General features: G+C 46.5%; 6 protein-coding genes across 6 annotated transcripts in view; 5 read left to right on the forward strand and 1 right to left on the reverse strand.

The window, feature by feature from the left end:
* The first annotated feature begins 812 nt into the window (after positions 1-812).
* LOC135814623 (small ribosomal subunit protein uS13) lies at positions 813-5,039 on the forward strand. The gene is made up of 6 exons (XM_065327775.1): positions 813-917; positions 1,003-1,101; positions 1,176-1,262; positions 1,433-1,534; positions 3,231-3,322; positions 4,931-5,039. The coding sequence occupies exons 1-6, from the start codon at positions 861-863 to the stop codon at positions 5,004-5,006; spliced, it is 513 nt and encodes a 170-aa protein (XP_065183847.1). The 5' UTR covers positions 813-860; the 3' UTR covers positions 5,007-5,039.
* Positions 5,040-17,630: 12,591 nt separating this feature from the next.
* Positions 17,631-29,566, forward strand: LOC135814625 (ribokinase-like). Its single transcript, XM_065327777.1, has 8 exons — positions 17,631-17,928; positions 21,075-21,207; positions 21,496-21,559; positions 23,866-23,928; positions 25,172-25,336; positions 25,748-25,839; positions 27,445-27,636; positions 29,304-29,566. Exons 1-8 carry the CDS (start codon positions 17,876-17,878, stop codon positions 29,484-29,486), a joined length of 945 nt encoding a protein of 314 aa, XP_065183849.1. The 5' UTR covers positions 17,631-17,875; the 3' UTR covers positions 29,487-29,566.
* A 92-nt stretch (positions 29,567-29,658) lies between these two features.
* Positions 29,659-37,203, reverse strand: LOC135814624 (protein Dok-7-like). Its single transcript, XM_065327776.1, has 6 exons — positions 36,955-37,203; positions 36,831-36,870; positions 35,474-35,707; positions 34,982-35,179; positions 32,392-32,810; positions 29,659-30,007 (listed from the first exon to the last, which is right to left on the reverse strand). The coding sequence occupies exons 1-6, from the start codon at positions 37,033-37,035 to the stop codon at positions 29,822-29,824; spliced, it is 1,158 nt and encodes a 385-aa protein (XP_065183848.1). The 5' UTR covers positions 37,036-37,203; the 3' UTR covers positions 29,659-29,821.
* A 1,057-nt stretch (positions 37,204-38,260) lies between these two features.
* LOC135814626 (U6 snRNA-associated Sm-like protein LSm7) lies at positions 38,261-52,505 on the forward strand. Its single transcript, XM_065327778.1, has 4 exons — positions 38,261-38,446; positions 43,470-43,560; positions 46,183-46,254; positions 51,749-52,505. The coding sequence occupies exons 1-4, from the start codon at positions 38,444-38,446 to the stop codon at positions 51,886-51,888; spliced, it is 306 nt and encodes a 101-aa protein (XP_065183850.1). The 5' UTR covers positions 38,261-38,443; the 3' UTR covers positions 51,889-52,505.
* A 1,305-nt stretch (positions 52,506-53,810) lies between these two features.
* LOC135814627 (heterogeneous nuclear ribonucleoprotein U-like protein 1) lies at positions 53,811-57,770 on the forward strand. The gene has a single exon (XM_065327779.1). The coding sequence runs from the start codon at positions 54,385-54,387 to the stop codon at positions 57,019-57,021; it is 2,637 nt and encodes an 878-aa protein (XP_065183851.1). The 5' UTR covers positions 53,811-54,384; the 3' UTR covers positions 57,022-57,770.
* A 4,965-nt stretch (positions 57,771-62,735) lies between these two features.
* LOC135814628 (usherin-like) overlaps positions 62,736-70,768 on the forward strand; it is a 32,567-nt gene continuing 24,534 nt past the window's right edge. The window contains exons 1-6 of the mRNA XM_065327780.1: positions 62,736-63,866; positions 65,374-65,696; positions 66,533-66,590; positions 67,034-67,301; positions 67,860-68,044; positions 68,226-68,429. Of these exons, the coding sequence (XP_065183852.1) occupies positions 63,364-63,866; positions 65,374-65,696; positions 66,533-66,590; positions 67,034-67,301; positions 67,860-68,044; positions 68,226-68,429 (1,541 nt within the window). The 5' untranslated portion in view covers positions 62,736-63,363. The remainder of the gene's footprint in view (positions 63,867-65,373; positions 65,697-66,532; positions 66,591-67,033; positions 67,302-67,859; positions 68,045-68,225; positions 68,430-70,768) is intronic.

Genomic DNA, 70,768 nt, shown 5'->3' on the forward strand with positions numbered 1-70,768 from the left:
TAGCACGTTCTTAGAAACAGTGCATACTTGATCATATGTATCCCACAAGCTGCCAGAAAACCAACACCGCCGTTTTGTTTATGGGCGGTGGCGTTCTTAGAATTTCAGGCTGGACGTTCTTGGGCTCCACGTTCTTCAGCGCGGAACTCTACTGTATAAGTAAACTACATTGTATACTAGTCACACAATATACATGTGCACAATTGTAGTATAGAACACCGGTGCCAAGTGCACAATAAAATTTAATGATTTGCTGCACCTCGGAACGTTCGCATACGGGCAACAACGGCTTCACATGGCTTCACGGTTTCATACGACTGTACTCGTACCGTCTGTATGAGAAAAGCAAATGCCGTGGCTGGCTAAAGCCCCGGCACATGCTGGTGTAAAAGTCATTGTATTGCACATGATCATAATGAACGATGAAGAGATTAAAAATGTCTTGTGAAAATCAGTAAAAATACTAAACATGTACTAGTAGTACGTACACCAGACCAAACGTGTATCCGGGACGTCCCGTTGTTCTCAGCTACTCGAAGGAGTATTTAGCTCCGGCCAAAGTCCGAAGAAAGTACATGTACACACAAACTACTGGTTGCGTTGCTGGCATAACAAACGGCAACAAAATAATTGTGCAAATAGCTTCAACCACCTGATCACCTAGTACCTATCTGTGAAGTGTGATTGCTTGGACAAAACTTCGGCCCCGTTATGTATTGTTGAGTTTTGTAGCGAAAACAGTCGCTGCGTGGGCATAACCATAACAACAGGAGGAGAAACGTTGTAAAATATCAACTTTACCTCTTGTTTTCGAAAAATTGTGATGTGACTCATCGTGAGATGAAAAGAAACCACTGCGCATGCGCTCGTTCTCTTTCTTTGCCTTCTTGCTTTGTGCAGGATCTTCTGCAATCATGGTAAATTCTTTTATTGAATATCGCCCGAAAGAGGGTTCTAGCAGAGGACTGATGGCGATTATCTTGTATTTGGACGTGTTAATAGGCACTCCTCCTACCCGAGAAGTTTCAGTACGTGTTGCGTGTGTTGAACACCAACATCGATGGACGTCAAAAAGTGATGTTCGCACTCACATCCATCAAGGTTTGTCCCTTCACTCTCAATGAAAGCTTTAGAGTCCAGTGGAGGAGTTATGAATGACTCTGTTATGTGTGCAGGGTGTGGGTAGACGTTACAGCAACATCGTGTTGAAGAAGGCAGACATCGACCTGAACAAGCGTGCTGGTGAATTGTCCGAGGATGAGGTAAATTGTGAAATGACAATTTTTTTACTCAGATAATTATTGTCGAATTACATGTAGATATCGAAGGAAATTGATGGCTCGTAGTACTAGTATGAACTCCTTGAGCTAGAAAGACTTCAGCAGCAAATTCAGTGAATTGTCTTTTGAATTATTCCCAATAAATTGCCCAGGTCGAGAGAATTGTTGCAATTCTCCAAAACCCCCGTCAATACAAGATCCCTGATTGGTTCCTCAACAGACAGAAGGACATCAAGGACGGAAAGTTCTCCCAGGTTAGTGATGTACAAGCTGTTTATTTTCTTTCACTGTGCATCATGATTTATGCCTTTTGTGTTCGAATTTTTTATGCATGAACTGAGCAGTTATAAACAATCAGGGAATTGAAATCAATTATTTTCATGTAAGTTTTATTTACAAAAGATGTTGCGATATCGGCGGTGATTAGTGAAGAAAGTGGCTGCTTGGAACGTGCTTCCTGCCAACTGACTTGACTGGCTCACTTATTTGAGGGGAAATCGACTGTCACCACCAGAAGTCAACCAGGGACCCTCACGTAGAGCCTGCGATTCTCTACCACAAAGCTATGGTGTAGTCGTCATCCAAGCAGCGACCGTTCTACAATTTCTTCGAGCTTCGAAACTCACGCATCCTGTGAATCCACCCAGGCCAGTGGGACGCAGCCTGCCCTGTAACCCACACACATCATGTACGAACTAGCATGCGGGGAGCCCCGATACATAAATTGGGGTTAGGCTGCCGCCGCACTAGGTAAAATATATACGCATGTACGATAATGGGGCCTTAGTTGTAAACGGGACAAGTCTGAAGGAAATATTGTGTGTTATAGTGTTAAGGTGGCTGGGTCGGTACAACTTTTTAGGGGTCATTTTGACTGCCTTTTTGAGTTTATCGGCAAGGTGGAGATGAAATTTGAAAATGTTTTCTGGTGAATCTCTGAAGAAGAGCCTTCTCTACCTTCCTATAGTTTTATTTTTACTTTTGGACAAAATTTGAAAACGTTTTATGAAATGTCCGTGAAAATGCAGTCAAAAATTTCCCAAAAAGTAGGAGTCAGTTGTCCATATTATTATTTGCCTCTCCATGTTTGCCTCTCCACGTTTGCATCGGGGTGTGGTACTACAAGAATCAACAAATCGACAAAATACACATCCACACCTGGCATTCGCTCAGGCCGCCCAACGAGCCAGAAGAGAGTAAATACAAGAGAGAGCTAGAGAAGAGGCACAAACCAGCGGGGTCGATAGAAAAAAGGAGGCAAAGGACATGGAAGAAAGATATCAGATTGTCCATTCCGCTTACTTCATACATCATGTCATGTTCCACTTGGGCAGATTCGGGCATTCCTCTGTAAGATCCGGTGCGGAATAGCTGCCGTCACACTACTCTGTCCAGTGCCAGGTCCCTGTTACGTAATATATCTTCATCCGTCTGCCGCTTCATTCCCTTTGCTAGGTCCGTGTTTAGTGTTGTTGGTCTAGTGGAAGGCAGTCGACCACTTTGTTTTTCTCGCCCTTTGTTTGTTGGAAGTGAGATGTTATGGCCATTCATGCTGGGGACTCCTTGTCCAGTCGGCAGATATGACCGAGTAGTCGTATCGAGCGTCTCTTACTAGGATGGTCGGTGGTTGCGTCGCAGTTTTGCGGTTGAGATCGTTGCTGATTATTTGTGTGTAGCGGATACCCACAGCGTTTCTCAGGTGCCTCCGATAGGTCGAGTCCATATTTCTATCAATTTACTCCTAGTCCCGTGCGGTTTTACTAACATACACCTTCTTTATACACAGCAACAGGAGACCCCTACACTAGTCTACAGACATCAGTTGCATGCCTGAACAGTGTTAAATTTGTTTCTATTTAGCTGCTTGTTAACAAAAAAGATTAAATTTTGATTACGTGCATGTGTGAATAGTATAAACATCGTGTTTCATTTCCCCCATTGCGTGTGTAGATCATTTCCAACCAGCTTGAGCACAAGCTTCGTGAGGATTTGGAGCGCTTGAAGAAGATCAGAGCTCACCGTGGTCTCCGTCACTACTGGGGGTGAGTTTTCTACAAAGTACCAGCACTTGTACATTCAAACCTGATCGCCCACGTTTGTTTTTTATAGGTCTAGTATATAACCCTCCCCCCAGAGTGTGTAACTCTGCATATGGGGTCTCCGACATCACGTGTCTCAGGCTTGTTCGTACATACGAAGGATAGCCTGCGCGCAATCCGAATATCTGCCATGATTGTGTATACCTGCAGTGAGTTTCTGTCAGAGAGCGCTTTTTTATTACTCCGCTGCTCACTAAAACGGGCTGGAAACGTACAACTGCGACACTACACCGCGTGATATAACTTTTTGCCGTCGGCGTACCCCATAGAAAGGGTATTAGGAGTTATACTCTTGGTTCTAGGTATAAACTGAACCCTACTGAAGTGCTTGCTATACATTTGCTGCACCTGATTGTATTGTCACACTTGGAAACTGCTTTTGTGAACGCTGGCGTTGAGGTTTTTAGTAGGGATGAAGGCGTTTTATATAACGGAGTATATCAATTATTCTGTGCAAAGAGTCTTACAGAGTTTGGCTATTTCCCGCTGTTGTAGGCCAGGTAGGCAGTAGAGTCTAATTCTGTGTTGTTCAGTACTCTTGCAAGCAAAAAAACACCCCCCCCCCCCCCCCCCCCCCCGTATGCTGCAGCATGCAATGCTGCCCGCACAGTTTCAAGTTGACATCATGTTAGTTTGTACAGGATTAAATGGGGGTTTATCCAGCACACGTTCAGGATACGTGTACAGTGCTTGCATCATATACATTATGTCAACTAAAATTCTATCAGAACAGCACCCATAGTGGAGTCAATCTCTCTAGCCCCCTTTCCGAACAAACCAACCACCGCACTGTACTTTACAGTCCATTCAGAAAAAGATGGACTTCTAGCTTATGGCCATAAATTGGTCAAATGTGGAGTTTTTAGAATTTTTTTCTGCAATCCCCTATGCAATCCTCTATTTGTCCAAAAAGCAAGCCATAGCAAGAATAGGATTTCGGCCAGGTTTTGCACCAAGAGCACTGAATTGGGAAAATCCATCGAAATCCAGGCCGTTTGACCCTGCGTGCAACAGTGCATTGTACGGTTCGAACCCCAGTTCAGGTACCCTTTTTTAACCCTTTTCAAATTTCGCAGCACTGCACCGTGTACGATTAAATCTTGAAAATACGGGAGCTTGCCAGGGCCCATCTTTTTGTGAATGGACTGTAGTCAACTTGACTATGGGGTGCTGGTTTATGCTAGTGTTGCATACTTTCACCTGCACACAGACCTGGTCCTTGTCTGCATTAGTACTTGGCACTACTTGCACATTCGAAAATGTCTCAACCGAAATATTCCTTCTCCAAAAAAAATACATGTACTTCCAATTCTCCAACTTTAATGATTGTTACTTTATACACAATCATTAGAGTTGTGTGTATACGGCGAACAAACAGCCCCTTCCCCGTTAATTAAATGTGCGCATCCTGATCAGTTTCCGTGTCGAGATTCATTGGATCATGGTGTACAGACAATAACTCCATTAGAAGTAACGAGTGTAAAATGTTCACAATCTGAGGCATGCTTATTACCAATCCTAACTCTCATTTATGTTTTGTTTTGTTTTCAGTGTCCGTGTGCGTGGTCAACACACCAAGACTACTGGCCGCAAGGGTCGCACTGTTGGTGTGGCCAAGAAGAAGTAGATGTTTTGAAGATACGAGCAACATTAATACAAACCTGTGCTGATTGTTCCAATGCGTACGTGGTGTGTGTTGTCTGGGGTAATCCTTGTGCATGGCCTTTGGCTGTGGATCAACTGCCCACTGATTGAGAACCCTCCCTGTTCTCTACAGTCATGTTTTTTTTATTTCCGGGAACTGGAATTCTGTGACCAGAATTCACATCGCTCCTTTGGAGGTGCCCATACCGCCGTCTCTTCAAGAGCACCCACCCCTCCTCGTACAAATCTTGCACTCTTGCCTGCCGTTTGGCTTTAGATGCTCGAAGATCTTAAAAAGTAGTACAGTACTTCCCCGCATGTGCAGGCACAGTCCATTTCAAACTATAGACACACACACTTTGTGCATAAATTTTTCCAAATTGGGCGCCTGTTATCCAATCATTTAGATACTATTATGAGAGTAATTGTGGAGCGGACCTGAGCAATATTCTGAAGACTATTCTCAAAAAGCTCCAGCCAAATTTAAATATTTCAAAAACCCTACACGTCTATATAGCTTTGCAATGGACTGTACATGTGCCCTAAAATCCTGCCAGAGTACCCCTACCTCCGCAACCAAGAGTCCATAAACAAAGAGTATGCAACTGTGATCTCTTTTCTATGGGCCTGATGCGCGGCGCGCTGCCTTCATTACATCATTCAGCTGCAGTCCGCGGCCGCGCACTGCGGAAAATCAAACACCGCACTTTTCCTCTGGTTTGAAATGGACTAGAGTACGGAACTGGATTTCATGCGCCAAAATTTAGAGATTGGGTAGGTACTGGATCGAATCTAGCAAAACGGACGGGCTCGTACGAGAAATTGTGAGTTTGAATGCATGCTTTCAGAGCGTGATGAAGGCAAGTTACGTACAGTAGAGTCGCGCGCTGAAGAACGCGGAGCCCAAGAACGTCCAGCCTGAAATTCTAAGAACACCACAGCCTAAAGCTAAGAACGGCGGTGTTGGTTTTCTGGCAGCTTGTGGAATACATATGATCCAGTACGGATTGTTTCTAAGAACGTGCTATAAGAACGCAGCCAGATTGCAGAAAAAATAAGAACGTCCCAGGCTAACCCCTTGGAAACAACGTTCTTGGGCGCGCGACTCTACTGTAATGAAGGACGCGCACTGACCCATAACCACAGTTGCATACTCTTTTTTATGCACTCTTGCCGCAGCCATTGGAGTAGATCCGTTTTGCTACAAAAAAACATTTTTGCTCTGTGAACATGTTCGGGTAGAAGCCCAACCGCTTATATGTGCAGTAAAGGTTTGCCTTAAAACTAGTGGTGAAACGAATGTCAAAACCTACTAGTCGAATATTCTTCAGCTTAACGAACGAATGAACGAATATTCTTTTGGTAACACAGATTACATCACATGCCCTCCTCTCAGTCATTTGATGGATATTGTCAATACTAATATATTATTAGGTATGACAAACGGTAGTGCCACGTAAAATATACTGCCACATAAGGCTACTTCGAAGTTCATAAATGTTATGTGCAACATTGGCAGTCCAGTATGGACATACATGTGCATGCATGCAGTACAAAGTCACAGGCAGGCTGTACGCACTGCACTGTACCATGTTCGGCGTCCATGTATGTGCATGCACTGCATTCGAAGTGACGTAACGAATACTCGAATGTGACTTAACGAATATTCGAATGTGACAAACCGAACGAATGTTCAAATATTCGAATATTCGTTTCACCACTACTTAAAACAGCAGTGTTTAATATCACAATGCTCAGCAGTATATCTAATCCAGCTCCCAGGTGTTTCACCAATAGTGTTCACATATAAGCGCATGCACTTTAATATAATTGAGGGATGCGCTTCAGATCTGTCCCTTTGGAAAACGCGGCGAAGAATTCAAAATTCCGCGGTGGAAAAAGGGGCGTTTTCTGCGGTAAAATCAAAAATCTGCGGCACTTTCTGCAAGTTTTTTCACCCTCCTCGTAGAGGATATGATAACTAGTCGCATGAAGGAGCACTTTCATACTATCCTTTGCAGTCACAAACTGAATAAGAGTGAAGAATCTTGGCCATTGGAGAGACCTGCACTGGCAAGAGAAATGTGCTCAAACAGATCGCAAAGTCGTTTTTCTGCTGCTTTCTGAGTAGTAATTTTAGTAATTTACCCTAAAAAATTCAGATTCCGCGGGCAAAAGTGTGGATTCCGTGATTTCCGCGGATGATGGCAACTTCTGCGAAATTTGCCGCGGCCGCGGAATCTCGTTTTTCCAAAGGGACAGGCTTCTGTCCGGACATAAGCATATCTTTACTTATATAAAGAAGAGGCACCTGTGACGTGTGTCTGTGTGTGTGTGTGTGTGTCACGCTCCTTATAAAGAAGAGGCACCTGTGACGTGTGTGTTTGTGTCACGCTGAAGCGCTGCGGGGCAGCGCTGCCCTGAGCACGCAAAGCGTGCGAACAGTGTAGCACAGTGTAGCTAGCGGCCGCAGAAGCACGGAGCACGCGAAGCGTGCGAATCATGTAGCCACCTAGCCTAGGCCATAGGTAGCACTAGCAGCCGCACAAGCGCTGCGGACCACGTGAACCGTTAACGTTCTCTGCAAATAGAAACATCTGCAACAAAAGGATACAAAAGATCTGCACTGACTGCACTCTGCATCTGATCTGCAGTGAAGAGCGCATCGCACTTTTGTTCGTAAGTAAATTAAAATTAATTAACTTATGAATTTTTTGAGCCGCTTCATCCGCCACCAGGTAATGGACAACCCTGACCAGCCTCCCGAAGGCGTAACAGACGTCCCTCCTTCTCCTTCCAACGATGAAGAACCTCCCTCACCAGGACTTCAGCGGTCTGGCCACCACCACGTGCTGAGCACGTGTGCTGTTCATGTAGTAACTTGCTTCACCCGCATGCCACATTCGGCCAGGCAACGCTGGCCGGTGGTGCTGCTAGTGCGCTTATATGTTCGGAAGTACGGTAGCATTTCAGACTGGACGTTCTTCTTTTTTTTTTACTTGGGGTCAACGTTATTCAGCGCGCGACTACTGTAAGAGGATACAATCATTATCACTTCCCTGACGAGAAGTCAGGGAGGGGTGCTTGGGAGAGACAGGGCGCTCTGGCGGGATTTTACGGTAAATGTGCCGTACCGGTACCTCTACCAACTTCTACCGACGTGACAAACCTGCTGTCCCCTGTGAATTCCGCGGATTGAAGAATTTCCGCAGAAAGTCCCGCGGAATATTGCAAAAAAGAGAGAAAAACTGCTTTTTCTGGAGACTTGATGTATTTCACAGCCAAACCAACCTGCTTGTGACTTTCAAAATCAACTTGCACAGTACACTGGGGAGCTTTCCATTTTCTTGGACCAAGAATTCGCATAATTTTGGTTAAGAATTTACATGTATAGGGACAACAAACTTCAGTGGGGTTGCGGAAATTCAATCTGTTTTTACGCTCTTTCCCTTGCATAATTGCCGCAGAATTCGGAAGGGTTTGCAGAATTCTGCACGGAATTTCTGATATTCTGCCGCGTAATTCACTGCGGACAGATTATGAAGTCAAATTGAATACTAGTACAGTCAGACCTCGCATAACCGCACACATCCGTTTTCCACAAAATAATCCGGATAATCAAACACACATACTGTATGTATGCAAGGCATATGCTGTAAATCGGTGACCAACGATTTTCTTCCGGATAAGCGAGGTCTGACTGAAGAAGTAAAGAGAAGTGCAACGCAGAGCTGAAGGTAGATGATCTACTCTTTTGAGTAGAAAAAAAGGAACACATATACCGAAGTAGTTGCTACCCCAGCCTGTAGGTCAAAAATGAACACCCTTTGGCCTTAGTACCAGGGAGTAGTACAATACTGTATATTGTACTACTCCCTGCTTAGTACTGCCGTAGTGTCTTGTATCAGTCCTGGTTTTAGTGTTGACATACATGTACATAGAACCACCTGTCTCTTATAGAAGCTTGTCTCGTATAGAAATCTGCAACATAATGTATCCCAAAGAGTCATATGCCATGCCGCGGCTTTTATACACGACTTTACAGTATCACTATCAGGATTTTGCACATTTTTCTGCTGTTTGACATCATCCATATACAGGTCGTCCCTTAATACGAGTCCGGTTAGTACATAAACCCCGTTAGTACATAAGAAATCTCAAGTCCCGGACGAAACGTGGTCACTTCCATACAAATTTTGTCGGTTAGTACATAATTCGTTAGTACCGTGATAAACCCCGTTAGTACATAACATTTCTCCGTACCCGCATGCCACCTACCTCAATGGTACATAATTTTTTGGTCTCTTGGCCTTCCAGTGTAGGCACATTGTGTTCTAGTTTCTACTTGTGGACGAAATTAGCTCAGACATCAGAGCGCACATCACAAACCGACAAAGCTCTGTTTTTTCCCGAGTGACTGTACAGGCGCGGCTGGGCATGTATCATGTAAACTGTAGAATCTTCGCTAAATGTGACCGTTATAACATAATTTTTATGTTATATCGAGGGAATCAAGAATATCTCGCTGCCTAGTCCTAGGGCGCGTTTGGTTGGTACGAACTAGAACAGGATTCACCAGAACAGCGCGTTTGGTTGGGACTGCACCTGTTCTGGGTCGGCCAGAACATGTTCTGCTTGCTCCGGCCTCGAGGCCGGAGCAGACCGAGCAGTTTCACTTTTTCACAGTGAAACCTGGTGGGAACATCGATTTTGGTCCCAAATGATCACGTGCATACGCTTTTGGGTTGGACTCGTTGTACCGTACAAAGTGACCATGGTGACCATACACAGTTTTGAAGGACGCACCCGGTTTGGCACATTTTTCCACAAAAATGTGCTCTGTTTCTGGAGTACCGTTTGGTTGGCATGAGGCTGCTCCATGTGCACCAGCTGTTCGATCCTGTTCTAGATCGTACCAACCAAACGCACCCCTAGTCATGGTAGCAAGAAACACTCAGAAAAGTTGAAAAAAGTGAAAAATTCTGGTACACAAGCAAGTTATGTACACTTTCGTTTAGTACATAAACCCCGTTAATACATAACATTTCTCAAGTCCCAGAGATTATGTATTAGGGAGGTTTAGTCCCACGTAATCCGTGGGTACTTTACGTGGGTGTACCACGTGATTTTTTTTTTTTTTTTTCCAGGGGATGGCCCACGCCTGGTAAAAAACGAAAAAGAAGTTAAGAGAATTGCAAAGCAGAGCTGGAGTGCAGCCGCCCAATAGCGGACTGAAAACTACTAGTAGTAGGATGAAAAGAGCACAGACGAAGCCAATACAGACAAAACCAGAGGCAAATGGTATCAAATGCGAATGCCCGCCTCAGCAACCGCCAAGGTGGGAGGTGAGTCCAACTGCACCGGCCGAAGATTCCGGGATCCGCGCAAACACATCACGCTGGACCGGAGTAGGGCAAAACTCAATTTGCATCGAACCCAAGACATAACACAGCTGTATGCTTCTCCAGTCTTCGCGGCTTGAAGAGAAGCTATCCGCTTGTAGAGCGACTCCGCGTGTTTGCCCAAACCACCAGTGGTAGAGAATATGGCCGGAACAAACGACGAATGCTCTATGTCGCGGACACGTTGCTCGTAGCAGCGCCGCTTCTCCTTCTCGTGCTTGGTGTAGCAGGAAGCAATGGAGGTGGCGCGGTTTGAGGTCGCATGAGGATTGAAAACCCTCACATCGATGAAGGTGCGCTCAAACCGGCCACCCCAGATGCCACTTGCCGCAACGTCGAGACGGGCCTGCTCAGTCTGGATAGCGGTGCGATACCGGAACTGCTCCCCAGTGACCGGCTGCAGGTGGGGCTCCACGGAGACATTGTGAGCCACTCGCTTCAGCATATGGGCAGTGAGGTCACGCACCTCATTGTGCCGCACCGACGGAAACCCCCCTGTGGGGCAAGACAAAGCGTGAGCGACTGAAAATGTGGCTCCACAGCTGCAAGATGATGGCAGTCGCTGTGGAAGCCAGCCGTAGCGCAAGTGGATTCCGTCGCGGAACTCACCCTTGGTGAGGGTCATGCCATGCCGCTTCAAGGGTCGACAGGTCAGCCAGGAAGAAGCCCCCTTCTCCGACGCTAGCGCAATGACCCGCTGCAACTCAGTATCCACAGATGAGGAAAGAAGCACAGCATCAGCCCGAACCGAGGCGTCAACTGTGTTCTTCGCTTGCTTCTTGGCAGCGCGTACATCGTCAATGGCGGTGCCTAATTCCATATCTTGGACCAAGATACGGCTTGTCAGGGGCGCGGTGATGTCTCGAGAAGACTGATATTGGGAGGCTCGCGACGATGGGTGGGGCAGCCCGAGACCGCCGAAGCGACACGGAAGAGCAAGGAGGCTGCGCTCCTGGGTATTCACCGGTCGTCCCAGAAGGGCAGGGATCAGCATGTTGGACACAGCATCATCAAGTGGAAGCAGGTGTTCATCCATAGCTGGCATGCCTCGGCAGAGAAAGGTCCACTTACTCTGTAGGCCATGGGTGTACGCGGCATACACAGCTTGAGGCTGAGAGTGGGCATAGTCACTCAGCCGTTGGACCTGTGCGACCCACTCCTCAACCTTCTGCTGCACGTACTGCGTGGCGAACGCGGATGACCCGATGGCTGCACCAAGGTAGCGGCATCCATCTGCCTGGATGGGAACACCAGTACCAGCGAAAATCCGGATGGCCTCGTCGAGGAGTGGGGGCTTGACCACTAGGACAGACTTAGCTGGATTTGGGAAGTAGCCATATTTGGGGCCCTTCTCCGTCAGCTGATCCCACCACACTCGGACGCTCTTCAGCTTGCCACCGGATCCGGCATCATCTGCATACCATGCCTGTACGGCTCCTTCTGTTGCAACAGCTTTCATAAGTGGGATGATGCCAATGGCATACATCGCCATGGCGACGGGGTCGCCCTGTGTGGTACCCTCACATGACAAGATCTTCTCGCCGCCGACGAAGAGGCTAGTGGGCTTTCGGTAGGTGTTGATCACGAGTTTGGCGAGTGATGGGCATAGGTGCTGGATGTTACGGAGGCACACTTCGCGATTTAGGCAGTTAAACGCGTTGGTGGCGTCAGCCAGAAGAATGGCTTCAGTGGAAGGGTCATCAAATACGTCGCACATCGCATGGATTGCCGCCTCTATGCCGCTATCTTGCCCCGCACATAGCTGGAGACTGCCAGCAGCTTCCACCAGTGTACCACGTGATACTCAGTGACCCACGTACAGACGTTTTCTGATTCACGACATGCCGTGTATGGAGGCTCACCCACGTTCCGCCAGAACGTGGGTGAAAATCAGAATGGAGCGCATTGTGCAAGCTGTGAGGGTGCTCAGCTGAAGAAGTTTCCGAAGCACGAAATCAAAATATTCGATGAGCTTCTTAGGCCCGGGTAGCTTCGTCTTTGACCAGGTTTGGGCCTTTCGCTTTATGCTTTTGTTTGTTCCGTGTGACTAAACACAACATTGCAACGTGGGTGCCCTTCATCCACTTTACGTGGATCACCCACGTACGCGTTTCCGTTACGTGGGAACTAAACCTCCTTAATGAGGGACTACCTGTACCGGGAGCTTATAATTATTACAGTATACTCTTGCCTCAGAAATGATGTTCCCTCCAGAGAGCCCTACGTACAGCTGCACATACCGTATGTACAGAGCTCCCTGTGTTCCTCATTTAGAATTGTTTCCATTGGATCCCTATACAAGACAACATGAAACATCAATCGAGCTATCCATGACCGTTTGCTCTGCCTTGTAAAGAGGGAATTGAGCTTGTAGAACGGCTTGAGGTGACGTTATAATGAATTTTGTCTACAAACGAATTAGCAGTATCTCTTAAGACTTGCATAATAATTGTATTGCTAATTTACTATCGAAATGCATTTCGTGAGGGGATTTTGGACCGTTGTCTTCCAGTCTACTAATGAGGTTTGTCTTGTAATCGATGTCGTACTAACGAGAGTAGACCTGTATCCGGACAAGAGTGCATACCTGGGAGTAGTAAATTGTTTCTAATTGTTTCTATTTTACTACTACCATACTACTCCCTTCCACAAAGCAAGAGCAGCACGTAACCGTGCATCCAGGGGTTGTGTAGTCTTGCACTATAGATAAAGGACTCTTGGATGTCCATGTGCACTGATGTATGTGTACTTGTACAGCAAAGCAAAAAAAGTGACAGCCTGTTGTCGTATTGACAGGGCTAGGGCCCGGAATAATTATCATGATTATACAGTGGTCCCGTCAGGCGAAAAAGCACGTCATCGTACATTTGAGATCAGCGGGAAGAAGATGACGACGTCCACTAATTTAGTATCTGTGCACACCAATCTGCTGTGTGTGTGACTCTAGCTCTGTGTGTCAGCTATGATATCATCTTCTGTGGTTCCATGCCTAGCATGCATGTACCAGATGTACGTCTGAATCATTCTGCAAAGTTTGAATGACGTAGGTTGAGCGATCGCTCCGCGAAATATACTTTTTGAAATTCTCTTCATAGTATATCTTCCACCATTGAAATTTCGAATTTCTTCAAAAAAAGTGCTGAGAGGGGTGGCTTGCAACCTCGATATGGCTTGTTCCAGGCATGCTTTGGAGCCATCTTCTGTTGAAGTAGTGGCGGGGATCTGCCCTGCAACTGCTACAACAAAAAATGATTCGATCTGAGAAAGGGTGAGACCGCGAATCTCGGTTGAATATTGAGTATTTCAAGCCTTTTCACGACGAAGATGAAGTTCTTTTTGAAGATGGACGTCGCGGCAAACGACATGGTGTCCGACGTCTGGCGTCTGGTGAAGCCAGGGATCATTTGTCCAGTCAGGTCGGCAGCCTAACCGTCGGTAAGCTTGTGTTTGGATCCCGTTCTGCTCGATGTGGTAGATCACAAACAATTTGATATCGCACAAATTGATCTCAGCATCGTGCGTACGGTATTTTATATTCAGAAAAGCCCAAAGTGTCTCTGTGTGGCCGTCCTATGCCACGAGAAACTCCAATCAGGCTCCTATGTCCTCTGCCTTCATGATTGAATGTCCACTTCGTTTGAACAACGAACACAACAATCGAGGACGGCTTTGCAATCAAAAATACAGCTATACTGGAGCTGAAAAAAAGAAGAAAAAAACGTGCTCAGGATGAGACTCGAGTACACGCATACTCTCCCAGCAGGTGAAACGCAAATTTTTGTGAAAAATGCGTGACGCCGACTGACCAGTAATTTCGCCTGACGCTCTATAATCCGGCACCATTTGTGCCACGAAAATCTGCTGGATTAGGGAGGGTGCTGGATTAACAAATCTGATTTACTGCTGCAATGTACATGAAGAGGACATTTTGGCTACTGACAATTGTGCTGGTTTATCGAGGGTGCTGGATTATAAAGTGCCGGATTAGAGAGGGACGACTGTACTAGTGTAGTAGCTGGCCCTCGGAGACAATTTCACACACTCAAATATAGCACTCACTTTGTGGTTTCACGAATACTCGTTAGGACAGAATTATTAGTTACACACTCGGCAAGTAAAGATAAGAAATGAAAGAGCACAAGAAAAGAACAATGCAAGAAGACAAAGCACACGGCGAGCGGCAGCCATGTTTTCAGGTCATCAACCATGTACCAATCAGCAATCTATATAAACCGGTCGCCGACGAAATTCTAGAACATTAGTATAATTAACCAATCACAGTTCACAACAGACAGTCATACGGGTAAAGTGGGGAAATACGGGTTTAGCCATACACGACTCATACATTACTCACCAGTCACGAGCGACTCACGGAAAGGGTAATAACATGCAGATACAAAATACGCAAAGAGAGAAAAATGTAACTAACTGCCCATCTTGGGGTTTGAACCTAGGAATCTGTATCAACACAAGCTCTACAAATAGGTACTCTTTTACTGCGAAAAATATACTTTATATCAAAATGCAACTCCTACACTAGTACGCTTGGGCGAGGTTGTCTTTGTGCATTTCAAGTATTGTAGTTCTAACTGTTCTATACTCTGTACCGCTTACTGATACCAAGAGTATTATTATACCCCCCCCCCCCCATACTCTTGCTGGCTCATGCACTGTAAAGTACCGTCAGAGCGCCCCACTATCTCGTCCTTTCGTGGTCGTCTTGTGGAGGTGGTTTCCTGTCCAAGAGTACATGTGCTCTTGGTATTACGACAGGGACCTTTTACACACAGTCATTGCACGTTGTGCAGTCAATCCGCACCCAGTTTACCTTCCAGCTTATGCGAGCTCCACATAAAAACATGCCAAGTGTGACGGTACAAAAAGCGTTCTCACACCATACAAACTTAGTAGCATACTGCCATACCATTTTCTTCCCGTGGCTGTAAAATCAAGGTGGGGTGCTCTCGCGGTGCTTTACGGTATTGTCCATCCATAAAAATGTCATCTCTCAGGCCCTGCAGCCTGGGCCAGATTCCAATCCGATGTAGACCAAAAAAACTAGCCCGGAAATTGTAAAAGTGTAAAAATTACAGCAAAAGTGAACTGACACACGTACCCCATTCCCGGGGGAAAACACGTATCGCTTGCCCGCACAGCTGTTTGTTGGTGGTGAGGTCCTGCTATCGCAAGAGGGCACCACCCAGGGCGATCCACTCGCTATGCCTATGTACGCCATTGGCACCGTCCCCCTCATAGAGGCAGCAACGCCACACAGTCCTGGTATGTAGACGACTGGTCAGCTGGTGGCAACTTGAACTCGCAAAGGTGAAGAATTGGTGGGATGTACTGAAAGACAACTTGCCAAGGGTCCCCAATATGGCTACGTTACCAACGCAGCTAAATCGGTAGATCTACTGCTTGTCAAGCCACAGTTTCTGGAGAGGCAACCCAGCTCTTTCGCGATACTAATGTTGTCATCAGGACGAACGGGTTCCGGCATCTTGGTGCCAGCAATTGGCAACCCTGTTTTTTGCCAGGAGTACGTAGGCGGGAAGGTGGATGAATGGTGTCAGCAGCTCCTAGTCCTGGCAGCATATGCAACATCCCAAGCAGCTTATGCTGCGTTCGTGTTCGGGCTGAAGCATCGCTGGAGTTTCCTAGCCCGGACTATGGATCTCCCTGCAGATGCCGCCTACCAGCCACTGGAGGACGTCATTTGTCAATTCCTCATCCCAGCTATGACAGGCAGGAATCCACCAGGAAGTTCTGAGAGAGCTATCCTTGCTCTCCCCTGTCGGCTTGGTGGGCTGGGCCTCATCGACCCTGCTCTGCAAACAGTATGGCCAGTCTGCGAAGATCACCGAATGCCTTGTTTCAAGGATCCTGGAACAACACTGGTCCATCGACGGTGTAGCGGCAGCAACCAGAAGAGCTAAATCAGACACAAGGACAGTGACTCGCCAGCTAGAAGCAGATAACGCAGCCAGCATCTACCAACAGCTTGACGCAGATTCGAAATGCGTCATCGACTTGGCATCGGAGAAGGGAGCCTCCAGTTGGTTAACGTGTTCGCCTTTAAAACGCCATGGCTTCCGTCTCCACAAGACAGCCTTCCATGATGGGCTCTGCTTGCGTTTTGGCTGGATTCCGGAGCGTATGCCGAGTCATTGTTCCTGTAGCGAGGTCTTCAACATCGAGCACGCACTATCATGTTCTCTTGGTGGATTCCCAGCACAATGAGGTGAAGGACATCACTGCCCACATGCTACGAGGAGTTGCCCATGATGTGGCGGTGGAACCTGATCTTCAGCCGCTAACGGGCGAGCACTTTGTACACCGCTTAAACCGAAACCCCGCCTCTCCGGCGTCCATCTATGCCAAGCACGAGAGAGAAAAGTGCAGATGCTATGAGGTCATGATCATGTCCTGGCACGTGGAGCATGCATCGTTTGTGCCCGTCGTCCTCAGCTGCACTAGTGGGCAAGGCTGCAGCTGCAGCTGCCCTCTATCGCAGGATTGCTTCCCTCGCCGTCTTCGGAGAAATCCAGAGAGCCTTTCTCTTCTACCCTTTGTCTTCTCCGTGCTGCTGCAAAGCTGAGTTTTGCCCTCATCAGTTCAACAATGGTTAACGGCAGCCATACGTGGTCATCGATGCCCTACTGCCATCGTCCAGCACCGCTCAGCCGACCTGGTCGTGGACTTTGGTGCAAATTTAGCGCTATGTCTGTGGCTTATGATTTTTACTATTTTCTTCTGTTTGTATTTAGCGCTTTCGGGTATTATCATTTTCTTAGGCCTGTGGTGGGGATTGCCCTATCAAAAATTTGATAATATTAATAATAATTTCTTCTTTTAGCATCAAGTTATTATTTTGTTGTTCGGGCTAGGGTTCCCTGTAACAAGACGGCAACGTCTGTGTGGCCTTCCCTATCAAAATAATAAATTCTACTACATACTACTACCACTACCAAGAGTATCCTCTTGCTACTACTGTACTACTACTAGCTCCGCCTTCTCCGGCTGAACGTAGATCTACGACTCGTAGGTCTACTGGGCGAAACCAGGGAGTCGTAAAATTTTACGACTCCCTGGGCGAAACTGAACGGACGTCGCGGTACGACGCTGTCGAAAAAAAAAGTTACCTGGCCGGGGAAAAAACATTAATTTTGTTTTTGAAAAGTCATCGCTCTGTCCCATTATTTATGCCAATTATTATTTACATGGTCAAAAGCAAGACCATCGAAGTATCATTCTGTTTCTGACTGAGTCTGTAGTACTAGTAGTAACACACCGCGTGCCGGGCGGCTTCTGATATCGAATCTCTTTCATTATTTTCTGCGTAGACTATTGGCCTGATTTATTCTGCGAAATAAGTGACTGTAGACAGTGTACAGTGTACAGTAGTGCCAACAAGTTTCTTTTTGATCTGAAACTAAAGAGTGAAGTCATAATGGAGAAACCAGACATTGTCGTCGTTGGCTCGTGCATGAAGGATCTTGTTTGGTAAGTGTCATCAAGAGTTCCCTGTCGATTCAACGCTCACGCTTCCAGGTCCCGCGGCCCGATACATGTACCAGCGTTTGCATCCTTGAATTGCATGAATTGATAAAAAATTATTGGCATTATTTTACAATACTGTCAATAGTTTGTTGCGGCCTTTTTTCTGTATGGGTGAGGGGTGGATAAGTCCAAAACTATACAGAGGGAAGAGAATGTACAAAATAATACACCTTGTATCACTACGTGTGAGACACATTGTCCGGCACTGTGCTTGGCCTCTGCATATTGGTAATGAAAATATACTGGCATATCCGTCGCAGCGTGAGCAACTTTTAAAGAGATGAAATACCGTATTTCCTCGATTAATAGACCCGGTCTTTTGTTTTTTGAAGAGGGTTGGACCCCCGGTCTCTTATTTGGGCATGGTCCATTATTTGAGCACGGTCCAATTTTGTAGTGGCTAGTGCTTTCGTGGTGGATCAAAAAAAGGACGCGATTTTAGGTTGCGCAACTACAATTTTGTAGTGGCTAGTGCTTTCTTTCATTATTTGAGCATGGTCCACTATATTTTCATCGGCACATCGCTGGAAATGGTGGATTTTTAACACGTCATAATATTATGTTATTATATATAATAACAATCGACGAGGAGACAATAGTCGTAAAATGGCAATAAATAAGATAAATTGTGCACTCATAACAACAGCAAAAATGAAGAAAGTCAAGTTCCATAACGTTCCATACACGCACCATTACATTCATTCACACAGTATCACATTCATCTGCCACTACCTTTCTCACATACACTATATTCACATATTGCAAAGGTGCAAACTTCGCTTTTTGTACTTGTTAGCTGCTGTATTTCTACCTGAAACCATATTAGCTACATGTATATAAGTGTGTGTTTTAGTTATTACATTTTTATGTGACGGCGTTCCACTGATGACAGTCACAAGAAAACGTTATGGAACTTGACTTTCTTCATTTTTGCTGTTGTTATGAGTGCACAATTTATCTTATTTATTGCCATATATAATAACAATGATAACAATGAATAATGTTATTATATTAATATTATGACGTGTTAAAAATCCACCATTTCCAGCGATGTGCCGATGAAAATATAGTGGACCATGCTCAAATAATGAAAGAAAGCACTAGCCACTACAAAATTGTAGTTGCGCAACCTAAAATCGCGTCCTTTTTTTGATCCACCACGTGCTTTCTTAGTGTGCATGCGCAAAGCGATGAACTCAAATAAGAGACCGGGTCTCTTATTCGGGCATGGTCGACTATTTGTCCGTGAGGCCTCTAGGAGGGTCTACTGTTTGAGCATGGTCCATTAATCGAGGAAATACGGTAAGTGAATAGATCCGCACGCGGAACCACACAGTTCCAGTGAACCCCATTCTCTCTTTATTTTTGAAGCACCCTAATCTGTCCCTGCGGGAATTTGCGGAAAAAACGCTCGAAGACTTGTGCAAGAAATTGCAGCAGAAAACAACAAAAAATGCGACGAAAAGTGCGGAATGATGCAGAACTTGCCAGGAATTCTTTAGGCACCCAAGATGGCAGAGGTCGCATCTATTCACAAAGGAGACAGATGAATCCAGGGACATACCACCCTGGGGCCTAATTATTACAACTCCAGTGGAGAGGGCAACTTTGTCTAATGGTTGATGTTTATTTAGAACAAAGAGGAAGAAATGTTTCATGCGCATGCGTATGTAGTGAGGGAGCTGACGTCATGCAGCGAGGTCGCTACAATTCGTGGTATTATTTGCAGAAAATTGCGGATTTGGGTCAAATCACGAAATTTGTTGCATCGTATATCTACTCGGGAGTAGTACGAGTCGTACTGTGCAAATAACCTACAGGATATGGAAAGCACTGTGTGAAAAGTGCATTAAAATGTGAGATACAGTGCAGAAAACAACAAAAACGCGGGAAATCGCGGATTTTGCTGAAAATAGCGGGTTTGGGCCAAATCGCGAAATTTGTTACATCCGTGGAATCGTGATTTCCTGGAGGGACAGCCTAATCGAAAACGTTCCAGCACCCTTTAGAACGTGTGTGTGGGTGTGGGTGTGGATGTGGGTGTGTGTGCATGGTGTGGATGTGGGTGGGTGTGGGGGGGGGGGGGGTGCAAAGTGTAGACTTCACCATCGTATCTTTATGACACCTAGCTTCAACACATCTCCGTAGCGCTAACCGACAGCCTTCCAACTTTGGAAGGTTCAAGGTTATGGAAATACCAAAGAGAGGAAGGCAAGCGCAACGAAAACGAGCATAAGCTTCAGTCCCAACGAAACAAAGAATGTCGATTGTTACTGGACGATGACGAGACCAGTACGATATTTGACAAAGCGGTCTAACTACAATTCGAAGCAGCAAAGCAGCACACCACCCAACTTGGGTGGGTCATAAATATCAAAGATAAGTAAAGAAAGGGGAAGCTTTGCGAAAACGAATTGTACAAGCCGAAAGCCAAACTCCTACAGTACTCCTCATGCATGGCATTGTGATGGACAAGTTGACTACAAAACAAGTTGTTTCACACGACGTACATTTCGTCGTATGGTTCGTGACGGCTCATCAGGTGTGCAATTTGAAACTCGGATGTTGAGCCATAAATAAATGTGGAAAGGAAAAGGACATACGAGTTAAGAGTAACTCTCCATCACTGTAACTGGATACTATATACAGTCAGTGCTCGTTTTCGTTGCGCTTGCCTTCCCCTCTTTGGTATTTCCATAACCTTGAACCTTCCAAGTTGGAAGGCTGTCGGTTAGCGCTACGGAGATGTGTTGAAGCTAGGTGTCAGGACGTCGAATGTCTCAGTACTCTAGTCAGTTTTGTGCCTAGTTATTGCACTTTCTGACTGTATATAGTATCCAGTTACAGTGATGGAGAGTTACTCTTAACTCGTATCCAAAAACGAAATTGATTTTTCTCATGGGCTTTTGTTGCCTGTATTACTACTAGCAAACTTTACCAGATAATTTTGGATTTGAGACGTTCTATGCAAAGTTATCCCTTTCTGAAAGTGCGTTTGGGGTCAATTGACCCCACCTGGTAGTCTGCGACCTGGTCCATTTGTCAACAGGCAGTGTGGCAATGTTGCTTTGCCTATGCTTTCCGTGTAGTTACGTATCAAGCTTCCCTGCTCCTGGAGAGACTGTGTCATGTCACAAGTTTGAAACAGGCTTTGGTGGCAAAGGGGCAAACCAGTGTGTCATGGCAGCTAAACTCGGAGCTACAGCGGTCATGGTTGCCAAGGTAATGGCTCCATTGAGTAGACATGACTGTATGTTGAGGCATGTGACGTATGCTGTACTGGTGTAAGGAGAGTCACCCGGAACATTAAAATCAAATGCTATGTAGAATGTAGATTCTTCAAAGAACTGTGCATGTGGACTAAAAGGTGCTTATTGTCTAGTTACAGTGGTGGACAGTTACTTCATAACTCGTATCCATGTGTCCTCTTGTGTTTTACATTAAATTTATTATTGGCTCAGTATCCGAGTTCAAAAAGGTCTTCAATTTTTCTTTGCAATGTACATGTAGGTCGGTGATGATGATATTGGAACCGCCACTCTGGAGAACCTTTCTGCACACAACATCTGTACTGGTAAGTTTGTTGTTGGATGTGGGTACTGGTTGGCAATGAGCCTGACTTCAGCAGTGTTGCACATGCTCATTACCATGATTAAAGGGGAAGTCCGGTGAATTTTTTTAATTTCAGGGTCGGTAGAGTTTCGGGCGCTGAGTCGAATGGTGTTGGTCCCACGTGTCTCCGACAAAGCGTTCTCGAGATATTTCCGTTTGAAAAACTGAGTTTCGGGGGCTGCGCCATGACGTCATGCGGCCGCGCCACACCCTCCGCAACGTCATAGCGTGCAGCTAGGTCAAAAGGAGTGCGTGGAAGCAATAGTGTCAGTGCTATTTCAAGTGATTTGGCGACCGATAGTAGGTGGTGCAAGCGACCCCGAAGACGTAACTCCTTGTGAGAGTGAGGATGCAGTCATGGCTGACCTTCATGAGTTCGGTCTGGGGCTGAGAACCTCGGTATTGAGCTGAAGAAATGGCCGCGCGGGCCGGTCAAGAGTGAGCGCTACTGAGTTTCCGACTGATGAAGAAGCAGCAGCTATTGCAGACGAGGCTGATATACCTAATTATCAGATCGCTGGAGAGCAGAGTCGCGAAAATGGAGAAGAGTGATGCGAGTGCTCTAAATGTTGTTCCATACCGATTCGCTTAGACTCCAGTAGCCTGCCACATGGTGATGTTTTGTTGCGAACTAAGTACTTGGCATATTTCGGACTACTCAATTGGAGAACAGTGCAGGCTCTTTGAACCACTGGCACGACTCTTCTCTCGCAACACTACGGGATCTGAAAGTTCTAGGTCCGGAAGCTGTTCGCTGTTTTGTCACTTGTCACGGTTGTGCACTCATCGCTGTAGCATAAAATATTGAGGTGGGAGCGGAAAACTACAATTTTCTTTCTCAATGCGCAACCACCGGCACCGGCAAGGAGAAACGCACGTTCTCTGACTACATGACTGTACGCCTGATACGAGTGTAGTACATGACAAGTCTGTGTGTTGACTAGTTTTCTGAGTCTTGTGACTCGAGTCTTGTAGCTACCCGTACCCCAGCACGGCAGTGCGGGAGTAGTTCCGTGTGTGATGAGTTTGTTGACTACACTACAGCTAGCATGCACGCAGCGCATTGCAGCCGTAGAGGTCCGTAGATATAGAGGCCAGTGCATGCTGACGGAAAAAGTCCAACTCGGAAACGGCTGAAATACGATAACCTCGAGGTTTACCAAGCTGAAAATCACAGGGTACGTAGTGTTTGTAACACTGAATCGAATGGTCTTGGCCCGAAGAAGCTGCGACACACGGTTCCCCAATCGAACGCGCTCCGAATATGGCCATTTTGTACACAACTAGATGGTGTGGCTACCTGGCTGCACGCTGTGACGTCATCACCTGGATCTGGGTGATGCGCGCTCAAATTCGCACCTGTTCGATTGGGCGTATCTGACGAACCATAGGCCGCAGCCTCCTCGGACAAAGACCATTCGACTCAGCGCCCCGAACTCTACGGACTGTGAAATTTAAATTTTTCACCGGACTTCCCCTTTAACTATGTATGATTAGGGATGCCTAGGCGATGTAGCATGGGGAATACTGTAGGACATGTTTTTGAACGGGTCGCAAAGTTAACGACCGTCCAAAATTCACAGGTTAGGAGATGATGCGCTAACGATCTTGTAGTCTTCAGGCATAGCCGCACTTAGCACATTCGAGGCATTACAGCCTCAACAGAACCTATTAAACAAAGAAATGGTTCTAGTTAAAACATTAGATTTACTTCCTCGTTTGATTTACGTGTCTTACAGGTGTGCATAAGTTGACAATGATTCTGTGCATGGGCCTGGTCACCATTCATGGTACATGTAGTAACTGATAGGCATAGCTGTGCTGCTCTGCGACTCACCTGCACACTGTAGCTGAGTACAACCGAGGGCACATGAAAACCAGAGTATGCAGGTCAAGTTGGTGGCTACTACAGTAAATTCCTGGACTACGTCATTTCAACGGTGCGGTGCGTGCAAGCGGGATCCAAGCAGGTCTTCTGCTGTGCATTTGCAGCCCGGTTGTACGCACTATGCAACTTAACACGATTCATTTACAGCAATTGCTAGTATGATGTGGTCCAGAAATTCCGCCGTGGCAGACCCGATATGAAAGCTGGTTTCGTTGTGCTCTTTGTACATGTACAACTACAGATATTTGTTGCATATCCTCTATGTTAATCCCTGGTCATCCGCCCATCAGCCCATTTCAGTGCCATCTGAATTGAGCATGGTATAGCTACATAATACATTACTGTTCTGGCTTTCCTCTATCTTCTGTTCTTCTCCACAGATCACGTCCAGCGTGTGACTGGGATTGCCTCAGGCGTTGCATCTATTGCTGTCAACCAATCCGGTAAGATGTCGAATTTCAAAGCTAGTACTATACTAGTATGCTACTGTAAGACATGTTAATATCCGTACATAACACATATCAGGCATTACAGCCTCAACTGAACTAATTATAACGAAGAGATGAAACTCGCTTTAATAAACGTTAGATTCACTTCCTCGTCATATTCACATGTCTTACAGTATGTGGTTCCAGTAGTATCACAGTGAACAGCTCAAAGTATAGTACATGCACAGAGGGCCTATGTACATGTAGCAACTTGCCACTTCATGCCACTACTTCATATCAGATCTCACAATGCTGACGATATCAGCGTCAGGAATTTTTAGTGCAAAAAAGTATAACGTTAGCAGTTTGGGGCGCGTTTGGTTGGTACGAACTAGAACAGGGTTCACCAGAACAGCGCGTTTGGTTGGGACCGCACCTGTTCTGGTTCGGCCAGAACATGTTCTGCTTGCTCCGGCCTCGAGGCCGGAGCAGACCGAGCAGTTTCACTTTTTCACAGTGAAACCTGGCGGGAACATCGATTTTGGTCCCAAATGATCACGTGCATACGCTTTTGGGTTGGACTCGTTGTACCGTACAAAGTGACCATGGTGACCCATACACATTTTGAAGAATGCACCAAGTTTCACACATTTTTCCACGAAAATGTGCTCTGTTTCTGGAGTACCGTTTGGTTGGCATGAGGCTGCTCCATGTGCACCAGCTGTTCGATCCTGTTCTAGATCGTACCAACCAAACGCACCCTTAGTGTTACAAGGAAGGCATGGAAAATTTCAGCGCATGTTCGATCACACGCACGCTTCCACTTCCGTCCATTCTAGAGTTCCCTACGATGCATGCACCGTTCGATTACACAGATTTCTTCGTCAGAATCCAATGGATTTCAATCCATGGAATCCACTTCCGTCCATTCCGAAGTGAAGGCAGAATTTCTATTTCTCTCACCAGAATTTATGCATTTGGTGTACGCTTTGTTGCCGCTACGCGTGTGGAGCAGATCAGTAGTAGATCATGAGCACAGACAAATTCCAGTTGTTTGTTTACATGGTGTAATCTGCACAACCTGGTTATTCGAGAATTTTCAAACCTGGGTCCAAACCCTGTAACTTTGTAAGCGAACGAGTCCAGTTGCACTTGGCTCTCATATGTAATATGATTCCGTAATTGGATGCATTGTCACTGAGATCAACACTCATTTGCTGTGGATTATTTTCTCGTTGCTGCTGCTGCTTCCATGCAGGTGAGAACACAATCATTATAGCACCTGGTGCTAATGAATGTATGGACACTGCAGTTCTGGATAGTGCCCGTGATGTCATTCAGAATGCCAAGGTTGTGGTTTGTCAGCTAGAGATACCGCCACCAACCGTCAAGGCAGCTCTCTTGCTTGCCAAGCAAAATGGAGGTCAGTGGATAACATTGCTCACTCCAGTGACATCTGCTGCCACGTAGTAGTCGTACGTCTGACACAAAGCATTGCTACATCCGTGGCCAGTAAAATTCACCCGTGACTAAGTAACGTGTTTGGATGCACAGCCCATTATCCACAGCACACACTGTACTTGTAAGGCCATGGAGTGCCTGGTGGCAAGGTTTGTTCAAGAGGGCGGTTTCAATGAGCAACATTGTACAATGCTACTCATTGGAACTCAGCGTTGTGACTTACTTGTAAGTTAGCGAGCGCTGGACGCCGTGCAGCGTGGTTCTGTTAGCTTTGTTTCTAAGAAAAGCAGGTGTGATCCGGCTCTGTAGGGTGTGGCATTCAGGAATGTGTGCGTCTGAACTCACCATGAATGTTGCGTATGTTCTTGTCCAGTGCGTACAATATTCAATCCCGCTCCAGCAGTCAACGGACTGGATGAGACCATCTATTCTGTGTCGGATATAGTCTGCTTGAACGAGACAGAGGTAAGTTTCCTATTTGCAGGCCTATTGAGCTGTTGCATTGTTGTCGTCTTCTTTTCCCCAAAGCTAAACCATGCTTTCAGTATACCATGTGTGCGTGTTGAGAGGTTGCACTTCACCTGGATAGCTAGATTACCCTGGGGTAATTGTCTACATGTAACCAGTGGCATTTGTGGATTATGCGAATAAATATTTCTCCAGGTCTAAAGGTGGGGAAATTCCGCCCGTACGATTACCGGGGTTTATGTAAAGCGGCTTCTCCGGGTAAATCCAATCAGATTGCAACGGTGACAAATTGGGGTCTCACAGTCACCTTTTAAAATTGATTGAGACATCCATGAACACTGTACAAGTGTGCAAGAATGCACCGTTAGTGCGAACTTCTAATAGATTGTCTGCTTCACGTGCTTGTCTAAATTCTAGCGCCATCTGTATGCATGTCCCAGCAGCACTGTGCGTTTCGTTAGCACCTTTAGAACTTTTGTCATCTTCAACTTCTTTCGTTATGCCACTTTTCTATGTAGAAGGTGTGCAATTGTGCCACTTTTACCCTATAAATATACTCATTCCTTTACCTGCTATTCATTCGTTATCTACCTCTACCGAGGAGCTCTTAATGAGCGAAACAGCTGTCTGTAGGATATGGAGCATCTATCCAAGAACGAACTTCCTTGCTATGGAGTATGGCGTTGTGAAAGTGGGCCAAGAGCGCAGTGTGGAGGGGTGGACAGTTAAAATTATTTTCAAATGGCCGAGTTTGTCGCTACTTCTGGGTTGTTGCATGGAGGCTGTTAGTCAAGAGGGTCATCTGATCGAGTGAATGCGGCATTTTTGTGTGGATGGTATCGCTATGGCAAATCGGACACTGAAGTGACGTTATGTCGAAGGATATCTGGAGAACGTTGCCTGGAGTGTCACTGTGGATGCAAAGATAATTTCTTAATTTACTTGTGGCCAGGTGTATCCGTGTTGAAATTAATCCGGGAGATATTTATCATTTTTAATAATGATAAATATCTCCCGGATAAGCGTGTGTGGCCAAACGAACATCTAGTAAGTCATGAGAACCCCTGTGCGCGGCTTAGAATGTGTAGTATGACTAGTATCATGTGCCCATGATGCTGATTCTTGTGCTAAATGAGGCGCTTTATGGAGTGACAGCGCAGCAGGTGTGTGGAGAAAAAAGGTTGGTTGTGCGTTGATGTGTGTTGCTGTGTGTTGATGTGCGTTGATGTGTGTTGATGTGTGTTGATGTGTGTTGATGTGTGTTGATGTGTGTTGATGTGTGTTGATGTGTGTTGCTGTGTGTTGCTGTGTGTTGCTGTGTGTTGCTGTGTGTTGCTGTGTGTTGATGTGTGTTGATGTGTGTTGATGTGTGTTGATGTGTGTTGATGTGTGTTGATGTGTGTTGATGTGTGTTGATGTGTGTTGCTGTGTGTTGCTGTGTGTTGCTGTGTGTTGCTGTGTGTTGCTGTGTGTTGATGTGTGTTGATGTGTGTTGATGTGTGTTGATGTGTGTTGATGTGTGTTGATGTGTGTTGATGTGTGTTGCTTGTGCTTGCTTTCTTCTTACAGTGTCTCTTCTTTTGTGTTGTCATTCCTACCTAGGCATCCATGTTGACCGAGGTTCAAGTGACGGGCGTTGAGTCGGCACAGAAAGCTGCCATTTCGCTGCTGTCTCGTGATGGTCCAGGGGCAGTTGTGGTAACGCTCGGTGCACAGGGAGTGGTCTATACGGAGCGCGGCAAGCCAGGAACACATCATGTGGCAGCTGAGACAGTCAAGGCCGTTGATACTACAGTAAGTACTCATGCTCATCATGTGCATGTCACTAGGGGTGAAACGACCCATCCTAATTCCTTATCGACTGACTATCGACTGGTTATCGACTGACATTGCCCTCACACATGAACACAAGCAAAGCATATTTACGCATACATCCATGCACAAACAGAAGCACAATATGAGCACATTGTAGGTTTCAACGTTGAAGCGGACCAATGCAGAATGTTTTTCGCACCTTTCTTGTACTCGGCCGTGCGTTTTATGAAATACACTTGGCACCTGAATCCATTCGCTTTAAAAAGCGAATGGATTCAGGTGCCAAGTGTCATAGCACATGGCCTGAACTCACAGGACAAATGCCTGAATGTACTTCTGGGCATTTATAGTGATTTTATACATATAATTTTTTTAAACATTACGCAATAATGCGAGTTGATAAGGGTTTTCCTTCTATCGACTCGACTGGCCAGTAAACTTATCGACTCAGTTGTTTCACCCCTACATGTTATACTGTGCTAATGTAGAGATTTATGGTTATAGCCGTAGCACGAGGAGCACCGCGGCTGTAGTGCACAGAAGCCACACTGTTGTTCCTGTAGTCAGGTCAACACACACACACGCTTTGACCTTGACATACAGCTGCCGTTAAACGGCTAAGCTGCCCTCATGAGGAGGGGAACAAAGGGGTAGCATCACGGCGTCGCGGCAGAACATCCGGCCTCATGTCGTTGCAGATCCTGCTGTCTGCGATATCTCTCGCCGCACGCACAGCAGAACTTGAACTCAAGACGCTCCCTCGCTGTTGGTCGCTTGCCACGCTCACACACACACACACTAGCACTGTACTGGAAAATAATACGAAGTTTGTAGCAACACGAACTGGAGTGCATAACCAAGAGTTTGCTAATGAGTCGGCGATTTCCTAGCACACAGTGGACGTTTTCATATCAGTCGTTCTCAGTCATGTGAGCTACGGTCAGTGAAGCAGAACAACGGCTGATAGATCCGCGGGTAAATTGCGGAAGAAAATCTCAACTTTTGCGGTACAAATCACAATACTTTTTAACATCAGCATGATTTGCAGTGAAATTACGGGGAATTTGTGAATTTGCATTGGTGAATCATGGTTTCCCGGAACAAAGAGTCTGCCAAATAGGAAGGGGAAAAGGCACATTTCATTGTAGCTACTAGCTATACATGTATGTCAACAACCACATTCTTCATTGAAAATGTAAACCCAACAATCGTTTTCGAGCACATTCTCTCTACTGCTTACACCAAACATCAAGAGTACATAACCCCCCAGAGTGTGCAACTCCCACATACCCTGCTGTCCCGACAGAATTTCAAGTTGACGTCATTATTTATGACGCAATGCTCCTTGCACCAGTGATTTAGAACATGTGTACAGGTGTCAATGCATCACACGTTTTTCTTTGCAATAATTTGTACAGGATCGATTGGCTTCGGTCAACCAAAGGTTCTGGATTCGTCTGGTAATCTGTGTACAGTGCGCATTGCATCATAAAAATGACTTCAACTTGGAAATTCTGTCGGGACAGCACCCATAGTGGAGTTGCACACTCTGTGTGTGTGTGTGGGGGGGGGGGGGGGTTATGTACTCTTGCAAACATGCACACTGGTCATAAACATCTCTTTTTGCTTTGTTTATGTTCTTACAGGGAGCGGGTGATGCATTCGTGGGTGCACTTGCCTTTTTCCTGGCTAAGTATCCATCGTTATCACTGGAGTCGATGATCAGAAGGTCTGCAGCAATAGCAGCAGTTTCCGTTCAAGCACCTGGCACCCAAACAAGCTTCCCCAGTCGAGCAAAGCTACAGGAGTCCTTGTTTTCTGAGCAATAGCATATCATTTATTCATTAGTTTGCGGGAGCTTTAAATACTTTTATACTACAAAACACAATAAATCTAATTTTATTGTCAAGTTTGCTACTCAACAGCTGTAAATGCATTTTCCGATGAAAGGAAGTGCTGATACTTATAGTAAAATATTTAGTATGATGCTAGAGAAAGATTATTGATCTGCCTGCAGAGGGATCTGTGGTATACAAACATGGCCTTGGAACGTTGGCAGAAAAAGCTGGGATTGTTGCTATCAATAGTAACAATAAAAACCCACTCTTGAATTCTGCGCTACAAGCGGGTACCTGTCTTTCTTGAGGATGGACAAATTAAGGAATTAATGGCGGTGACTTTGAACTAATGCATCTCGGAGGCGTGTTGTCTTTTGTATATCCACGCCCGAGTAAATAGTTGATGTTGCTACGTTTGATGGCGAGTTGGAGGCGGGCGAGCTAGTTTCATTGGTCTGTGGTGTGGTCGTGGTTGATGTTCCGCCGCCAACCTTCACACTCAAGTAATTTACCTGCAACAGCCACAGTAGTAGAGCATTACAAAAAGAAAAGTATGTAAGTCAATATGGCGCACGCACACACACACGCACACACAAAGCAAGCTTCTATTATGGCAGAGTACGCAAGTCCACGAGTGTACAGCTCTGGGTACCCTTGCTATGGGGTCCGCCGACGGTGAAAACTCAGATCGCGTGGTGCCGTGTTCACTTTGTACATTCCCAGGCCATTTTGGGGACCAGCGGAGTAGTAAAAATAGCACTCCCTGACAGAACCCACTGTTATGCGAGTCATCAGCAAGATCATGGCAGATATTCTGACTGCGTGCACGCTCGCCTTCGTCGTACAATGTGCGTAGTACTAAGTACAGATCGTACTTGGAACATGCGACGCGAGTCCTTGCTGTCAGAGACCTTGCACACTCTTGGTATTGTCGTGGACATGGAAATCCAGTCGATTGACCGGGGCCGGCGCCCTCAGCGCGTACAGAACAGTGCACAATCATGTTGATCCGATGCGACCAGCACGCTGCAGCGCATAATACAATGTCGTGCATGTATGTACTGCTTACCCACGGCTGCATGGCCAGCGCCCTGGGGCCGCTAGACGTGCGGCCGGATTTCCATGTCCATGACAGCTCATTTACTCTTGATGCTATACGTAGTGCACGCATACACGATCATAGAGATATTCTGCTCTACATCTTGGGAACGAGACAGAGCACTTTTAGCCGCTCCCATAACGTACGAAAACCCCGTCCTGCTCTACGTCAAGGCAAAGAAATCACGCGAAATGTGTACTGGGAATTTCCTGATCCAAATGTGGAAGTTGTCTACCTAGTGTGACCGATAATCGGCAGATCCATACGCAATTTCTTTGCGTGTGACACAACGTAGAGAGCCTCATCTCCTCGTAGAAATCTGGGCCCTGTTTTGCGTGAAACAGAACCTCTCTAGTATCCACTCTTACACCACTCACAGGCAAGTTGATAGAAACTCATTTGAATGTATACTTTCAAATGCATGTTATGTCGAGGTTTATGTTATGTAGGATTACGTTGTGTAGAACAAAATTGTATGGGAGTGATGTTGTTTCGGCGCGGGATTTGATTTTTTTTACGTACTAGCGAGGTTTATGTACAAGTGAGAGTTGTTATATCGAGAGTAGACCTGTATTCAACTACGGTACACTGCTAAGGGGAACATGACCTGCAGAGCATCAGCACCGACTGCCGCATTTTACCGAAAGCAAACATTCACCAAGAAGAATACTATCTCAGGTGATCCAGTACAAGCCAGTGAAGTACAGCATTACGAGGTAGGGCATGTTCGATTGTGGGAATCCGGTGTGTGTGTGCACGCCGCATATGGTGCAGGTGTGTTTGACTGGGCAAATCTGGTGGCCGTGCACTTGGAGTGTACTTAATGTGACAGCTGACTAGTTGCACATATCCAACCGTGGCACTGCAACTAGCACAGGTGAGTACTTATTTGCCCTACATGAAAGCCGACCCAACATACTTGTACAAAGGCCAGTCATGATTTTATCACTGTATTAATTTTGTACATGTGTACGTCCAGCAGCATTCACACCACTTCCAGGGCACCAAATACGCACTTTTTTGCACTTTGGGTCAGATTCCACAGAGCTGACTGACTCACGACTGCCGTCTGAAGCACACGAGAAGAATGCTGGATGAGTGGATTTCCCAAAAATACTGTGTATTGAGTAGGGAGTGGTGCTCTCTTGCGAGTTTGTCAAGTGGGTGGTCCAGCATTCTTCTCGTGTGCTCCAGACGGCAGGAAGTGCGAGCTCCAGCGTTTGGAGCAGACATCCTAATCACCGCCGAAATCACAGCATCTCAGTCCCTATTTTTGCCCCCCCCCCCCCCCCACACACACACGGGCATCCGACTACTAGTCAACGGCCGTCAGCATCTGTATTCACAACTCCATGTAGACACTGGCTCCCACTGTTGCTTGGTGCTTACGAAGTGTTTGTCGCGCTGGAAATGGAGCGTCACTGTAAGTTGGTATCCGGGGATTCCCTAGTGATGTTTTGGCTCGGAAAGCACAATAGCCTACTAGTACTCCAGCTCAACTGATGATGGGTGAATTCCCTGAAACACTGTGTATTGAGGAGGGAGTGGTGCTTTCTTCAAGGTTTGTCGAGTGTACGGTCCGGATGGCAGCCGTAAGTCAGTCAAATGTCAGTCAGTCGGCAGGAAGCACAAGCTCCAACATTTGGAGCAGCCACCTTCTTCCACAATCACTTCCGAATTCGCAACATCTCAGTTTGTCTAACCACAGAGGTTTGCTGTGATGGAATCATAACATCCAACCATGCAGCCTCAGACACAACAACAACAACAGCAACAACAACTGTAAGAGTGACTTACGTCTCTGTCAGCTGCAGCTGGACGGCGAGGTACATCCACTGAGACATAGTCATATTCACCATCCCTGCCTCGAGTAGATTGCGCTGATGGGCTCGCCTGCTGCTGCTGTTGCGACTGTTGTGGCTGTCCCAGCTCATCCGTTGCTGAGTAGATACCACTGCACATGCTGATTGTATCGTTGGAGAAAGCGAAGGGGTTGTTACTGGGAGGCATAGGCCTACCTGACATGGAAGCACCTGGTGACACACTCCACGTATCACTGTCCGTGTCAGCACCAGCTGCATAATTAGATGATGTTGAGTAGGTTCTCCTCATAGCTACTGGTGGTTCTGGCAACTGTCTGCCATGAGCAACGCAGTCAAATAATTCCTTGATGGAAGCTCCCTGGTGCGTAGCAAGACGGTATACTTCAGGACCACCTAGATGACAGCAAGAGAAAAAAGGTTTGGGTGAGCACTTCTAAGGCCATCATTTTTTATATCTATGTTTCGCGTCAGTTCAACTTCCAGAATCATATGCGAGAGGTGGAACAAAATAAAAAGTTGCAAAATAATAAAAAGGCTCATCAGAGGTGTATAACTGTACATAGCATAATACTCAATAGCTCGTGCATGGTGTACATTCGAAAGAAAAATCGTACATCGAAGCACAAAATCTGCATCACTTTGGACAGAGGAGGCAACCGTTGGTGCCCTTGCTTCGCTGGATTATTGTACTCAGCCTTCAGCAGCGGTGCAAAGAGCTCCGGAATGACGTATCCTCTCAGCTTGAGGCGACCGATGCGGTCTGTTGTAAGCTCATAGAATACTGCTCGCAGATGCCGAACAAACGATTTACCAACGCTGGCATCGAGGCCATTTCTGAATCCCAGTTTCGCCGTATGCAACCAGTCAACACCGATGACTCGCACGATCATACACTAAACTGTGCATGATTGATTTTTTATTTTTTTCCGAAAAAAATCAAAACGTATGCGTGCGGACGACGCGAAACATAGATATAAAAAATGATGGCCTAATAAAGACACATAATATATAGAAAATAAGTGAGCAATATCAATGGAAAGCAATATAGCACAATAGAAATCTTGCGAGCTATGAATACTTGGAACATCAGAGGCAGCCCTACTCAACTGTAAGGACTGCACCCACATCCCTGAAGTATTTGTCTCCTATACTTTACAACTTTACATTTACCGAAAACTCGTATGAAAGTAAGTTGATACCTATCAACTCAAGCAATCTTCAAACTTTCTGGCCCGAAAGCCACACTCATACTTGAGTGAAAGACCAAGTATAAATTAAACCTTGGCTCTCCATCTGAGTTCATACTTGAGTACTAGTATTTTCTTAAAAATGACCGGAACCTTCCTTGTGCCTCATAACACATTTTGTTTTTCTAATTTAAATGAATGCTTGGTAAGCCACGGTGAGAGAGAGAGAGAGAGAGAGAGGGGGGAGAGAGAGAGAGAGAGAGAGAGAGAGAGAGAGAGAGAGAGAGAGAGAGAGAGGGAGAGAGCGAGAGGATGAACTGCTGTCCAGAAAATCCAGCAAAAAAATCCGCCGTCATTGAAATTCCAGTGAACTTCGCCGAATGGCGTTTATCGGCCTATGTAAATCCCAAGACAAAGTTTGACAGACTCCAATAAATCTAGATGCAAGATTCTAGATTCAGACCTTGATCGTATGTGAGAACACAAACTTTTGATTTCTTTTTTTGAAATTGCAAACAGTGAAAGTTTCCAACTAGGCAGCTTTCATTGATTCACAAAGCACAAGTATTGCGTAATGCAGTCTGATGGGAAACTGAATACCCACTGCTACAAAGGGAGAACTTTTCAGTGAGCAGTTAAAAGAAAATTTGAAAAAATCACCAGAAGCAAGACCAGATTCATTGTACATGTACCGTAAAGTACCGCCAGAGCGCCCCGCCTTGATTTTACACCCAGGGAAGGGAAAATCGTATGGCAGAGTGCAACAAAGTTTGTACGGTGTGAGAACCTTAGTGCACTAAGGTCATAATAAGCAGGTTTTGTGTGGAACTCGTGTCCGCTCGAAGGTACGGATTGTCTGCGGAACGTGCAACATGCGTACAAAGTTTGTGTCGTATGACCAAGAGTGTGCAACTCGACTATGGGTGCTGTCCCGACAGAATTTCCAAGTTGACGTCATTTTTATGATGCAATGCGCACTGTACACGGATTACCAGACGAATCCAAAACCTGTGGTTGACCGAAGCCAATCGATCCCGTACAAATTATTGCAAAGAAAAAAGTGTGATGCGTTGACACCCGTACACATGTTGTAAATCACTGGTGCAAGGAGCATTGCATCATAAATAATGACGTCAACTTGAAATTCTGTCGGGACAGCAGGGTATGTGGGAGTTGCACACTCTGGGGGGTTATGTACTCTTGGTATGACCTACAGACAGGAGACCACCTCCACAATACGACCACAAAAGGACGAGTTTTGGTGGGGCGCTCAGGCAGTACTTTACGGTATATGGACTACACGAGGAAAGTCACTAAAAGGGCACTTTACAACACTATACATGTACCATGATGAGTCTGAGGAGACTCTAGCCTTACCGATGCTCCTCGAGCCAGATTCAAACGAGAATCCTTGAGAGCCACCATAACGCCGCAAGTGATTGTGCTGCCATAGACCGAGACAGACTGGTGGAGAGCCATTGGTCAAACTGAAAAAGCGCGGGTAGAAACGCATAATTGCATCACCAGCTGGTACGATGTTCTGCGTGGCAAGCACACGAACATCAAACTTCCATTCTGCAAATACAAATCACACACACACACACACATACATGAATGAACAACCTTCGACTGACCCGAGCACCGAGAAAACACAAGTAGCGGAGTTTTTGATTTGAGGCTGTACTTCTCACTTTACAGGGTAGACACTATCAATACAGGCTGTAGCTCAAGAAATAGGGCACGTTGCATCTTCATGTTCAAACCCATGTACCTGCAAGCCACAGCATGAAGTACACTTCATGTAAAGTTCTCAGCCTACAAGCATAGTAATAAAACCATAGGCAGGACATATCCAAGCAAGGCACTTACCATGGCCCAGCTCGTTAGCAATACAATCAACCCATGTTCGAAGTGCATCCATTGATGCCAAGGCGATGCAGTACGTTCGATAGAATGTAATCAAAGAAAAGCAGTGTGACTGTCCCTCGTATGGTCCAGGGAACACTTCGACACCAGCAAAGTTCTCCATTGGGACCTCATGGCCATGTGCATCCAGTGGCAAGTTCTGTCCATTACGTGACAGACGGATGCGAATACGTGACTCTGTTGTGCACAGATAGTCAGATTGAAATAAGCAGAGGCTGTCGTTAGGAAGAAAAAAATAGTGACGAACTCGGCCATTACTACATAAAAATTGTAATATCAATCACACCACCACTCCACAATGCACTGTCGGCTGAGGTAGCAGTTATCAAAAGAAAATCCAATTCAACACCTAACTCTACTCTCAGCACTCACAAGCGTGTCCCGAATGACATCGCTTCATACAGTTGATAGCGCTCCGTATACCAGGAGCCCCACCCGCAGTATACAATCATTGAATTCAGAGCTCCAGCCAGGCATAGCCTTTTATCAATTTACTATGCCACAGTTTGGGCCCTCTCATGATGCTTCTTGTGCAGTACAAGAATGCAAAAAGGACAATGCGTGCACCGCTGTGATCGCAGGTGAAATTCCAAGCCATCAGAAACAAACAATGCTCAGTCAATTGCCCCCACGTCATAGGAGAGTTACAGCTGGGCGTGATCTACACTGGGGCAGCATGCTAGACAGAGCTCCCGCAAGTCCCCGCAAGTCAGAGTAGCATATTCTTAGGAGCTATGGACTTGAAGCAAATCTTCCCACGGGCACACCATTAAGGAATGTTATGTTTGGAAGGACTCGGACATCGACCAGAGAATAGTTACAGCAAAAAACCTGTCAAGGCGAGGACTCGGATAAAGCGACAGCCTGTCTCAGAAGACCACTGCAAACCAGGACCAAGAAGGATGCTATTTCCAGTAAAATGACCCTGGATAAGGAGACCACCTGGTAATAGAGACCGTATTTGGTAGGTCCCTTGCGCGGTCGTCTTAGACAGATTTCAATGTACATGTACTTTATTATGTTACATCGTAATTTAAAAAAATCACACGAACTAATAGTTGACCTGTTCAAACTACAAAAATAAAGACAAGGACGAAAGAAGCCGCTGACAGGAGAGTGGCCCACCGATCTCTATCTCCCTGCGACATCCAGCACATTACATTGTAACCACTGAGTCTTTCGGTTGCTCGGATGGAGGTTGTGACCGAGGGGATTTGATGAAATGTTTGAAATGCAAAATTGAACTCCATGTATCATTGTAATCAAGAGTTGTGTGGGGCTTGTACGACTAAGTACTTACGGCCGGGACTCTTTGTTACAGAACACCATCTTGCATGCCACTGCGGAAACATAGGTAAATACGCATACGAGTCAGAACGACCATTGAAATGTGATCTATTGTGGACGGGAGGTTGGCCACTCACCGTCTTTGGTCCAGTGTCGTCTTCGCGATCCCAGACCCACACGGAGCTTTCCAGCACTATTCTAAGAGGATCTCCGGCCATCAAGCCGAACCCGCCTGTCGTCACCGCCTTTTGCCTTTCTGAGACAGGATCAGGCAAAAGGTCCTATGAAGCTGTCTTCGGGAAATCCCAACACTGTTCGACCCTGCACCGAAGGTTCCGTCATCAAGTAAAGTTAAAATTTAGATGTTTGTGGTGGGAAGTAAAGCTGTGTTGGAAGTAATTACACTGTAGTTCAGTCACCGTGCGCGTGTTCTCTACAGCCCTGCATGTTCTTGTTATGGGTGTATTCCATAGCTCTGCTCTGCGGCTCGTAGACTGTAGTGCTAAATTTGGTGAACGCCACAGGTACAGTACAGAGTAGCTAGCTGCTGTACTACGAGTAGTCGGAGTACGAACGTAACGAAGTGCCTTGCGCGATCGGCCGATCGCATCGCGCAGCCTTGCTATGTAGACATGGTACGTACGAGTAGACTACGTAGAGGGGACGGTTTCAAATAGGACACCGGTTGCAAACCGGAACGGACTCAATATTCACTTTCTCTCTTGGTATTTTGATTAGAAAACATAATATGTCACAGTGAGACTACTATGTGTTATACTCCGAGCCAAAATTTCATGGCTCTGCGATGACCAGAAGCGCCATATCAAGCAGGTGAGTTTTTGACGTGTTGCTTCGCACTGCGACTTGAGTTTTACGACTTTCGAAAAATCAACTTCTTGTCGCAGGTAAACAGCGGCTCGCCTCTCGCCAATAAAGCACCGCATACCAATCAAAACTAATGGAAGCACACACAAGGCTTATTGTTACTCTATACTGGCCGTCGTGGAGCGATAGCAATTACCTAATTTCAGACCCAGAGTGAATTTGACGTGCACTCTAAAACGTGTCCGGTTTGGAGCCACCTCTGATTTGAACTTTTTTGAAGCGAAAAATTGGGCAACTTGGAGGCAATGGGTCAACACAAAGGAGTGGCTCAGTTCGATTGACTCTGGCCCCAGAGCAAACTTCAACATGCCAGTTTCCTTCCACAAACATATTTCGAGTGAAAAATCAACGCTGATGAACGGTTTGGGTCTATACAAATTTGGCTGTCAAAACGTCCCGGTATCGAGCCGTCTCCTCTACCATCGTACTTTCGTAGATCTACCGGTATGCCGCACACAGATGACATGGCGCCAGCTACAGCTCAACAGCGCAAGTGTGATAGCTGAACTCATGCATGAGCTCACTGTTCAGGCCATGCGCAGCATCAGGTCTACATTTGGCATTTTGGTAGATTGATGAATCAATTTTTTGAAGCAGTATTGTTATTTTAGTTCTGCTTCTTTCACTTTCAGGTCAGGTACTAGGTGCAACTATTGCTTGTAATCAAGCGTTTTCTTAGTTGTTCAGGTGGCTAAAAAGAAGAATTGGAAGTGTTACCCTTGTGAGTTGGAAGAAAAAATTATGGTGAGTGATCCCTTGTTGGTAAAAAGGCATTAGAGTTTCCTGAACGTTTGCGTAAGATTTTTTATCTAAAATAGGCTGATGGCTACTTCAAGATTTGCTATTTTTGGGCTCAGAACTGTCGTAGTTTGTCTAAAAAGGGTACAAAGCGGGTTGCATATATATCTATAGCGGCCTTGTTTGCTACCTCCGACACTACCCATGCATTTCAAGAGCAGTACACACAGCAGAATGCTACGATAGAGCTGAGTGCACAGACATCCAGAGCCGTTCACCCACTGGGAATAGAATGAAGCAAGTTACATGTATTGTGACTCTCAGTTTCATGCGAATTTGATCACCAGAGAACAATAATAACCGGAGATTTATTATTAAGAGGTGAAATATAAACACTCAAGAACAATAAACAACTCCCATCACACTAAACCGTATCTCATGCACTGAGACTCCTCGCATACTATCTCCTGTGCCTTTGATTTTCCTTACCTCTTGAGGAGGAAGAATTGTATTCTGTTCCCGGGGCGATTCCGCGGCCGCGTTTTTTTCCGCGTTTTTTTCCGCGTTTTTAAAAGACCGCGTTTTGCGCGATTTTCCCCGCGTTTTTTGAACTTTTTTGTTGCACTACACGTACACACAGTGCACTGTTCGGTCAGCAACGTCTCATTGTGGCGGCATATGACGAGTGCTTACACCAAAGACTTGTAACTGATTGATTTCACTACATACTCACTGAAAATTGCCTCATATCAACTGCAAACTTGCCGCATACCGTATTTCCGCGCATATAAAGCCATGGCGTTATAGGTAGGGGTGAAACGGTTCCATGTTCGGGTACCCGAATGCCAGCATTGTTTCCCACGGTTCGGGTATCGGTTCCATGCACTCTTTTCTCCAGACCGACAAAATGCGTTCGCGACATTTATTTTTTAGAAAAAACATTTTTACGAGCAAGAATGAGACATCGGAGAGTCCAAGTGCGAAGAAGATAATGACCAGAGAACTCTTTGGAAGAGTGGGGATCGTAAGGTAAGACATTTTAAATCTTGAGTAGACTTGACGTGTACATGTATTTGTACGAGAACAAGATTTTTCGAGTTTCGCCTTCGGTTCGAAATTTGACGGAACGGGTACCCGATTCTTTTCAGCTGGCGGTTCCAAAACCGGTTCCTTACCCGAACCGTTTCACCCCTAGTTATAGGTGAAACATCGCTGTTTTGGACTAAATGTTTGGAGAAAATAGCCTCGGTGTTAACGCCATGGCGCTAAAAGTGAGAGACGCTTACATGAAAAAAATCGGCAGAGTATGAACTTCGCGTACTCGTATAGTGCCGTTGCACGTTCATGTCGAGCATCCATTATACTTTCAATTTTCCCTGAAAATTTCAAATTGTGAACCTATTGTGTACAAGGTGGCATACAAACTTGTGTGAAGGTGCGGTGGCGGTATGGCATGTGACAATGGGGATGGGTACATATAGAGAGAATCATCGCTACTGTAGGTTCACTGAAAGAATTGAACTCACCTTTAACGCCGGATGCAACTTCCTCCACATTGAATTTTGTTCACTTATAACGCCATGGCTTTATAAGTGAGGGTGGCCTTATATTCGGATATATCGCCATGGCTTTATATGCGCGGAAATACGGTATCAATAATATTCACCGCATATTTACCGCAAATAATGCCATATTTACCCGCAAATTACATCGCAAATTCTGGGATTTTTTCCGCGATTTTCCCCGGGGACAGTGTATTGCCATTCTGTAAAGGCTTACCAAAATAATATTATTATAGTGTGGAAAAATGCAGGCTGATAATTGTCTGATGTAGCTTGCTGGTGCGTCACATACTGCTTGGCACATAGACGATCACGCAACTGCAACTTTGCTTGATTACAACGTACCTTTCGTCCACGCTGGTCTCATCAGCCACCATAAATATAACTGCAGTGGAATCTTCATTCTCCCCAGCCAAGCACCGTCTGAGCACGTCCAACAATAAGATTGCTCGATGAGTCCAGTGGGGACAAAACATACCAGCCCATATCATATCACCAGCCATGCATCGACCACCCACCAGGTGCTAATATTGTGAGGGTGGGGAAAAAGCAAATTATTTGCAAGATTGTAACTTTGCGGCTTAGAGAGTGTGTGGGCAGACGTTTATTTACCACCATCTCGCAAGGTTAATCTTTAGTACCATCATTGTTGTAGCATAAATTCAGCTGCAATGCAGTCTCAAAATTCTTTTTCTGAAGTGCAGGGTGTCATCATGATTATCAAAGAAGTCCATCTTTTTCTGAATGCACTTTCGGTGTGGAGATTTCCAGCAATACTTGTGTAGTGTCCACTCCCTAAGCTGATAGGGCCTACAAGAATATTGCTCACTGAAGTATGGGAGCCCCGTATTTAGACAGCCGAGCTTAGCTTAGTGTTTGAAAAATCTTACTTGTGATCAGCATACATTTGTGTGCGTATGTTGCACTCTAGTATATGGACTTGCAATAACACTCAACGGTCTCGGAAAAAAATGTTTTTCGGATCCTAGCAACTTTGACCTGTTCGCTAAATTCGCTAAGATTTCAAAATCGCTAAAATTTAGGGGTTATACTTTTACAGTATTACATGCATCATAGCTTTCCTCCTTTGTGGTGCCAACATCATTTGAAGGGGAAGTTAAGGCAAAAATTAAAATTTCACCAGTTGTAGTCTTTGGGGTGCTGAGTCGAATGGTCTTGGTCCGAGAAAGCTGAGACGCTCCCTTCCTACTTGAATCCCAATCGAACTCGCGCACTTCCACCGAAACTGGGTGACTGCGCCCTACTAGATGGGGATTTGTATGCAAAATGTCACTAAAAGCGCCATTTCGTTCTTATAAAAGCACGGATGACCGCGATTGGCCCATATGTTGTACTCTTTTGGACGCTGAGTCGACTGGTTTTGGTCCGAAAAGGCTGCGATGCAGCGTTCCTCCTTTATTCCCAATCGAACATGGTTGAACAATCGGTCACGTGCTCCTGGGTGCCCAAATCACCTGGTCACCACGCCAGCAGGTGACAACTTTCACACCAAGGTTCAACTCGAGTTCAACTCGAGTGACAGGACTGCACCCAAAAAAGGTCAAACAGGCTAGTAAGTTGTACCCTGCAGGCACGGTGACCAGGTGACTGGTGTACGCAGGAGCACGTGACCGCTTGTTCAACCATGTTCGATTGGGAATAAAGGAGGAACGCTGCATCGCAGCCTTTTCAGACCAAAACCAATCGACTCAGCGTCCAAATGACTACAACATATGGGCTAATCGCGGTCATCCATGCTTTTATAAGAACGAAATGGCGCTTTTAGTGACATTTTGCATACAAATCCCCATACACAATATAGTAGGGCGCAGTCACCCAGTTTCGGTGGAAGTGCGCGAGTTCGATTGGGATTCAAGTAGGAAGGGAGCGTCTCAGCTTCCTCGGACCACGACCATTCGACTCAGCACCCCGAAGACTACAACTGGTGAAATTTTAATTTTTGCCTTAATTTCCCCTTTAAAGGGGAAGTCCGGTGAAAAATTTAAATTTCAGGGTCGGTAGAGTTTCGGGCGCTGAGTCGAATGGTGTTGGTCCCACGTGTCTCCGACAAAGCGTTCTCGAGATATTTCCGTTTGAAAAACTGAGTTTCGGGGGCTGCGCCATGACGTCATGCGGCCGCGCCACACCCTCTGCAACGTCATAGCGTGCAGCTAGGTCAAAAGGAGTGCGTGTCAGTGCTATTTCAAATGATTTGGCGACTGATAGTTTGGTGCAAGCAACCCCGAAGACCTGTAACTCCTTGTGAGAGTGAGGATGCAGCCATGGCTGACCTTCATGAGTTCGGTCTGGGGCTGAGAACCTCGGCAGCTGAAGAAATGGCCACGCGGGCCGGTCAAGAGTGAGCGCTACTGAGTTTCCGACTGATGAAGAAGCAGCAGCTATTGCAGACGAGGCTGATCAGATCGCTGGAGAGCAGGGTCGCCAAAATGGAGAAGAGTGATGCGAGTGCTCTAAATGTTGTTCCATACCGATTAGATTCGCTTAGACTCCAGTAGCCTGCCACATGGTGATGTTTTGGTGCGAACTTGGAATATTTCGGACTACTCAATTGGAGAACAGTGCAGGCTCTTTGAACCACGGGCACGACTCTTCGCTCGCAACGCTATGGAATCTGAAAGTTCTAGGTCCGGGAGCTGTTCGCTGTTTTGTCACTTGTCACGGTTGTGCACTCATCGCTGTAACATAAAATAATGAGGCGGGTGCGGAAAACTAAAATTTTCTTTCTCAAAGCACAACCACCGGCACCGGCAAGGAGAAACGCACGTTCTCTGACTACATGACTGAACAATACGACTGATACGAGTGTAGTACATGACAAGTCCGTGTGTTGACTAGTTTGTGTCAGTTGTGACTCGAGTCTTGTACATACTACCCCAGCACGGCAGTGCGGGAGTAGTTCCGTCTGTGATGAGTTTGTTGACTGCACTACAGCTACTACTAGTACTAGTAGATAACACACTGCACGCACTGCATGCACGCAGCGCAGAGCGCGTAGACGGTAGAGGCTGACGGAAAAGTCCAACTCGGAAACGGCTATAATACGGTATAACCTCCAGGGTTACCGAGCTGAAAATCACAGGGTACGTAGTGTTTGTAACACTGAATCGAATGGTCTTGGTCCGAAGAAGCTGCGACAAACGGTTCCCCAATCGAACGCGCTCCGAATATGGCCATTTTTGTACACAACTAGATGGTGTGGCTACCTGGCTGCACGCTGTGACGTCATCACCTGGATCTGGGTGATGCGCGCTCAAATTCGCACATGTTCGATTGGGCGTATCTGACGAACCATAAGCCGCAGCCTCCTCGGACAAAGACCATTCGACTCAGCGACCCGAACTCTACGGACTGTGAAATTTAAATTTTTCACCGGACTTCCCCTTTAACCATTTGTTTGTGTGTCTGTGTATGTGTGTTATAATTATACTATATTGTGTATGTGTTAGGCTGGGGAACGGAAGAAGAAGGAGAGTATTCTGGAGCTGAGCAGATATCTTGACAAACCCGTGCGTGTCAAGTTTCAAGGGGGAAGAGAAGGTGAGAGAAATACTCGTAGATGTATTCTGTCCAAACTACATTACATTGTTGTAATGCGCCCGGTAGGATCACTATAGTTCTTATCCACGCCCTCTTCAAGTAGGGAATGTGTTTCCGGCGCCAAAAAAATTGCCGTATTGCGTCGCACTACCCAAGCCTTGTACACCAGAACTCCTGATATCTGACAAGATTGACATCAAAAAATGTTCTTCCATGCATAGGAATAGGAGTGGAGCTGCAAACTCTTGTATGCGTGCTCTTGGTACAGTTGTTAATGTTGAACAAAAATAAAGGTAGCTCAATGCACACATTATAGACTATGATTGAGTGGTTCAGGTCATTCAAAAGTACAGACATTGTCCAAGTTGACAGCTGTTCATTTATTTGTATTGCCGGTTTGGGGTTTTGTACTAAGCCCTGTCATTGCGTGACTTACTAATGCTTCCTAATTCTACGAAAGTACTGACTATCAGACTTTTCAAGTATTTCGAGCCTGCACAGTTTCACAGGAAGCGCAAGTTTCAAAGTCTGAAGAAAATGTTGAACGGTGTCTGCGGAGATGATATGACAGCTACACCATAGCTTAGTGGTAGAGTATCACTGGCCTCAAGCGAAGGCCCTGGTTCGAGTTCTGGTGGTGACAGTCATTTTTTTCTTCAGACTTTTCCCTTTTCCATTCCCTCAACTAGTGAATATTTTGAAGTTGGTTTTGAATATTTTGGAGTTGGTTTGAGCTTTTCTGGAAAATTTCTCCAGCCTTACTCAGGCGGTTGTTGCATTTTTCTTGTATCTATTTCTTTTTAGCTTGGATAACAAAAATATTTATGCGCAGAGTGATCACAGATTTTATCATGGTATAGATGCAGGCCTAAGGCCGCAGTCACACCAAGCGCGATTCAGCCATTCAAAAAAGCGCTTTTTGACGTCATCGTTGTTACAGAAACGGCTGAATTTTCGGCTTCAGCCGTTTTCAGCAGTCAGCCGTTTTCAAAGCGCTGAATGGATTCAGCCACTTTCACCCATTCTGACGCAGTCGCGGGAAAAACAAAATCGTGCAAATCCAAAGCACATCTTGCCATGGATGCATCGTGTTCTGAAATATTCCGGCTTTCGTTGTTGGTCCAACTTCTCTCATTGCCTGCTGTCTGTTATTGTCCTCATCTTTCCTTGTGCGCTTTCTACAAGGTATGATTTGGTTCGGCAGCGTCAGACAAGGGAGACTATTGTGCGATAGAAGCATGCAGACAACGGCACAGAGTCTAGTTTCAGGATCCATGGCTGCACTACAAGCTCAAACCTCCCTCAATCTTTCAAAAAAGCACCTTGATTCCAATGAAGCTCCTAGTACAGTACCGAAACTCTGCTGATTGCCACGTACATGTTCAACAGATAATAAAAAGTAATTTAAAATTCAAAAAAATCAAATTCAAAAATGGACTCAAAGAAAAAACCTCTACAGCACGCAAAAAAAATTCAGCGGATCACATGGCCATATGGGTCGATGTGACCAACCGCTTCATTCAGCACAAGCCACTTTCAGCACAAGCTGAAAACGGCTTGTTTGGCTCCAACCGCACTAGATAAATTCATTCACACTGTCCAAGCGGAGAGATTTGTCCAGTGCGTTGACCAAAGTTGTAGCCTTGTGAGACAATAAAGACATTTTAGGAACTCGTAAAACGAGTGCACAGCGAGTGTTTTAACCCTTTTGTCCCTTTGGTCTACAGTGAATGGGCTAGCAGTGATGATTCCGGAAAACAATACTTGTACTTCGAAGTAGAAACGAGAGAGCTTGGAAGCTCAGGGCCCTACGCTATGCTTTTTTGCCTTGATGACCTAGACAAAAAAAAGCACAGGGATGTTATACATTCTTTAAAAAAATCCTTTTTTTAAAAGACATAACCTGGGATTCGAACCCGCACTATCGCGCGCCCTGCATGCATCCCCCGATACACTTCGCATACATACTAATTCTTCCAAGTTGCTTCACGTTATGATCTTGCATTTGAAAGCCCTATTTGAATATGCATTGTGGCCAGCCGTCTTTGATGGTACGGTACGGGATAGGTACGGGACAGGTACGATCGAGGGTAATACGACACCGTCTACCGCCTTGATGACGGCAAAAAAAGCATAGGGATGTTATAAATTTTTCAATTCTCCTATTTTATTTTTTCAGGCATATCCTGGGATTCGAACCCGCACTATCGCCCTACATGCATTCCCCCATACACTTCGCATTCATACCCATTCTTCCAAGTTGCTTCACGTTATGATCTTGCGTTTGAAAGCCCTATTTGAATATTGCGGCCAGCTGTGTTTGATGGTACGGTACGGTATGGGACAGATACGGGATAGCGCCAGGCGTGACACAAACACACAAACAAACAAACACACAAATACCAAATTAAAGCTGTGTGGACCCTGGCTAGCGCCAGACGTTACTGCAGTAACGTCTTCTGCATAGCTACGGGAATAATGTCTGTTGGAGTACTAGGTAGGTAACTTTGAAGTGCATATACAGCATATTGGCATGGGTATTGTTTCGATTGGCTGTTGATTGTTCGGTTCAACATGGTCTAATGCCTAATGGTATGCCAACACTGTTGTTTGTGCATGCAGCCAGTGGAGTATTGAAAGGCTATGACGCATTACTCAATCTGGTACTTGATGGAGCGACAGAATATGTCCGAGGTATGTCGTGTTCTCCATTGATATTATTTTGTGCTGGATTGTGACTGTGAACAGCTAAATACACTGCTAAGACAGTGAGCATGTTACCAGTCGTCAAATTGCTATTTAGATATGTCGGACCTGATGGCCATGAGATTTCCTTGTCCTTTTTTTGCTTGTGACTTATGGCATGTTGTGTTGTAGGGTGTGGATGTATATTAGGGAGGTTCCGGAGTACGATTTTTCGTGCCAAAATCCGTGGAGGCGCTACGGATTTTTTTACGTCGTTTTCGAGCAGTGAAAAGTTCCGGGGTACGGAACTTATGTGTTTGCCGTCATTGCTTAGGTTACGATCGCAAACACGTCACATTCCCGCGCTATGCCTTTTTATTTTGAAAATTTGTACCGAAATCAAAACTTCCCGCGGAAAATCGATGTTTCTCGTACCAAATTTGTACGCGAAAAATCTTTCTGCACCCGATGACGCAAAATCTCCATACGAAACACGGTTCGTATGAAAGCCAGTCCACATGGATTCTCCGTTCCGAAAAATCGTATGGAGCACGCCTGGAAAAAATCTGTAGCGCCCATACGGATTTCGGCACGGAAAATCGTACCCCGGAACCTCTTTATTTAGTAGTAGTAGTAGTAGTAGTAGTAGTATTTATTATTTTACTAGGGCAATCCCCACAGACTGTGAGTCTTTTTACAGGGTACCCTAGGTAAGTACGTGAAATAGAGCTGAATGAAGAAAGCCGTAAGTGCGTGAAATAGAGTAAAGAAAAAAGAAAACGGTGGCTGAATACTATGCCATTATGTGTTGCAAAAGAGGCTGCGAAGAGTACTGTTGAACATTGCGAAGGAGGCTGCCTGGCGGCATGCTGCTGGAAGCGAATTGCACCTGTCAGCAGCCAGGTAGGGCAAAGCATAGAAACCGTACCGTGACGAAGCATTAGGCAGGGCTAAAGCCAGGGCGGACTGTCCCCTGGTCAAGGCATTGGTATGGTTGCTATTTGATCTAAGTACGAAAAGCTCGGCAAGTAGAGGGCTGCGGCGGCCATGCACACATTTATAGACAAGGCAAAATATTTTTAGGTTTACGGATGGCGACAGGAATGATTTTGTGGCGGTGACAAATGGTGGCTGTTGGGTGGCATGGTGGGTAGCCAAATGTTATCCTGAGGCTACGCTTGAAGCATCGAATGAGTGTGTTGTATAGGGTTGCTGATGTCGTGTGAACGTAGCAGTTGCTGGCGTACTCCATGGTGGATTGGATAATGCTTAGGTAAAAGGAACGTTGTGCCGGGGTGGTGATGTGATGTCGTATTCTGCGGAATGCGGCCAGCTTACGGTTGAAGCAACAACTTTCCCGACCTGCTCCTTGAAGGCAAGGTGCTGGTCGACTAGCACTCCAAGGTAACGGACACACTGGGAAGGGGATACTGGGAAGTTACCACAGATGACAGTGAAGGTAGGTGGAACTGGGGTTGTCTTCCGGTGGACGATTAATAGTTGCATTTTGTCGGGGTTCAGTAGGAGGCCCAGTTCCGTGAGGTGTGATTTAACCGCATCGAAGCTCTCTGATAGTCGGTCCTGTATCGTGTTGATGCAGCTGCTCGATGTGTAGAGTCCTATATCGTCGGCGTAGAGTATGTTAGATGTGTGAGTTGGTGTGATGTCTGTTACGTGTCTTGTGTAGATCGTGAAAAGAACGGGGCCCAGGACAGAGCCTTGAGGTACCCCTCGACTACAGGTCACGGAGTCGCCGGATGTTTTTGTGGAGGGGTTCGTCACTGTCTGTCGACGAGCACTTAGATAGGAGGCGAATCAAGACAGCGCTGTGCCACAAATACCGCAGGAGTAGAGCTCGTTGATGAGTGGCTGGTGCTTGACCCGGTCGAACGCCTTGCTCATGTCCAAGAATAATACTCCGGTGTACTGACCGTCATCCAGGCATTGTTGCCACTTTGATATAGCAAGTGAAAGTGTATCCTCCGTGGAATGATCAGAGCGGTAGGCGAACTGTTGAGGAGGAAGAATGTTGAGCTCTGGGTGGGTGTTGATATAGCGCTGCAGTTGATGAAGGACGATCTTTTCTAGAAGCTTGGATACGATGGGGAGTAGAGATATGGGGCGATAGTTAGAGGGACACTCTGGATTGCCTTTCTTGAAGAGGGGGAATACAGACGCTACTTTATATATGGCTGGAAAGGAACCGAGGGAGAGTGATTCGTTGAAAATTAGTACTATTGAAAATGAGACAGAGGGGACCGGCTAGTTCTTCTGCACAGATCTTCAGAGGAAGGGGTGGGAGTTTGTCGGATCCGGTGGATTTGAAAGGGGAGATCTTCTTGAGGAGCTTGCAGACTTCAGTGGTAGTGACAGGGGTGAATTTTGCGAAACTGGTGAGCTGTCGGGGGCCTTGGGGGATTTGCAGGGAAGGAGGTCGCTCTGGGTCAGAGATGACCGATCCAAAGAAGTTGGTGAGGCTGGAAACTTCGGCTTTGAGAGGTGTTGGAGTGGTGTTCCGACCAAGGAGTTTGTTGAGCAGTTTCCATTGGCGGCGAGGATCATTTCGGCAGTCTGAGAACTCCCTTACTAAATATTGATTCTTTAGGCGTTTGTTAAGCAGCGTGCCTTCTCTTCTTGCTGCACGGTACAGTTGCAAGAGCTGGGTGTCTGTCGGGTTTCTCATAACAGCGCGGTGAAGATGTTTGCGACGGTGGAAGAGATGTGTTAGCGCTGGTGTACACCACGGGGATGGCTTAGGTTTCCGTGATTTCTGGCTGCGACAGGGCCGTAGTGGACACAGCGTGCTTACGGCCAACAGGACGCTGTCGCGAAACGCTGATGCTGATTCATCCAGCGATTGGAAGGTGCCGCTCGTCGATTCGGCCACATTCTTTGCGATTTCTGTTTTCAGCATATCAGGGCTGATTGAGGACAGAGGTGGTCGGCGGATATGTCGTATCCCTGTAGTTGCGGGTGATGAAGCTCTTCCAGGGGCACTGTAGGAGAAAGTTACATGGTGATGATCACTGACGTCTACTACGGGATGTACAGCTTGGTTCCAGATGAAAGCTCTGGAACTGCCTGGCGCACGACCTAGCAACTGTTGATCGACCAGTACAACGTCTAGACATGATTGGCTGGGGAGTCGTGTGGGAGAGGAGATTATGTTCTAAAGGTGAAGTGAGCTGCAGAACTCTTTGAAATGGTGAAGGTGGATGTGGGTGGTGTTCGCAGTGTGTCACAGTTTAGGTCACCCAGAACAATCATCGGTGCACGTGGGTTGTAGAGATGATCGGCGGTATCTGTAAGAAGCTGCCAAACGCCCACAGTGTTGTTTGGGGGCCTGTAGACACAGGTCAGTGTAAGCTGGTCAGTTTTTGTGGTCTGCACCACAATGCACAAGACTTCAAGCTGGTTTGGATTTGGGAAGGTGATGGCAGTGACAGTGAGTGAGTGCCTGACATAAAAACATATTCCTCCACCTTGCTGGCTAGTCCTGTCAGATCTAAGTATTGAGTAGCCAGGTATTGCAACTAGGGCATCGCTTATAGTGCCATTGAGCCAAGTTTCAGTAATAGCTAATACATCTAGGTTAAAATTATGCAAAACGTGGTGAACTTCTTCAACTTTGTTCCTGAGGCTGCAAATGTTGAGGGTTCCTACATTAAGGCTAGTGTGGGTTAACTTACAAGTGTTTGGTGATGGAGGAGGGGAGAGTGGTGGCTGCACGTCTGTGGCTGTAGACCGGTTAGAAGCTGCCCTTGCGTCTGCGGATCCGCTTGAGGAGGTTTTCGACCTCTTTCGCACTGGCTTCGTTAGCCCGCGTGACCTGTGGGTCTGTGTCGTTGTTCTGGCATTCCGAGGTGGCACTGTTACCTGGGCGAAAGGAGTTCTTTCCCCTCTTCACTGGAGTAAAGCCATCGTCTTCAGTGTCCGGTGATGGGTGTGTGGTTTTCCCCCTAGAGGTGGCCAGAGCAGTCGTCAGCGTGACTGGGGGTGAAGGCGACCATGTTGGCGACTGGCGACGCTGCTGGCTTCACAGGGGGTCAAGCTTGTTTGCGGTACTGCGGCTGCAACCACCTCAGTGCTGGCAGGTGGTGCACGTGCGGTTGGACTTTTCAGGGCTTGACTGTACGTGTTTGGTGGTGGTACGGCTACAACTACCTCCGTGCTGGCAGACGGGCCTTGACTGCACGCCTCCCCAGCTGGTGGCGGTGTGCATGTCGTGGATGACTCAACTACCTCCGTGCTGGCAGACGGGCCTTGACTGCACGCCTCCCCAGCTGGTGGCGGTGTGCATGTCGTGGATGACTCAACTACCTCCGTGCTGGCAGACGGGCCTTGACTGCACGCCTCCCCAGCTGGTGGCGGTGTGCATGTCGTGGATGACTCTCGCCCTGTACGGGGTGGTGCACGTGCGTTTATGCCCTTATTTGGGCATTGTGCTGCGAGGTGGTCAGGGTTGTTGCACACATTGCAAGTACGCACCTGGCCATCGTAGCGTACGCGGACAGTCAGCCCGCCCTCGGTTTTTATGATGGACGGGATGTGGGTGCCCTTGTTTAGCTTGAAGGCCAAATGTCGTATACCCATAGCAACTCTCAAGCCAGATTTCGTGACAATGTGCCCATGCCGTACTCCCTGCGTGCCTACGCATGTCCCGTACCCCGCCAAACAATGAGATCTTGGTCAGAGACCCAGATTGGTGCATCCAAGATTCTGACTTCAACCAGGGGTGCCGTGAAAAAAGGGACAAGAATGGCGGTTCCATCCAACTCAATGCCGTGATCTGCCATGGCGATCGCACTCTCGTTGGACAGGAAAGTTACAATGCATCGACTATTTGCACTTATCTGTACCGATAGGAGGTCATCATAGCCGGAGGCCGCGATCGCCTCAGCCACATCCAAGATTTTGATGTTCCGGGGGCAGACAAACGTCACGGAGCTCTGCTTCAGCTGTTCAGCAGGCACATCTTTCCAGACCGGAAACGTTTCCTCGTTGTTCATTTCTTGATTCCTGATAGACTGGACTTATGACATAAAAAATTGGCAGGCAAAAAAACGATATTTGTTGCATATGTAGCAAAATAATTGTTATTGCTCTTGTTTCAAATCTTCATTCTCACAATAGTGTTGTTGTTGTTGTTGTTGTTGTTGTTGTTGTTGTTGTTGTTGCTGTTGTTGCTGTTGTTGCTGTTGTTGCTGTTGTTGCTGTTGTTGCTGTTGTTGCTGTTGTTGCTGTTGTTGCTGTTGTTGCTGTTGTTGCTGTTGTTGCTGTTGTTGCTGTTGTTGCTGTTGTTGCTGTTGTTGCTGTTGTTGCTGTTGTTGCTGTTGTTGTTGTTGTTGTTGTTGTTGTTGTTGTTGTTGTTGTTGTTGTTGTTGTTGTTGTTGCTGCTGCTGCTGCTGTTGCTGCTGTTGTTGTTGTTGTTGTTGTTGTTGTTGCTGTTGTTGCTGTTGCTGCTGCTCTTGTTGCTCTTGTTGCTCTTTTTCTTGGTGTGCAGATGCTGAAGATCCATTCAAGCTGACTGATGAGACACGCACATTGGGCCTGGTTGTGTGCAGAGGTACTGCTATTGTATTAGTATGTCCAGCTGATGGCATGGAGCCCATTGCCAATCCGTTTGTGCAGCAGGAAGGCTGATTGTTACATTGCGATCCTAATGGTGTGATTCGGCCGTCTTAGTTCTGCGTGCCACTGTAACTGAAGACTATCTTGATAGAGTCTCTGTTGAACCCTCGAGTACATTGAACTACCAGTTGCGTGGGCCAGCTCTTAGGGAGTTTTACTGGAAGGATATTCATTACTATATCTCCATGCTTTTGTGGAAGCTGCGGTGTACGGTGTGCTTTCTTCTTTTCATTGTCGCACCTCTCGTGTGCACTTTGATGTTATTGTCAGCTGTTGGTGTTTTCATACGGTTATTAGTCAGCTATTGGTGTCGTCACGCTGTTGCTACACTGTACATATATGCGTAGAATGATGGTCAGCTATTGCCTGTTTGACTCGATTGACTAATGCACGTTTGCGTGTGTTAGCCACTTATTTGGGATGGAGCGATGCGTTTGTGGACACGTCAACTTTTACTGGCATGGTACTTTTCCAGCTTTCTGATATCTGCCTGAGTGGAAGGAACACTTGACATTGCACAGTATTTTTATTCTACTTATTAGTTCAGCTCCACCCAGGTATCTCCTTTCAATTGTGACTGTGTCTAAGATCTGCCAACCAACTTTGTGATGTTGATTGGAAATTCTTGACCCTGTTATTGGCAGCTGTGCTACATACTACATGTACATGTGTGAGCATGTGCTTGTTATTAAGAATGGGGTCCTGAGAACTACATGTATATGATGCGCTTGCGCGGTACGGTTGGCTGATAATTATCACTTACATTGTGGAGCAAGCTCCAATGACTCACCCCCCCCCCCCCCCCCCCGAATGTTCGTCGCGGCCCACTGCACGCCAGCACGATCGCGACTGAACTGATGACGCCTGGCCACAATAATCCAAGTGCAGAATATGTTTTTGTAGTACAGTTGTCAGGTCCTGTGTTGCTTCAAGATATCATCCGAACTGCAGCTGATGATTCTTTTCAGTATTGTATGTTGGGGTTTCTCAGTTCTGGTGATTGGCCTGACTGGCCTCGTATCATTATAACTATCTGTCCATAATGTAAATAATAATTTGTACCTGTGAATAATTTGTACCGTACTGGCAATATATGTTGCCGCGTAACGCAGGGGGGTGCGGCGTAACGCGCGACCAAGCTAGTGCGACAAATTTTCGTTGCGTTCGTAACGCGCGTCCGGCGGGGTGCGGCGATCTTTTCATTGCAAAAAAGGCTGAAAACTGTGAAAGCACGTGTACCGCGTGGTGAAAAGTTCAAAACTGGACGCAGCAGGAAGTCCTGCAATAGCAAAAAAAGGACTGCGGCAATATAGAAACCTGTGTAACGGCTCCTGTGCGATTTTGCATGTAACGCCCTGCGTGCGGTAAACATGTGCCAATGTAACGCTTCATGGCCTCACTGCGACCATATATATTGCCAGTACGGTAATAAGGAATTTGGGTGGACACACCCATTCTCATAGCGCTGCACATCCGAATGCAGCGCTATGGGAATGAGTGTGTCCACCCGAATTCCTTATTTAATTTTCAGAGATGAACTTGCGGCTGCAGGAAGCCTCAGCCCTTCTTCACATGAATCATTTGTAGCTTTAATTATTATTTTTAAGTATCATATCAAGAGTACATAACTCTTCTGACTCTCTCAACAGCCTCTTTTACGGGCAAAAGCAACAATGATGAGAAACCAGGGTATTTGTTGTTTGTTTATTTAGAGTCGAAGAAAAGGTATGATAGGAAGATTATACGATAGTGCACGATATCAAGAGTCCATTAAGTACAGTCTGTTTATGCACTCAGTCTCTTGTCTTGACGATATCGATAGTGCACTATAAATTTTTATACAGGCTGGGTATTTTTGATTACGTGACGTCATGACCCTGACCCAAAAGAAACACATAAAAATGTATTTTTGTGCTGGAAAAATACTGGAAAAATACTGGAAAATAAAGTAGTTTCCGAGAAGTAAATTGTTAGCTAGAGTATTCCAGTATTAGTTATCCTGTGGGCCGGCCTGCGACGCCGATGTGTAAACACCGCTGACCGTATACGCGTAGGTACTTCACTGACTGACCTGTAGTATTGACACTTTACTTATCAAAAAGTGAGTTCCTCTCTCGTCGGTCACCTTCGAGTTGGTGCCTGAAACAGTCCTGCTGCAGTGTCTGAAGTCCCATCTTTCCAGGAAGAACCCACTTGCGAGGGACGGGTGTGGTCTAGAAAGCTCAGCTACTGGAGACCATATCATGTACTTGTCCTTGCCTCAAGCAGAGTGAAAAAACCAGGATAGTGTTTTGGATGCACATTATACAAAGAGAAAAGTGTTGTGCTATTAGTGGGCCGAACTCGTCACATGTTTCTGGAATACCTCGCTGTTTAACGGACAGTAGTAGCTTGCCGGCTGATTCTAGTCGCCGGTGCACCTGACTGGTGTGCTGCTATTCACCTGGCGTGGAGATTGTGGAAGCAAGATCGCGCTGACAGTGGAGTCAAGTACTTCGAAGTAGCAATATGGAGAATTATAGAAAGGGCTCTGGTGCTGAGCAGCGCCCTAATATCCAACTTGATAGCTTCAACTCTGATCTGAATTTCATAGTTCATGACTCTGGCTTGTCAGGTTCCTCTCACCGGGGTGCTGCCGGCTTTGGATATATGTGGGCGGGTGCTCGCGCTAACCGGGGTGCCAAGCGAGGTAGAGTGTGCTTTGAGGCAACTGTTACTAGCCATGTTGCAGTGAATATGGACGACACTCCGGAAGAATTGCAGCACTTGGCTAGATTTGGTTGGTCCGTACCATCGCTCAGCTATTGCTTGGGCGAGGAGAAGAAATCCTATGGGTATGGCGGCACTGGCAAGTCATCCGTCAACAAATCCTTTGCTGACTACGGTGAAAAGTTTGGCCTGAATGATACCATTACGTGCTACTTGGACATGGAAAGCTCACCGATCACCATTTCCTATGCCAAGAATGGGCGCTTTCTGGGAAAGGCCTCCAATGCGTCAGTCGGCAATGATGAAGCTTTGTTTCCTCATGTTCTTGTCAAGAATGTCGGCCTGCATGTCAACTTTGGCTCTTCGCCTCCCCGCTACCCAGTTGAAGAGGGATATTGCATGCTGGAGCACGCTGAAATGGGCTGGCTTGCACAGGGTCCTATTGCTCCAGTCAGCTTCAATGCCTGTACTGTCATGATGATGGTTGGCTTACCTGCTTCTGGCAAGACAACCTGGGCCAGGAAGTACCAGTCGGAACATGCAGACCAGCGCTACACCATTCTGGGTACAAATGACATCATGGAACAGATGCGTGTGAATAATCTTATGCGCAAGCGCAACTACCATGGGCGCTTTGACCAGCTCATGCAACTCGCCACTAAAGTGCACGGCAAGCTAATGGACATTTGCAAACATCGCAAGCGCAACTTCATCCTGGATCAGACGAATGTCTACAGCAGTGCACGCCAACGCAAGATCAACAACTTCCGACAGTTTGGAGAGCGCCAAGCCGTGGCACTTATTGTCACTGATGATGAGCTAGGTCGGAGAACCAGTCAACGTGAGCGCAAGGAAGGAAAGCTCGTTCCTGACTCCGCTGTAAAGGAAATGAAACGGAACTTTGTTCTGCCTACTCTGAAAGAAGGATTCACATCGGTTCTCTTTCCTGAAGAGCCAGAAGAAAGCGCACGGTCAATTGTGGCCAGCTATGCTAGTGCAAGTCTATCTAAGAATACTGCACAGAGTAGGAGTTCCGAAGGTACTGAGCCAGCTGCTAAGCGTCGCTTCTCAGGTAGCCAAGATGCTAGTGAAGCAGCTCAGCCTCCATCACTCCTTGGTGAGTATAAGCGAAACCATGCCCGTGGCTCTTTGGATCGTCCCGGTTTACTTGCCGATAGTAACTCGTCTGGACCCGAACGTCAGCCGCTTATGGATCGACCGCCACCAGGAGCACCTGCGGCAACGCACCCATCTGGTCACTATGAACGTGAGCAGCGTGGAAGCAGAGGTGCTGGCAGAAACAGACGCCATCGCGATGGAGGCGACCAAGGCGATCGCTATTCTCGTTACCGTACTGACTATGGCCATGGTCCTGGAGGTGATGGTGCCTTCTCATCACCTGCGGATAGGCCCGCCAGCCTTCTCAACAGAGCACATCCAGACGGGCCGCCGACTGGAGATCGTTCATCGCAATTCGATGCAGCTAGTGGTCATCAACACTTTCATAGGCCTGCTGGAGAGGATGATAGAACTGGTAACAAGATCAAACCTCTGTTGCCTGACAGACCATTGGCACCACCTGCATCTCGTGACTGGTCAGCAGATGGAGGTTCTGGCACTGGTAGAGGTTATTCAGCAGCGGTGGCTAGTCATTCATCCCATTCTACTGACTCTTATGCACAATCTGGACATGGTGCTTCTCCTGCGGGTCAGGTGTATAGTAACAGTCAAAGCGGGCAAGCAGCAAGTAGTATGGCAAGCAGTAGTCCGTACAGCCAGCAACAGTATCAACCACAGCAGCAAGCGTACAGCAATAACTATGGCTCCTATGGTAGTTCATTGCTGTCCGCACCATCACCGCACTTGCCTGACCAGCAAAGTAACACATACAGTGCGGATAACAGTGCCACTTCTTTTGTACACGCAGCCGCTGCTGCAGCTGCAGCTGCAGGTGTTGCCCAGTCTTCACAGGTACCAGCAGGGCATGTCACTGGGCAAGCATATTCACCTTACGGGAATCAGTACCCACAGCAGCAGCAACAGCAACAACCTGCTGCGACTAGCGGCATGCTTGCTCAGTATTCCTATGCGAGCACCCCTTATGGTGCTTCTCCAGCTGCTTACGCTGCAGCTCAGCAACAGCCACAGCAAATTCAGCAGCAACAACAACAACAACAGTATGTTGCTGCTTACAATCAAGCGTATGGTCAAGCGTATGGTCAGGCGTATGGCCAGTCAGCTCAACAGTCAACATATCAGACTGCTCCTGCTCAGGCTCCTGTTGCTGCCACCGTTGATCCCACTGCTGCTGCCGCCGCTGCCGCAGCAGCTGCAACTGCTGCACTTCCGTCAGCCTACGGGTCTTACTCCAACCAATACGCAACTGCACCAGCTCCGTACCCTGCGCCGCAGAGCCAGTACACCTACCAGTACTAATGTACGTTTGATGGATTGTATGTGCGTACCGGCGTGCTTGCATTATTATGTGTGTGCGTGCGTGTGTGTGTGTGTGTGTGTGTGTATGTGTGTGTGTGTGTGTGTGTGTGTGTGTGTGTGTGTGTGTGTGTGTGTGTATGTGTGCATTGTGCAGTGCTTGTACTATCCATGGCATCCTGGCTTCAGCTGCTCATGGCCGCCGTCTGTCAAATAGCACCATATGTCTATCAATACCACTGTGCCACTGCACCACTGGACCGTCCATTGTCCAGTAATGAACAGTATGCTTATTAGCATGCTGTGTATATTGTGTATAGCTGTAATTTTTGTTGACAAGCGTCTTTGAAACTATTATGTGCTGTGAATATTTTTGATCCTCTTCTCCTATGTTCCGCCTTTGGCCGTCACTGAGCAGCAGCAACAGCACCTGCAACGTCTTGTATGTATGCTAGGACACACACCTTTGCCACATACCCCCAGCCTGTATCTGTGCATCCACTTGCCAGACATCCTCTTTGTGTACTGTGTGAAATGCAAATAAATCCCCTCTTTTTTCCTGCAAAATTGTTACACCTTCGGCATGTACCTCGGGTGAAATTGCTCCTAACTTCTGTATGAAGAGACAGCACTGCACATTGTTCCATGCTAGTCTTGTGGCTGCTACAGCTGCCAGCCGAATCTGTAGACCTCATTCTTTTAGCAGGTTGTCAAGAAAGAAGGCATTGCTCTTTTGCAGTGCACTGAGTGAATACCGGTGCATTCTGGTGTGTGCGTGTGTGTGTGTGTGTGTGTGTGTGTGTGTGTGTGTGTGTGTGTGTGTGTGTGTGTGTGTGTGTGTGTGTCCCACATGGTGCAGTGGTATGTGCAGTCGATTTCCAATCGAGAGGTTGCGGGTTCAATTCCCGACGGTTATGGTCGCACACGTCTTTCTTCTCTTTCTCGGACTCTTCCTGACTTTTCTTTCATTCTCCTGGGTGGTTACCAACAGCCAGTGTATGCCGGAGTATGTGGTGTGGTGTATGTGTGTGTAGAAAAAAATGGAAAAATGAAAAATAGGGATTCACTGGCCATAAAAAGTCACTTCATTCAAACAGCTGTGTGGTGGATACTAGGCTAAAAATAGTGGCGGTCAATTCATCAGCCTTGCAAGCTGTTGAATGGTGTAATCCCAGCACAAGTTCCTATGTCTAACATAGCTGTTCGCTATCATCGCTTCCGCGATGGGCATGTCTGAGAGGTCTGAGGTGTGTGGTGTAGACCAGGTGTGCATTGGTGGTCGATTCACATGGCTTCGCCAGTTGTGTGGATTAGACAGTTATCTGGCGCAAGTCTTGATCTGTCTCATTCAGATCTTGTTCGCTATCGTTGCTATAAGAGAAAATCTGAGGGTGCACATCCAGTGCATTTGCAGATTTGCGTGCTTCTCTTGCAACGGGCGTATACATGGTACATGGTGTGTGTTTGTGTGCGTGTGTGTGTGTATGTGTTTGTGTGTGTATGTGTGTGTGTGTGTAGATATGTAACTGCATGTGTGTACTTGTGCTCTGTCCACTGTGTTCATTGTTCAGTCATGCTATGTGACCTCATCGGTCAACTTGCTGCCTAAACGTTACAGTGCATTGTACGGGCGATGTGCTGTGAAGCTTGGATATGAACACTCTCAGAGGCAAGCGATATACTACTTGTAACTTACTAAGCTACAGCCTACAGGCATCATTTTCGGTTGTTTTGCCGATCTTTGTGCATGGAACAAACATATTAGCAAGCAAGCCAAGCTAAACAGAATAGCAATATAATCACTTTCAGATCATTTTCATACAGATTAATGGCGAATTTAATTGGAGGGATTATTTAAAGCACAGTGGTCTGGATGGGTGAACAACCGTCTCCCATGCAACACTGCAATAATGATAATTATTGTCAACCCACCTTTTGTTAACATTTCTGTTGAGCAGATCAGAGTGTATCGATATTTGAATTGAAAATTGCATGAGAGCAGTGTGGATTACTTGACATGGGGTTGTTCCCCTACTACCGATAAAAAGTGACGGAATGGGAAAGTTTCCAAGGTGATTTGATCACGTGACGTTACTGGCACGCTACCAGCGGAAAAGTTTTACTGCCGCGGCTGCTGCGGCAGTAGAGCTTTTCCGGCAGTAAAAAGAGTGCTCAGGCTGGGAAAAAGGGAAAATCCCTTCTCAGTTCCGCGGTGAGAGGTGCAAAACTTACGTACCGGTAACGTTAGTTTATCGGTAGTGTGAATGTCCTTCACGGTTTATCACCTTTCACGGTTTGACGGGATTCACGGTAGTCTGAACGCGCCCTAAGCTCCAACCGAATTCTGCGATATCACGAATTTACAATAATTATTCATAAGTTCAAGGGACTTGAAACCAGGGAGGTATTGTACTACTCCCTGCTTGAAACTGGAAATGTCTAAAGAATGACCGCCACTACTAGGAGTGGAATGTAAAAACAATTGCACAAGAGAGATTGGAAGCTTTATCACAACTCTGAGTTTCACGTATTACTACGATCATCAGATCAGATCAGATTTTTTTGTGACAAAGCTTCCAATCTCCCTTGTGTACAAGGCTCTGCCCTACATGGGTATTGAGCACTCTTCGGACAGTGAAGCGCACCACTTGATTACGTACAAACAATTGTAAACATTGATGGTGTTCATGGTGCCCATCACTGAAGCGGTGATAGCGAACAAGCTATTTCAAAAGTAGCAACTTGTGCCTGGGATTACACCATTCAACAGCTTGCACGGCTGATGAGTTGATCGCCACAAGGTATTTAGCCTGGTCTCCACCACATCCACGTACACTCATACCTCAGTTATCTGGACGACGACGTTATGGGCACTTGCGTCTACCGAGGCACCCTTTGGCCAAGTTTCAGTGGAAATCTTACTACTCTTGTTGTCACTTTTTGCGGGAAATAGTGACGCCATATGCCATATCTATGGCCATTCCCCATAGACATGTATGTGATTCGGAGTTTATACGGACATTTCAAAGTTGTGGCAGTGCCCGGTACTGGACCGCCCGGATAAACAAGGTATGAGTGTACTCTTAGCAGCTGATTGAAGTGGCTTTTCTGAACACCCCCCCCCCCCCCCCCACACACACACAGTGACACATGCGCGTACCATGTGCATACCATACCATGTACATTGTATGCGCCCGTCGCAAGAGAAGCACGCATATCTGCAAATGCACTGGATGTGCACCCACAGATTTTCTCTGATACAGTAACGATAGCGGACAAGATCTGAATGAGACAGATCTTTTATTCAAGACTAGCGCCAGATAACTGTCCAATCCACACAACCCGCGAAGCCATAAAAATTATGAATGTGCATACATACACACCCACACAACTGTGGCTATGCAACTGATTATATCAAGAGTATAGTTATAACAGGGAGCTTCTTTACTCTTGATAGTATCGTGCTTGTCTAATCGCGTCCTGGACAAGATGTGAACAGGAGAATGTGTGATGATGTGAACAGTGCCACCATGTGAAGATGTCTTGGTGTAAGTTCGGAAGATGTGGAGATCATGTGACCGGGATCTGCAAAAGGTGAACATATGAAGATGCGTGGGCAGGTGAGGATGGGAAGAGGCGAAGGCACGGACATGACTGTTATCATGTGACTATGTGAATACATGTACTAGTACATGTATGTGACTATGTGACTCTGTGCAGATTTTTTTCATCATGAGACTGATATGAGAAGCTGAGAACTGAAAATCAGAGTGGAGATGTGAACATGGGAAGAGGTGGAGATTTTAACTTTGAAGTCTTGCACAAACCCTGCACCATTCAGTGAGGATGCCGTGAGGCCTGATGTGAAGTTGTGAACATCAGTACAGACAGTGCTGGTGAACATAGCGTTACTACAATCATGTACACATGCGAACATGCATGTACTTCGAAGTATTGTTAACGATATGTATGACCGCAATCATTTTTGAGATATCCAGAGCTGGGCAGAGGTGAAGATGGGAACATGCCGGCAACACTGATAAAGGCCTGGTGGGGTGAACTGAGATGTGAAGATGTGTGAGGATTTGAAGGGTTGAATGTGTGTGTAATATTATGGTATGTGAAGATGATGGAGATGTGAAGGTCTGAAGATGTGAAATGGTGAAAGTGTGAAGCCGATAGGAAGATGTGATTACATGTATGTGAAGATGGAAAGGTAGGGGATATGAAAATGTGAAGTTGGGAAGATGTGAAAATGGCAAGACCAGAAGATATGAGGCACCCACATCGTTTATTACATCTGTTTATAACCAGTAGGGGTATCACTTCATTATGGCTTTTATAAACTGTGTCATTCATGACATGCCTGCTGCAGGATTGGTGACATTGTTTTTCTACAGTATTTTTTATCTCTCCATGCTGATAGTATAGACCTGCATGGTGTTGCTGTCACCACGGGCTACACGTGTCGTCATGTACCGCTTCAGTGCCCGGCATTAATGCATTGGACAGTACTGCAGCTGTTCGCGGATGATCTGATCTTGACTCCCATTTTGGTTGATGATGGCAGTGTGAACACACACCCTGGATTGGTATGCATACTTCCAAGGCAAGAGTTCATGCCTGCCTATGCCTATGGCTATGGCCAGTCAGTGGTAAGTACGCTAGTAGACTCTACTATTCATGTAGCGTGTGATGTGTTCTGGGCGCAGGCATACTGATACAGTTCCAGTACAGCACTGTCATGGTGAATGTGTGCACGGACATGCGGAGTTCCACTGATCTCCCACCTGGCAAATGAAGTAGCCCCAGAGTCGTACTCACTCAGGCTTCATGTACATGTAGATCTGATCTTCAGAAATACAGGGCAGGACTGATTGTAGAAGGGGATGTCACTTGTCACAATGACAGCTCGGACACTTGACAGATCACCACCGCTGCATGCTGCATACAGTCATAAGCTTATGTAGTATGGTTATCAGCCATCACCCTGGGTCCCTGCATGCCATGGACATGACAACAGTCGACAGCCTAGCTAAGCCCCATGCACCATGCTAGGACATGTGACTGTATTACTAGAACTTTAGTGGCAGCAACTCTCGCCTGTCTTGGTAATGGTATGCTTCATATCATTGGCATTGCGCACATACATAGATCAGATCATCCACGTACTCAGACTAGTGCTGGTGCTGTATCGTTTACGCTACGGGGGGAGTACCAGCGCTGCAGCAGCAGCATTGCGGTTTGTGTTGCTGGGTTGACGTGGAGAGTTTGAAACATCCCATTGGCATGGCAGTTGACACCGCCTTGCCCCGCGCTCGCACACGGCGGCGTGGAGTATGAAATTGGAACTGATGACCTGAACGTCGGGCAGTGGTGACTGATGACCTGAACGTCGGGTAGTGGTGACTGATGCCAGTGATGGTGATAGTGATACCGTGATATCGATAGCGGACCAATGGTGGACATCGGTGGATGGGTTTGAAATACTCCTGATAACCGGCAACGGTAGCACCATGGCATGGACACGGCATGGAGGGATAGCGGTTTAGAACACAACACTACTAAGTTGCAGATCCACGGAGTATATCTACTACCTTAGTACCTAGGCTGTGTAGGCTAGTAGTGCAGGCTGCAGCATTTGTGACATGCATGTGTGAAGGGCAACATCACGCACACGGGGCGGTGTTCACTACGGTATCCGACAGCACGGTTCTTTGCGTGCACGGCTGCTATTTCGGATTTCCATCATTTGTCGAGGAGAAATTTTACAGCCCAATGAACAGTTAGAAAGTTCTTTTCACTTGCAGCATTGCTTTCTCGAACACTATTCTTCGAAGTAGCTAGGTGGAAAGTCCGGCTGCTTGCAAAGGCCCAGGTTGATTTTGATGCTGCCTAGAAGTGGTGGGTTCGAGACACTCCCTACCTGGGGCTGTACCCAGACTGTTACGCTGCTGCCCCGTTGCATTGCTGGGGCATTGTGATATTGACTATTGTTGTGAGTCAGTTTGCATTTGAAGGTGCGCTATTCTGCTGTTCTAGTACTGTCTGGGACGACCTGGCTGTAAACATTGTCTGCTTTGCACCCACACATTTGACCCGTCTCAGTCCAAACCCTCCCTCAGCGTCTTGGCACTTGTTACACACACCGGTTCGCGGTGCAACCTGCAAGCTGGTGCACCGGCGGTGCTTACCAACTCACTCAGCTCCGGCGGTGTTCCTGTGGAACTTCGGTCAAGTATAGTACTGACCGACGGTCATTTATTTAGTTTGTATCGGGACGTCATCCCGCGGGGCACGACCTGGCGAGGGTGAGGTCGTTGAAGCAGCGGTAGTGTTTCGGAGATGGAGGCGGATAGGAATGCACGCTGTCCAGCCCGCAAAGGTGGTTCGTGCTATTTTCAATGGAGAAACAAATTATCGGACGTTCGCTTCCTGCTTCTTCTGGTAGCTGTGGTGATCGAGCTGAGTATAGAGCCGTGCAGGGCAACTGGAATATTCCCGGTACAGACTGCCATCGCTACTGGTAGACCGGTGGTATTGAATGCTAGCTGTGCTTCTCAAGTCTTCTGCTCACACTCCTCTCCGCTATGGCAATCAACAGCACCAGGAACATGCATACAGCGACAGTGTAATGCCAGTTGTCCACATGGCTCGAGCATACCAGCAGCTATTGAGCTCTCCCTGCTACAACCAGGATTTGATACGTTTGCGTCGGCATTTGTCTTTCAAGATGTCTATGTACTGAGTCTGGGCTATCTTCGACTTCGGTCTCAGCACGCACCACGGCTGGATGCAGCAAATGGATTTACTGTCCAAATCAACTTAGTCAGCTTCCTGGGTGATGCGTAAGTTGTGTATCGGCGTGTATTCCTGCTCGGACAGATTATTTGCATCGCATGAAATTATTAACCGCGAAGTTTGGCTATGATGACACTCGAGCAGGAATTTACAAACATATCCTTGCTCGGCTACTGGGCCAATATCAAATGTAGACAGTCGAAGGGACACATGGATACGAGGTATGGGGACAGCTGTTCACCACTGTTAGGTAATATACGATCAGAAAGTCGGACAACTAGGCACCAAACTGACGGTGTACCGAAACATTCAAAGACGTGACACATAGCTCCAACACATCTCCAATGTGCAAACTGTGAACAACCTCTTTACCAGTGTTTGTGTCAAGTCACTACAGACTACAGCACACTAGTGTCCAACCCTGGCATAATCGAGAAACACTGTTGTGTGGGCGTTCATGATCCGGCTCAGTTTCTTGGCGATGGCGTTATACTGAAGCCTGGCTGTAGTATGAATTGTTGGTGTGTGTGTGTGTATGTGTATGTGTGTGTGTGTGTGTGTGTGTGTGTGTGTGTGTGTGTGTGTGTGTGTGTGTGTGTGTGTGTGTGTGTGTGTGTGTGTGTGTGTGTGTGTGTTGTCCAAAGACCTGAGTGCTTGAAAAATGTGACAAGGTCTGACTGCCAATCGTGTTTGTATGTAAAGACCGTACGGTAGTGCAGATAAAGGTCAGGATTCCAAACCAATCATCAGGAGACTGGGGTATACTCGGGGTTGTGTGCTCTTAGTCACTATTATATATCTTTTTTTCTTCATTTTTTAGTCAGACCTGGATAAGAAGAACTCCGGATAAGACAAACAACCTTGCTCAGTCCCTTGAAGTTCGTCCTAAAGACTTTGAGGTTTGACTGTATGTCCGGGAATTTACTCCCCACTCTATCAAGTGTCAATCATGTGTGACTGTCCAGTCAAGCCTGGTTTGAAGCATGTGTGAGATAATCGGACTTTCATGCATTTGCTGCAATACACCGATACATCCATCTATGCACGACAGGCATACTATGTGATCCGTGCTTCTAACCAGGCTTGGCTGGCCAGGCACAATGTGATAGTACGGCTGGCAGAGAGGAACAACATTCCGGGCATGTGCCGTGGAAGCCTGTAAAGTTCGGCAGTGTTATATCTCAGATACCGGTACTTCGAAATGCGACATGACTGATTTTTCCTGGTTTTCACAGTATACGTTATGCCACTGACCTATCTTTGTTTCCAACCTATACCTGTGACGTACTTCGATGTGAAATTGACCGGTCCATGAATATGGCTGATGAGAGTGACAGCACGAGTACCATGGGTATATGCGGGATATTCTTCTCCAGCATGGGGGTTTGTACGCAAAAGTGGATAGTCGTGTAAAGCATCCCTCTAAACGAGACACCACAGCATGTGATCAGCTGCAGCTTGTTTAACACCAACACAATACACCCCTATTATTGCCAATGACTGATCTTTAACTGACTTGCATGATGTGATGATGTGCTCCTGTATTGTTTGCAGGGAGGTGTTTCTATTTGAGAAGGTTTCCGCCGCCACCGACATGACGTTTTTCAGGGTTCGCCTTGCCTTCAGACAGAACCGTTTGTCTGGATCAATCAGTGTCGATTACATGGTGAATTCAACACATAGCATGACTGCTACTATGACCAATGTACAGAACCTACAAACTGTGGTCAAAGCGAGTCCGACTGATTTCACCATGTCAGTTCTTGGCCGACAGGTGCTGGTGTTCTTTGCAGGAACATTGCAGGCCGCCACTATGCTCAATGCTGTTGTTCAGGATGACACAGGTGATTTCTACATCGGCGGCCGCACCTCTCCAGGTACCAATTCTTCATACAACCTTGTTGTGTAGCATGGGGAAGAAGTTGAAGAATGTGTTGTGTAGCATAGGGTATGGTTGAAAAATTGTCTTTATGTGCAAAGTCTGAGCAATAGAAACACATTCTTCTACCAATTTTTCTTTGGATTGGACGAAATTATTGACCGATGAAATTTTCTGCCTGTACAGTAGTATGAGAGTGTGTGAATGTGCCTGGTGACTGTTTGGGGTTAAAAGGTCAGACTGCAATACCACGTGCATGGAGGGTGTGTGTGTGTGTGTGTGTGTGTGTGTCCCATGTGGTGCAGTGGTATGTGCAGCGATTTCCAATCGATAGGTTGCGGGTTCGATTCCCGACGATTATGGTCACACACGTCTTTCTTCTCTTTCTCAAACTCCTCCTGACTTTTCTTTCATTCTCCTGGATGGTTACCAACAGCCAGTGCATGCCGGCGTATGTGGTGTGATGTGTGTCCGGAAAAAATATGAAAAAGACCAAAAAGTAGGGATTCACTGGCCAGAAAAAAGCCACTTCATAGCTGTGTGGTGTAGACCAGGCTGAATAGTGGCGGTCAATTCTTCAGCCTTGCAAGCTGTTGAATGGTGCAATCCCAGCACAAGCTGCTATGGCTTCTGCTCTAGCATCGCTATCATCGCCTGTGGCGATGGGCGTCCAATGGTCCAATGGTCCAATGGTGTGTGTGTTGCGATTTAAAGTTGCTGATAGTCTTTGTCGCAGCGTCCATACCTGTTATAGTGCAATGCCTTGTGTACCATATATAACTCTAGTTTCCGTGTTATCTCTTCATGTGCGCTGTGGTTTGTTCGTCTTACCAGGTAGCAGTTTTGTGATGAGCCGCACAGTCAAGTTCTATAGCAGTGCTGTGAGTGAACGGTAAGTCGTTACGTAAGGCTTAAATTAAGTGCACTGCTATCCACGGTGTCAGTGGGTGTGGGACATTCCTCATCTTCATGATTGGGGATACCAATGCTAAGTCAGTTCCAGACTTGCAGTAAATCTTGGTGTATACTATAGAGCAGTGATGGAGGAATCAGCCTGACAGGCCAAGTGCTCTGCTATAGTGCTTCAACTGAAGTGCATTGATATATTATCATATAACTTGCAAGTTGTGTGCCTTGTGCACGATCTAGTGTATTTTCTGGTCCCTTTCAAGACTTAGAAGAGCTGCCACTATGACTGAACCTACTTAGTGTGTAGAAAGACTAGAATCATTTGGTGTACTGCAGATTTAGGTGAAACTGCATGACGCACTTTCAATAATGATCTGCTTCAAAATTCTGCATGGTGCAATGTCTTACACACACTATCTGATGCAGGGTGGCAATGATCCTTTCAGGCAAAACTCCACCAACCTATCAGCCATCAAGCCAATGCCATTGTCCCGCCACACATCCACAAGTTAGCACGTCCAACTCGTCGATTTGCGCCAACAGCTTTTTGACAAGTGCAGGGTCTGTGCTGCGCATCAATGCCGAGGTGTTTGTTCCTAGCAACATCAACGACGGAAGATTGTCCACTGCTGCTGTGACGGCACTGGGTCAGAATGTGGTACAGTTCACCATTGATCTGCAGGGCTCCTTTGAGGTGAGTTTCATGATGAATAGCATAGTCTCGCTACGCACTCGATGCTGCAGACTGTTGTATAGGTAATGAAGCCACACGAGTGCCACTACTGTTGTGGACATGGAAATCCGGTCGCACGTCTAGCGGCCCCCAGGGCGCTGGCCATGCAGCCGTGGCCAATCGGTGGATCTAAACATAGATCTACAGCATGACCTGTGCACTGCACGCAGCGTTCTGTACGCGCTGAGGGCGCCGGTCAATCGACTGGATTTCCATGTCCGCTACAGTAGAACCGCACTCACATTAATATGTATTTTTACTTTTTTTCTTCTTATTTTACTAGGGAATTCCCAACAGGCATCATCACCTTCTTACAGAGAACCCTATTAACCCTAATGATGAGTGCTGGTACTCTTTACTGTGTGTACTGTGTAATGCTTATTTGGCCTTTTCTGTGATGATGATTCTGTGTGTGTGTGTGTGTGTGTGTGTGTGTGTGTGTGTGTGTGTGTGCGTGCGTGCGCGCACCCGCATATGTGCACGTGTCTTCTGGATATTCTACTGTTACCCATGGCTTAGGTCTTCTACAGCGGAATCAGTTTCTGGAACCCAAGGGCTGGCGCTGCCGTGCTGCAACTGTCAGCTGACGGCGTAACCTACAAGGACATGCAGTATTTTGCAGAGAACTGCACTGCATCATTTGCATCACAGCCGATTGCTCAGAGAGCTAATGCCTCGCAAGTCAACTGCAAGTCCAGTGGCATGTAAGTATATAGTATGTATCACACTGGTTTCCCTTAAACACTTTCTTCATTCGCTCAGCTCCATTCCTTTAGACGTGTGTTTAGAATGTATTTGTAATTGAAGTACTGCATGGCGGACATTTTCTATCAATGCTCTTGGCATGTATGTCGCTCACTGTTTGGTACTGTAATCTGCCTACAGCCCTGCCCAACACATCTGGGAATATTATTTGGACAGGGAAACGGGTTCGCAGCCGCTGCTTGACTCTGGCGAATACCTAGCAAACATCGCACCATTCGCCACTGGCCGCTATGCTCGCATTCTGCTCACACAGTTTGGAGCAACACAGAGCTCATCATCGCGTGATCAATATTATGGTGTTACAGAATTCGACATTCGAGGACGGTAAGAAAACTATTGCATTTTTGTATTTTGAAGGGTAATGTTGCATTAATTTATGAATCACGTACCATCCAATGCCCTTTGAAAGTGAGGCGAGGGCCAGCTCCGCATGCAGAAGGAAACGCGACAGAGATTGGTAGAGAGGATAGATCGTTGTAAATAAGCGACGAGGCGACAGCAGCTTCAAAATTATGAACGAAAGAAGTAATTCCAGTATTGTCCATCACATTCTTGTGTCTCCGCATTGTTATCACATGTTTACAACGAGAGAGCTTGGAAGCTCAGGGCCCTACGCTATGCTTTTTTGCCTTGATGACCTAGACAAAAAAAAGCATAGGGATGTTATAAATTCTTTTTAAAAAATTCCTTTTTTTTAAGACATAACCTGGGATTCGAACCCGCACTATCGCGCCCTGCATGCATCCCCGATACACTTCGCATACATACTAATTCTTCCAAGTTGCTTCACATTATAATCTTGCATTTGAAAGCCCTATTTGAATATGCATTGTGGCCAGCCGTCTTTGATGGTACGGTACGGTAGGGATAGGTACGGGACAGGTACGATCGAGGGTAATACGACACCGTCTCCCGTACCGTACCATCAAAACACAGCTGGCCACATACAGCTGCCCGCAATATTCAAATAGGGCTTTCAAACGCAAGATCATAACGTGAAGCAACTTGGAAGAATGGGTATGAATGCGAAGTGTATGGGGGAATGCATGTAGGGCGATAGTGCGGGTTCGAATCCCAGGATATGCCTTAAAAAAAAATAGGAGAATTGAAAAATTTATAACATCCCTATGAATTTTTTGCCGTCAGATACGGGATAGCGCCAGGCGTGACACAAACAAACAAACAAACACACAAATACCAAACGAGAGAGCTTGGAAGCTCAGGGCCCTACGCTATGCTTTTATGCTTTTTTGCCTAGCTCATCGTACATGTTTTAAGAACTGATGGAAATGTCTTTTTCCGTTGATTGGCCACATCACTGCATTGCAAAAACGTTTCCACATTTCACGTCAAATTTGAAATCGATCGGTGTTTTTGCTCTCACATGCATCCATTGCTCAATCATGCATCATTTGCCCATAATTATGACAAACTTTGGCCTGCGATTTACTTTGGCCGGTTGGTACCAAGCGGCGAAATCAGCGAAATTAAATCGCCAGCGAAAATGAGTTGATTTTAAATACAGTAATCGGATTTTCTGGCCTTTTTGTAGTAACACATGTACATTGACCTGTTGAGCCAATGACGACGCCGAATGCATGGTTGCTTGTGGAGCACATTACATAACTTTACAGTCTCCTAAAATACGTATCCTGTCCGACGGCAAAAGAGGCTGCAGATTTAGTTTTTCTGCGCGTCGACGGGATGATTGCGACGCGAAAGTTCAGCTCGCGTTATTTGGCTCGCACGTCGAAAAATCAACGCGAGTGACCTGCTGCTCACGTCGAAAGTTGGACATTACATAACTTTACAGTCTCCTTAAATACGTATCCTGTCCGACGCCAAAGGAGGCTGCAGATTTAGTTTTTCTGCGCGTCGACGGGATGTCTGTCCTGACGTTTACTGGGACCGGCGCTGACTCTGCCGATCACGGGCGTTCTGGACTCGACAGGATGTCTGTCCTGACGTTTCCTGGGACCGGCTTAGACTCTGCCGATCACGGGCGTTCTGGACTCAACGAGATGTCTGTCCTGATGTTGCCTGGGACCGGCGGACTCTGCCGATCACGGGCGTTCTGGAGTCGACGGGATCTCTCTTCCGACGTTTCCTGTGACCGGCGCTGAATCGCTCGTTCACGCTTATTTTGGAGACGACGGGATCTCTCGTCCAAAGTATGTTTATGCTGACGCATCCTATCACCTATTCGGCGTCTATTCTAATTTAATTTCCTCCTCGTCTCCCTATTTCTTTCCAAATCTCCCTCTACATCAGGGAGTCGTATACATAATACGACGAATATTGGTACGGTACGGGACAGATACAGGAGCCCGCAAATATTGTGGACAGCTGTAATGTACAATCCTGTAGAGCCTTTGTAGTCACAGATACGGGACAGATACGGGACAGATACGGGATAGCTCCAGCCGTGACACAAACAAACAAACAAACAAACAAACAAACAAACACCAAATTAAAGCTGTGTGGACCCTGGCTAGCGCCAGACGTTACTGAAGTAACGTCTTCTGCATAGCTACGGGAATTAAAGCTGTGTGGACCCTGGCTAGCGCCAGACGTTACTGAAGTAACGTCTTCTGCATAGCTACGGGAATAAAGCCTTTACACATGTCGATTCAGCTCGTCCTTTTGTTCGCAATTTTGAGGAC

The sequence above is a fragment of the Sycon ciliatum genome, chromosome 4 (assembly GCF_964019385.1).
Source record: "Sycon ciliatum chromosome 4, ocSycCili1.1, whole genome shotgun sequence".
Lineage (NCBI taxonomy): Eukaryota > Metazoa > Porifera > Calcarea > Leucosolenida > Sycettidae > Sycon > Sycon ciliatum.

Coding starts and splice junctions, on each gene's coding strand:
- LOC135814623 (XM_065327775.1), top strand. CDS start 861: ATGCGCTCGTTCTCTTTCTTTGCCTTCTTGCTTTGTGCAGGATCTTCT. Junction 918..1,002: donor CAGGATCTTCTGCAATCATG/GTAAATTCTTTT, acceptor ACGTGTTAATAG/GCACTCCTCCTACCCGAGAA. Junction 3,323..4,930: donor GGTCTCCGTCACTACTGGGG/GTGAGTTTTCTA, acceptor TTTTGTTTTCAG/TGTCCGTGTGCGTGGTCAAC.
- LOC135814625 (XM_065327777.1), top strand. CDS start 17,876: ATGGAGAAACCAGACATTGTCGTCGTTGGCTCGTGCATGAAGGATCTT. Junction 21,560..23,865: donor TGCACACAACATCTGTACTG/GTAAGTTTGTTG, acceptor TCTTCTCCACAG/ATCACGTCCAGCGTGTGACT. Junction 23,929..25,171: donor TATTGCTGTCAACCAATCCG/GTAAGATGTCGA, acceptor GCTTCCATGCAG/GTGAGAACACAATCATTATA.
- LOC135814624 (XM_065327776.1), bottom strand. CDS start 37,035: ATGGCCGGAGATCCTCTTAGAATAGTGCTGGAAAGCTCCGTGTGGGTC. Junction 35,708..36,830: donor TGTAACAAAGAGTCCCGGCC/GTAAGTACTTAG, acceptor TGTGCACAACAG/AGTCACGTATTCGCATCCGT. Junction 30,008..32,391: donor CAGCTGCAGCTGACAGAGAC/GTAAGTCACTCT, acceptor TGGCTGTTGCAG/GTAAATTACTTGAGTGTGAA.
- LOC135814626 (XM_065327778.1), top strand. Junction 43,561..46,182: donor GTTTCAAGGGGGAAGAGAAG/GTGAGAGAAATA, acceptor TTGTGCATGCAG/CCAGTGGAGTATTGAAAGGC. Junction 46,255..51,748: donor AGCGACAGAATATGTCCGAG/GTATGTCGTGTT, acceptor CTTGGTGTGCAG/ATGCTGAAGATCCATTCAAG.
- LOC135814627 (XM_065327779.1), top strand. CDS start 54,385: ATGGAGAATTATAGAAAGGGCTCTGGTGCTGAGCAGCGCCCTAATATC.